This window comes from Camellia sinensis, chromosome 8, assembly GCF_055761805.1.
Source record: "Camellia sinensis isolate YWXY chromosome 8, ASM5576180v1, whole genome shotgun sequence".
NCBI classification, from domain to species: domain Eukaryota; kingdom Viridiplantae; phylum Streptophyta; class Magnoliopsida; order Ericales; family Theaceae; genus Camellia; species Camellia sinensis.
The window spans coordinates 127,189,456-127,261,544 of NC_138968.1; the positions used below are offsets into that span (position 1 = coordinate 127,189,456).

General features: G+C 38.2%; 1 protein-coding gene across 3 annotated transcripts; it reads left to right on the forward strand.

Annotated features, from left to right (window-relative positions):
- The first annotated feature begins 20,389 nt into the window (after nt 1-20,389).
- Nucleotides 20,390-42,287, forward strand: LOC114302718 (uncharacterized). 3 transcript variants are annotated; one of them, XR_014338189.1, is made up of 8 exons: nt 20,390-20,951; nt 23,640-23,802; nt 30,657-30,837; nt 30,947-31,030; nt 31,305-31,412; nt 32,413-32,700; nt 40,341-40,469; nt 42,020-42,287. XR_014338189.1 is itself a non-coding variant. In XM_028247788.2 (8 exons), exons 1-7 carry the CDS (start codon nt 20,651-20,653, stop codon nt 40,428-40,430), a joined length of 1,197 nt encoding a protein of 398 aa, XP_028103589.1. In that variant the 5' UTR covers nt 20,390-20,650; the 3' UTR covers nt 40,431-40,469; nt 42,020-42,287. The 3 variants fall into 3 exon arrangements, 2 of the variants coding, with proteins under 2 accessions (XP_028103589.1, XP_028103596.2); XM_028247788.2 differs by having other exon boundaries at nt 32,413-32,682; XM_028247795.2 differs by lacking the exon at nt 40,341-40,469 and having other exon boundaries at nt 32,413-32,682.
- The last annotated feature ends 29,802 nt before the right edge of the window (nt 42,288-72,089 follow it).

The following is a 72,089-nucleotide window of genomic DNA, read 5'->3' on the forward strand; positions in this document are numbered from 1 at the left end:
TATAAACTGGAAAAAGGGAGAGCCTGGTAATTTAACTTCGGTCTTCTTTCTTGTATGTTATCTCGGGTTTTTTTTAGTCTACTGACCGAACTAACACTTCTCTCTTTTTTTTTCCGCAGATTTCGCCCATCTTCATTCCTTATATAGTTATCCAAACCTTGCAATTTTGCGAGCCGCACTACGAATTAAAGAAAGAAGTTGGGCAAAGCTTCTGAACTTTGAGCCGACCTACCGGTACAGCGGTCGCCGAAAAGCGAGAGTGACTGACTTCCTTCTTGAAGAAGCACCTGAACCGGACCCAACTTTGCCCGAAATAAGACTTGTCCCACTAACCGCTGAAGAAGAGATGGCGAAGAGGAGCAGAGTTAGGGCCCTTCTGACCGCAACAACCAGAGCCGAAGTACCACCAACCATTGAGGCGCAGCCTGCCGTTGTGGCCCTCCCCTCTCAGCGGCCTTCTTCATCTCGCCCTTCCAAGCGCGCCCGATCTACATCGACCGAACAGTCACTTATTGATGAGGTTGAATCCATCCCCCGAAGTCCTCAACCTTCCCCCCAACCGGAGCAAACTGACCGAGCTGAATCTCTAAAGTGGGCTCCGCCGTTGACCTTCAACGACCGAGACATCAAAGCTACTGACTCGGTCGTGGCTGAAAAAGACCACCAATTGGCCTTTAACCTGGCCAAAAGTGTGTGCCTCCCCAAGGACATGGAGCACCACTTGAAGCAACTAAACACCGAAATGAAGTCAATTCGGTCTGCCTCCAAGTCCATGATCTTGGTAAGTAGCTCTGTCTGTTTTTTCTGTCTAAATTTTTCCAACTTTTACTTCGGCTGAAAAAGAAATTTTTGTTTTGCCAGGCCTTGCAAAAGAACAATATTACATACAAGAAAGTCCAAGAACTAAGAAAAACTACAAGGCAAGCAATGGCGGAAGCTGAGGCCAAGGCGGCCGAACTAGCGGAGGCCGAAAGGAAACTGACCGAGCTTCAAGCAGAGAACGGTCGACTTGCCGATCTGGTTAGTTCGGCTGAAGCGGAGAGGCAAAAAGCGGCCATTGTAATGAAAGACAAATATCTGCGTGAGCTGCTAAAGCTAGAAAAGAGAAAGGATACCGAAATAAGCCAACTAAAAAAGAGTGCGGAGGTAGCTGAAAAGGAGGGTTACAAGCAGGGCTACAAGAAGGCGGAGGAAGCCTATGTGAAACAATGTGATGCTGCCAAGGAGTTGTTCTTCAAATGTGGCTGGAGGGCGGCCGTTGAGCAGCTCGGTCATGACCAATAGACCGAGGTCTTCAACCCTCCAGACTACTTCATACCGAAGTCCCTTGCGGAGTATGTCGATACCCTGCAGCAAGAGTTTCTGGAAGACTCAGGTTCCGATGACTCCTCTTCTGAAGATACTCCGGTCGATAATGTGGACCAGCCAGTTCGGTCGGTGCCCACTGTTGAAGACCTAACTGTTGATCTTCCCAGTGAGACCGTGGTTCCAGCCGAAGTGACTCTCCCCGTTGTGAATGAGCTCCCTCCAGAAGCCGGTCTTCAAGTTGGCGGTGACGCAGGTTTTGATGCTGATATCGAAGAACTTTTTTCCTGATTTTGTACTTTTTTTTCTTTGTAACCGAACTATGCCCCTTTGTATTGACTTTTGTTTTGAATGAAAATTTTACGCAACTCTTACTCCGGTTTTGATGTGTATGTCTGCACTTTGTAATGCCTTTTATTACTCCAACTTCTATTTCGGTTTTGGCTTTTTAAACTATGCCTATCAGCCAACCACTCCTTAGCCGATATAATCACATCGGCTGAGGAGTACAAAGTGTTTAATCTAGCCAGTCCAGTGTCAGCCATACCCTTACTTGGGCTGAAGAGTAACAAGAGTTTGTTTATTCCAGCCAACCACTCTTCAGCCTTGCACTTACTTCGGCTGAAGAGTAACAAGTGTTGGTTTATTCCAGCCAACCACTCTTCAGCCATACACTTACTTCGGCTGAAGAGTGACAAGAGTTGGTTTTTTCCAGCCAACCACTCTTCAGCCATACACTTACTTCGGCTGAAGAGTGACAAGAGTTGGTTTATTCCAGCCAACCACTCTTCAGCCATTCACTTACTTCGGCTGAAGAGTGACAAGAGTTGGTTTATTACAGCCAACCACTCTTCAGCCATGCACTTACTTCGGCTGAAGAGTAACAAGAGTTGGTTTATTCCAGCCAACCACTCTTCAGCCATTCACTTACTTCGGCTGAAGAGTGACAAGAGTTGGTTTATTCCAGCCAACCACTCTTCAGCCTTGCACTTTACTTCGGCTGAAGAGTAACAAGAGTTGGTTTATTCCAGCCAACCACTCTTCAGCCATGCACTTACTTCGGCTGAAGAGTAACAAGAGTTGGTTTATTCCAGCCAACCACTCTTCAGCCATACACTTACTTCGGCTGAAGAGTAACAAGAGTTGGTTTATTCCAGCCAACCACTCTTCAGCCATACACTTACTTCGGCTGAAGAGTAACAAGAGTTGGTTTATTCCAGCCAACCATCGAAGTTAGTTTTTCCAGCTAACTTATAGTATTTGGTTATTCCGACCAAATGTCCTGCAGCCTGGATCCTTATCCTGGGCTTAGGAAGGGTGTTGGTTTATTCCAGCCAACCTCTGAGTTAGTTTTTCCGGCTAACTTAGAATGAAAAAATGCTTGCAATGCGCCTAATCTTTACTAAAGCTAACTTTTACAAGGAACAACTTGTGCTAAAAAGAATTTCTCATTTTATTGAAGGAAAATAAAATTACATATGTTTGAAAAAAGAAAAGCTAAAAGTAAAATAACTTGAGATTGGCCGTATTCCATGGCCTAGGGATTGCCTTGCCATCCTTGTCTTCTAGGTGGTATGCCCTTTTGCCTGCTAACCCAACCACCTTATAAGGACCTTCCCAATTTGGGCCTAACTTGCCGTCTCCTGGGATCAAGGTGTTTCCCATTACTTTGCGTAGTACCCAATCCCCAATTTTGAATTGTCTTGGATGGACCTTTTTGCTGTATTTTCTGATTAACTCTCGTTGGTATGAGGCGATGTGGACTAGTGCTCTTTCTCTTCTTTCTTCTGCAAGGTCAAGTTCTAAGGCTATGGCTTCTCCATTTAAGTCTGGATCAAAATTTTCGCTTCGAATTGTGGGGAGGCCAACTTCTAGTGGGATCACCGCTTCCATTCCATATGCTAAGGAGAATGGTGTTTCTCCAGTTGATCGCCGGGGCGTGGTGCGATAAGCCCATAAGACGTGAGGGAGTTCATCTGCCCATTTGCCTTTTGCTTTCTCTAGCCTTTTCTTTAGTCCATCCAAGACGACTTTATTTGATGCTTCAGCTTGCCCATTTGCTTGAGGATATGCCGGTGTAGAATTGTAGAACTCTATCTTGTACTCTTCACAAAAGCTTCTAAAGATTCTGCCGTCAAACTGAGTTCCATTGTCTGAGATCAGTGCTTTTGGTATACCGAACCGAGTGATGATATTCTGCCAAACAAACTTCTTCACGTCTTTTTCTTTGATTGACGCCAATGCTTCTGCTTCCACCCACTTTGTGAAGTAGTCTGTTGCTGCGAGAAAGAATTTTCTGCCGCCAGGTGCTGTTAGAAGTGGTCCTACTATGTCTAAGCCCCACATTGCGAAAGGCCATGGGCTAGTTAAGGGTAGGAGTTCTCTTGCTGGTTGATGTATTTGGTGTGCGAATTTCTGGCATTTTTCACACTTCTTCACATATTTCTCTGAGTCTGCTTGCATATATGGCCACCAATATCCTTGCGAAATAGCCCTGTAAGCGAGCGACCTTCCCCCTTGATGACTTCCACATACCCCTTCGTGTATTTCGAACAGGAATGCTTCTACTTTGCTGGGATGAACGCACTTGAGGTAAGGCCCAGAGAACGACTTCTTGTATAATGCCAAAGATGGAGATAGCCAAAATCGCTGTGACTTTGCCCTTATTCTGTTGGCTTCTTTTTTCTCTTCTGGTAGGATGCCGTCTTTTAGGAATAGGATGATGGAATCCATCCAAGAAGGGCCTAATTCTGTGCAACATACTTCTTCTGCTTCGGGGTCTTCTATGCTTGGTCTTGGTAAGAAGTCGATGAGTAATGGATGAGGGATTGATGTATCTGCCATTGAGGCAAGGCCTGCTAGCTCGTCCGCTCGGCTGTTTTCCTCCCTGCCAATTTGTTCTATCCTTACCACATCAAACTTCTTGATCTCTGTTCTGACTAACTCTTGGTACTTGGCCATTCTGTCGTCCTTTGCTTCGTATTCGCCAGAAATTTGGTTTACCACCAGCAGAGAGTCACTGTATACCATTAGTTCGGTTGCTTTCATGAAGTGTGCTGACTTGAGTCCTGCGAGAAGCGCCTCATACTCCGCTTCATTGTTGGATGCTGGGAAGCCAAGGTTGATTGCTTGCTCTATAACCAGGTCGTCTGGAGAGATGAGGACTATGCCAAGCCCTGCACCATGTCGGTTGGATGCTCCATCCACAAAGAGCTTCCACATCTCTCCAACGAATAGTTTCCAGCAAGTGGAAGGATCAGATGATGTCGTGAGGTCAAGAATGGTGTTTTCTTCAAGGTCCATGTTGGTTGTCTGTCCTTTGTTCTCTGTTTGAACTGCTGGTGAGCCTTTGTTTATCTCTTCCTTGTTGTCCTTAGTATGGTCTGCCTTGGTGCTTGACTGACTACCTTCTACTAGGGGTTGCGCTATTCCGGCGTCAACTTCCGTCCCTAGTTCGGTTGTGTCAGTTAGGTCGACTGGGCAGATATGATGACTTCCAGGAGTAAACTCTGCGACGAAGTCTGCCAGAGATTGGGCTTTTATTGCGGTTTTGGGTTGGAACTTAATGTCGAATTGTCCCAACTCCACTGCCCACTTTAAGATTCGCCCACTAAAGTTCGCTCTTTCAAATAGAGCTTTTAGTGGAAAGGCCGTGAGGACGACTATGGTGTGGGCGTGAAAGTAGTGTGCCAATTTTCTGGATGCCATCATTAATGCTAGTGCTAGTTTCTCCAAGGGCAAGTACCTTGTTTCGGCTCCCAACAATGTCTTACTGACATAAAAGATGGGCAAGTGTTGTATTCCTTCTGCACGAACCAACACTGCGCTAACTGCGTGCTGAGAAACTGCCAGGTACAAAAAGAGTTCTTCACCAGGTACTGGAGTAACGAGTAGTGGTGGGGAAGACATGTACTCCTTCAAGCTTTCCAGAGCTCGGTCGCATTCTTCATCCCACTCAAACTTGGCCTTTAAAGCTTGGAAGAACGGTCGTAGTCTATCCGATGACCTGCTTATGAACCGGTTGAGTGCAGCCGCCATACCAGTGAGATGCTGCACTTCTTTGACTGAGTTTGGTCTCTCCAACTCCTGGATTGCTTTGATCTGAGAGGGGTCTGCTTCTATACCTCGGTTGGTCACCAGGAAGCCTAAGAATTTGCCAGATCCAACTCCGAATGCGCATTTGGACGCATTGAGGCGCAACTTGTGTTTCTTCAGGATCTGGAACATCTCGTCTAGGTCTTTAAGATGGTCTTTCTCATCCTTGCTTTTGACCACCATGTCGTCGATGTAAGCCTCCATTGTTCTGCCTAACAATGGTTCAAACATCTTGGTGACCATCCTTTGGAATGTCGCCCCTGCGTTCTTTAGGCCAAAGGGCATGACCTTGTAGCAATATAACCCCCTTGGTGTTGTGAAGGATGTGACCTCCTGGTCTGGTTCGTGCATGGCGATCTGGTGGTAGCCTCTGTATGTATCCAGAAAGCTAAGTCGGTTATGCCCTGCCGTTAAGTCCACCAGTTGATCTATCCTTGGTAGAGGAAAGCTATCTTTTGGGCATGCCTTGTTGACTGTTTTGTAGTCGACGCAGACACGCCATTTACCATTCTTTTTTGGCACTACGACGGTGTTGGAGATCCATCTTGGGTAGTGCACTTCCCTTATCGCTCCTGCCTCCAGCAGGTTGCCTACCTCTTCTGCCACTATTTCGGCGTGGTGGAGTGCCGATCTGCGTATGCGTTGAATGACAGGTCTGGCGGATGGGTGGACATTGAGTTGGTGACTGATGAAGTTTGGATCAATGCCTGGCATGTCGTAAGGTGTCCAGGCAAACACTTCGATATTAGAGGTCAAGAATTCCAAGACCTCTAATCTCTCAGTGCTGGACAACGATGAGCCAAGCAAGAAGAACTTATCCGGGTTCTTTTCATCTATTTTTACCTCCACCAAGTCCTCCACCGCTTTCTGATCAGCCTCTTTGCCGACGTCCGCGAATAGTTCATTACTCTCTGGTTCTTCCACCGAATGAACGTATCCTTTGGCAGCTCGGCTTCCATTTGCTGTGGCGAAGCATTGTTTTGACATGATCTGATCGCCATAGACTTCTTCAATTATACCGGTGTCATTGGGGAACCACATTACCTGATGGTATGATGACGCTACCGAACGCATGGCATGCAGCCATGTTCTGCCCAAGATGATGTTGTATGTGGAGGGGACCTTCAATACCCAGAACTCCACTTGCTTTGTTACACTTCCTGCTCTGACCGGAAGGATTATTTTGCCGACAGGCCACTCTGGCATGGAGTTGAATCCAATCAGGGGAGAAACTGCAGGCGTCAAGTCTTTGTCTTGCAGCTTTAGTTGTTTGAATGTGTCGTAATACATTATCTCACATGAACTACCCTGGTCAATCAGAATCCGCTTGACGTCAAAATCCTTGACTCGGAGAGTGACAACCAGGGCATCATTATGGGGGCAGTAAATTCGTTCTAAGTCCTTATCCGAAAAGGACATGACGTTTGTTGCCTCTGTCCTCCCCTTCTTGATGGTAGGTTGGGCACTTAATATTTCCCGAAAGTGCTCAGCTTTCTTGATTGAACCTTTGAGCTCGCATACGCGCTCAGGTTCAAAAACTCCATGAATTACATTGATAATGCCTTGAGGCGGTGCATCAATTGGCATTCTATTAGGATGGTCATTATGATCTTGGGGGGCCGGTTGCGCTCCTCCTTCAATGTATTTGTCCAAGTGGCCTGCTGCCACCAACTCTTCCAAGTGCTGTCTCAGTGGTGTGCAATTCTCAGTTCGGTGCCCCTTTTCTTTGTGGAAGGTGCACCGTGATCTGTCGTCGTAATTCTTCTGAGCTTCCCCTAGCTTGGCTGGCCACTTGACAAATGGTTCGTCTTTTATTTCGCTCATAATCCAATATATTGGTTTTTTGAATACCGTTGTTATGGCAGTGCGGATTCTCAACCATCTTTTGTCTGGGTCTTCTCTGTTATCTCGTCTGCCACGCCCGTTTTTATTCTGCCGATCTACTGTATTGACCTTTGCTGAGGTCTTCTTTTCTGGTACTACGGTTGCACTAGATTTCGCTGTTGCACGTGCGCCATCCTCTTCTACCCTGATGTGCTGATGCACTCTCTCCATCAGGGCCTCCATGGTGAGGGGTGGCGTCATGGTAATCGAATCCCTTAGTCTGTTCCCTACTGGTAGGCCTCTTTTATATTGCGCAATGGCTAGATTGGTGGGGCAGTCTCCAATCTGGTTGAATGTCTCCCAGTAGCGACTGTTGTAAGATCTGAGGGTCTCTTTTTCACCCATGTCGATGGAGAGTAACTGGTCTATCTCCACCGGTGTTTTAGTATTTGTCCGAAACCTCGTTACGAACGCTTCCGCCAGTTGGGCCCAGGAGGCTATGCTGCCTTCTGGGAGTTTCTCGAACCAAGTCAAGCCCAAGTCGCCAAGGCTCGATGGGAAGAGTATACACATTAAGGCCTCGTTTCGTCTGTACACAGCCATGACTTGGCGAAAGTGGCTCAGGTGTGAATACGGGTCCGTCTTCCCTTCATATGTATTGAATTTCGGCTGAAGGAAGCCTGATGGTAGGGGTGCGTTTTCGATCGCTGGGACAAACGGCGAAGTCTGTAGTCTTGCCAATGCCTTGTCCGTTGGTTCATAGGCCGGTCGCGGTATTGGCATTCCAACCTCGACGCTTCCATGCGTCCGAGGAGCCAACCGTTGTAAGGCCGAAACTCGGTGTGGATCCCTTGCCCTGGCATCCTCCTTGCATCGTGCTTTTTCTTCGAGCACGGTTCGTAAGTCGGATGACCTGGGCAGCTCTGTTTGTCTAGATCTGGTTTGGTGTGAATGTGAAGGCCAATACGTGCTTCCTTCAGTGTATGATCTTTCGGATCTCGTCCTCTCAGACCTGGAGTGACGAGTTCTGGAAGATAAGGAATGAGTGTCGCCTGTCCTGAGGCTTCTACTCCTTCCTTGGGAGGGTGTAGTATTCCTACTATGATTCTCTGAGTGGCGAGGGGGTGTCTTGTGCTTGCGCCCCTCTCCTGTCGCCACATCTTTAGTCTTCATCTGGCGTTTCAAAGCCTCCATGTCCGCCGCCATCTTTCGAATTAGTTCATCTTGTTCCTTCACGCGATCTTCCAGGGCTTGAGGATCAATCCTCCTCATTTGCCTGTCAGGACTTTGAGAGTGACGAGGGCTGCTATTCCGCCTTCCCCTGCCACTCCTCCTGGAGTTATGTTGTTGGGGCTCCAGATCTGCCATAGGAGGGACAGAGGGTAATCCTTCTCGCCTTACGCCCCCGTCTGGGGTTAGCCCGTCGACGGCGGACTGCGGTAGTTCTTCAATGTGTGCCATTGATTGAGAAAAGGTGGAGCTTAGTCAAGACGTTTTTGTTCTTGTCTGTTCTTCCCACAGACGGCGCCAATTGTACGGGGAGGAAATAATTCTCCTCGTATAATCCTGTTGACCAAGTCCACGCTCCTCCGTACGACGTCGCTTTATCACCTGAAAACACAAACGTGAGCTAGCCGGCGGGTGTGTGCCGGAAACCTCTCCGATGCCTAAGTCAGTAAGCTTGACAAATAGACAAAGTTTTATGCTCTCAGAAAGAATTGTGTTCAATTACCTCCTCCAAGGTGATGTTTATGGGCTTTTATAAGTTTCCCGTGGCACAATCCTGGTAGGACTTGTATTTCTCCATGCAGAGTCCTCCTAGGATTCATTCTCCTAAGGATAATGCTTATCCTTTTACACCCTCCCCCACTGCTTAAACCAAGTGGGATGGTTTTCTCCATGGCCGAATTACTATTTGACCGAAGTAACATTAGCTATGCCAAGCCACAAAGTGGGCCGTACTAACAGTAGTTTGGTTTTTCGTCATGCTACACCATATCTCGGTTCTCTCATACACGAACCGTGGTATGCTTGGACCGATCTACTGAGTAGCTACATTCCGACCGACCTACCCTGAATTCATCATGACCGGACTACCTTTCTTGGGACCGTACTAACTCAAGTTGTCCAAACCGAAGCAGCTTTACGATTCCTTAGCCGAAGTAACTTCATCTCTTTTGACCGTAGTAAGTCAACATCTCAGAATAAATCTATCGTTCTTGAACCGGAGTAACTTTAACAGCTTGGGCCGGAGTATCTTTTATCTCTCCTGGGCCGGAATAACCTTGCGGCCTTTTTACCAAGTCCCTGGCGCTTTGGGCCACGAAGCCCACCACATAGCTCGGCCCAATTTTTATCAAAAATTACCCCTTCAGCTAGCGTAGTAATTAGAGATATGAATTTACTTAATTTGACTAACAAAATGACCTTTGATAGAGACGTGTGAACAATGATTCATGTAACCCACCGTATTTGATGAGACTTAAGACTTGACTTGATTTGATTTGATTTTGTGAGGTGAATTATTGAAGTTGCCACTTTATTGTTATTATTATTAAATAGGTTCAAATTGTTATAATCTGAAAAAGGTAATAATAGTAAAAATACACTATTCATTTCCCTTTCCTTTCTTAATTTGTATTAAACCAAACAAGAAGTGGTGAACATTACTCTCCCTTTCCTCTTAGCTAAGCAAACACCATGAGGAATACCTCCCCTTCCTTTCTATCCCGTTCTCTCATAACTATTTATTTCTTTTGCTTTCCCTCCCCTCAATCCAAAGAAAATGTAAGTACTCTAAGAATTTCATTATATTCACATCAATTTTAGCTAATGGTTTCTATTAGTAGACCTTTTTTATTTTTGTTAGCAAAAGGAGAAAATTGTATTGATGATAAGTATAGTACAAAGTAAATAGCATACATCAATTGTTGTCAAATCTTCTGTGTAAAATAAAATAATTTGAAAATAAATTCAAACAAAATAAATAAATAACATACCGGATTTATTTATCGAACCGAATTAAAATTAAGACCAAGTCGAGTGTGTGACACTCTGTCCTTAAGACAGATTCGCCCCGCTACAGTACATACGGTTGAGTGGCGTCTATCTCCTAGGATACAATGATCTTCACAAATTGTAGTAGTACTCCAAACAATTTGTTCGGTGAACCAAACTTATGTTCTAACTCTCTGAATATTTATTCCTAAAACTAAATATGAGGAATAATGCACTAAAAGAAATGGACAGCAAAGGGACCAAATATCAGACTGAATTTTCTGAATTTTTTCAAGTCCCAAGACTGCTGGAATAAGATCTATATATATAGGCAAAAAATGAGACAACCGAACAGGCGCAACCTTTTTAGTAACCAAACAGTTATGGACTGTTTGCACAATGAATACAAAAATTCAAAAAAGTTGACCGTTAGTGGAAGTTGTCCAAAACCTATGAACAGGTGCATTTGAAAATTGAATTTGTTAATGAACAAATTTTCAAACATAAAGGATCCGAAGTTGACCAAGTCAAACCTGTAGGTAATTTGTTATTTAAACTATTTCAAATATATATATATATATATATATTAAATTATTGAAATAGTTAAATAAATAAATAAATAAAGAGGTACAAACTTTAGGAAACATTTAAGGAACCTAAAATTTAAATTTAGAATTAAATTAAATTCTAAAATTACACATTTTAAGAAACCACTTAGGAACTCAAAATTTGAATTTAAAATTAAATTAAATTCCCACAATAATTTTTATTGAAAAAATTCAAAAGAATTTTATCTAAAAAATTAATGTTAAACCCGAAAACGACGTCATCTTCCCATTCACTCATAAATGGTTTTGACGTTCCGTCTTCACCACTTCACCTCTTCGGACCCACCCCAAAAGACGTTTGGGGTCCACCCAAATTGGGTTAAAAAATATGCCTATATAAAACCATTTTTTTCCAACAATCCCCCACATGAATGGAAGTTGACGGAGAGAAAATGCAACAACATGATCTAATCAGAGAGTACAGAAATTGAAAATATTCTGCAAAGGATAGGTAACTTTTGGCTTTGAACCTTCCCTTGTGAAACACTATCGGATTTACTAGCTAACCAGTGAACATGATGTCTTGAACTGTTCAGCCGTTTGTGTAAACCAAGACAATAGAACTCACACAGTATATCTCCAGACACAGTTTAGTTCTCACTATTGTGTTCATTTTGGCCCTGAACAGCCTGGTCTTCATGAGTGCTTTAGAGAATTGTAGCCCTTCACAAATCTCATAGAACCGGCCCAGTTCGCACTCACATAGGTGATGCTTATGAAGAGTATCCTGCCATACTCCACTAGGTTTACCTAGATATAAGAATCATTAACAGTATTACTTAACCTAAATCGCAGCAGACATCACTTATTTCATCATAGAAATGGGTAGGAGTTGGACTCCACAGTGATCCTTCTGAGTCAATCACAACTCGGTTGTCCCTTTGAACCTAGATCTTGGGATCTCCAGTCAACTAGGTTGGGTTGCCGTTGTGGTAACTCTTATTTAATAGGCTTAAGTCCCATTCCCCTCGATGAATTCTCAACTAACTCTCTTGCTAACCCTTTGGTTAGTGGATCCGCTATGTTGTCTTTAGACTTAACATATTCTATGGAAATAATTCCATTAGAGAGTAGTTGTCTTATGGTGTTATGTCGACGACGAATGTGTCGTGACTTACCGTTATACATATGACTCTGTGCTCTACCAATTGCTGATTGACTATCACAATGTATGCATATAGCAGGCACCGGTTTTGGCCAAATTGGAATATCTTCAAGGAAGTGGCGAAGCCATTCTGCCTCTTCCCCAGCTTTGTCTAAAGCTATGAATTCAGATTCCATAGTAGACCTAGCAATACAAGTCTGTTTGGAAGATTTCCAAGATACAGCCGCCCCACCAAGAGTAAAGACATACCCACTGGTGGACTTCGAGTCTCTTGTATCCGATATCCAATTTGCATCACAGTATCCTTCAAGTACTGCTGGATATCTAGTATAATTCAGCCCAATGTGACGAGTAAATCGGAGATATCTTAGAACCCTTATAATTGCTTTCCAGTGTTCTACTCCCGGATTACCCGTATATCTACTTAATTTACTTACTGCATAAGCTATATCTGGGCGAGTGCAGTTCATCTAGTACATTAAGCTTCCAATAATTTGGGCATACTCTAATTGAGAAATACTTTCCTGTACATTTTTAGAAAGATACAAATTAACATCTACAGGTGTTCTAGCTAGATGATCATTATCTTTGCTGAATTTGTCAAGTATTTTCTCAATGTACTGAGATTGTGACAAACCATATCCTTCTGATGTTTTGGTAATTTTCATACCAAGAATTACATCAGCAATGCCCATGTCCTTCATGTCAAAATGTTTATTCAACATTTTCTTAGTAGTTTTAATTATATCATTATTACTACCAATGATGAGCATATCATCTACATAAAGAGATACAATAACATAACCTTTGTCTGTGTTTTTAATGTAAACACATTTGTCACACTCGTTAATTTTGAATCCATTTGACATCATTGCTTTGTCAAATTTCTCATGCCATTGCTTTGGCGCTTGTTTTAAACCATATAATGATTTAACCAATTTACACACTTTCTTTTCTTTTCCTGGAACAGAAAATCCTTCTGGTTGTTCCATGTAAATTTTTTCATTTAACTCACCATTTAAGAAAGCGGTTTTAACATCCATTTGACGAATTTCTAGATTGTATAGAGATGCAATGGCAATTAGCATTCTAATGGATGTTATTCTAGTGACCGGCGAGTATGTGTCAAAGTAATCTAGACCTTCTTTCTGTCTAAAACCTTTGACTACAAGTCTTGCCTTGTATTTATCTATTGATCCATCCGTTTTCAATTTTCTTTTAAAAATCCACTTGTACCCAAGAGGTTTACAACCTGGTGGCAAGTCCACTAATTCCCAAGTGTGATTTTGCAAGATGGATTCAACTTCACCGTTAACAGCTTCTTTCCATAAAGGAGCTTCAGGACTGGACATAGCCTCTTTAAAAGTTAAAGGCTCATTTTCTAACAAATATGTTAGAAAATCTGGACCAAAAGATTTTGAGGTTCTAGCACGTTTACTACGCCTAAGTTCCTCTTCCTCATTTTGATCTAACTCTTATTCTTGATCATGTTCTTGATCCTGACTAGTAATAGCATCAAAAGATCTTTTATTAGTACTAGTCTCTTGTCCAGTCTTCTTTGGAAATACATGTTTAAAGAAAAGATGCATTCCGAGATTCAATAATAGTTTTACATGCATTTCGGAATGTTCTGATTTATGAATCAAAAACCGATATGCACTACTATTCTTGGCATAACCAATGAAAATGCAATCAATGGTCTTAGGACCTATCTTAGTCTTTTTAGGACTAGGAATAGCCACTTTAGCCAAACACTCCCACACTTTTAAGTATTTGTAGGATGGTACTCTTCCATGCCACAATTCATAAGGTGTTTGATTTATTTTCTTTCGGGGTACTTTATTTAAAATATAATTAGCAGAAAGTATTGCTTCCCCCCACAAGTTCTGAGGTAATCCAGAACTAATTAACATGGCATTCATCATTTCTTTTAAAGTCCTATTTTTCCTTACAGCAATTCCATTTTGCTGAGGTGAGTAAGGAGCGGTGGTTTGATGAATTATTCCATGTTCTTTACAAAATTCACCAAAAGGTGATTCATATTCACCACCTCTATCACTTCTAAGTTTCTTGATTTTCTTACCAAGTTGATTTTCTACTTCATTCTTATATTGAATGAAAGTTTCCAAAGCTTCATCCTTGGTTCGAATTAAATAAACATAACTATATCTAGTATAGTCATCTATAAAAGTGATAAAATACTTTTTCCCACCTCTAGTTTGAATTGATTTAAAATCACAAATGTCACTATGAATTAATTCAAGTGATTCCGTACTTCTTTCAATTGAATGAAAAGGAGTTTTAGATAATTTTGCCTCAACGCAAATTTCACATTTATGATTTGAATCAATGTTAAATTTAGGTAAACATTCCATATTAATTAATCTACGCAAAGATCCATAATTAACATGTCCTAGTCTATCATGTCATAAATTTAAAGACTCAAGCAAGTAAGAAGAAGATGTAGTATTATTAATAACTGAGGGTACGACGGTCATTACATTTAACTTGAAAAGGCCATCAGACATGTAACATTTTCCTACATACATCCCGTTTTTGGTAAGTACAAACTTGTTACTTTCAAAAACTAGCCTAAACCCATTCTTACTCAAAAAAGATCCGGAAACTAAATTCTTGCGAATGTCTGGTACATGCAGCACATTGTTGAGAGTGAGTTCCTTTCCTGATGTCATCTTGAGTACAATCTTTCATTGTCCTTCAACTTTGGAAGTTGAGGAGTTGCCCATAAAGAGTTGTTCACCATTATCCACTGAAGAATAAGATGTGAACATCTTTTTGTCGGCACAGATATGGCGAGTAGCACCAGTGTCCACCCACCATTCTTTAGGATTTCCGACAAGATTTGCCTCGGAAACAACTGCAGAAAGATTGATGTCATCGACACCATTGGAAATATTGTCCACTTCAGTCATGTGGGCTTGAGCAGGCTTCTTGCTTGTTCTTCTTTTGTTTTTGCCTTTGCTACGACAATCTTTGGCCCAATGTCTCTCTTTGTCACATATGTAACATTTGCCATTAAACTTGTACTTTTTATTTTCCCCCCCCTTTAGAGCCTTGTGATGAACTTTCTCCAAAAGACTTTCGTTTCTTGGTTTTTGAAGCATGTTCCACCACATTTGCCTTAGACTCCATAGGAAACTTACCAGCCCGCTTTTCAGAATTGCGGTTGTCCTCCTCAATCCTCAAATGCACAATTAACTCGTCCATAGAAATTTCTTTGCGCTTGTGTTTGAGGTAGTTCTTGAATTCCTTCCAGCCTTTTGGTAATTTTTCAATTAAAGCTGCAACTTGGAAGGATTCACTGAGAGTCATACCTTCTGCGTGAATGTCATGCAGAATGAGTTGGAAATCTTGAGCTTGGCTGATCACAGTTTTTGAATCAACCATTACAAAATCCAAGAATCTGCCAACCACAAATTTCTTTGAGCCGGCATCTTTCGTTTTGTACTTTTTCTCCAACGATTCCTAAAGTTCCTTTGCTGTCTTGATTGGACTGTAGACGTTGTATAATGTGTTGTCAAGTCCGTTCAAGACATAATTCCGGCAAAGGAAATCGGCATGTTTCCAAGCATCAACCGCAGCAACCACTTGCCGGTCGGTTTCATCCTTTTTCAGGATAGGAGCATCTTCACGGAGAAAACGAGCCAGGTTCAGAGTTGTAAGATAGAACAACATTTTCTGTTGCCATCTTTTAAAATCAGTTCCTAAGAACTTCTCTGGCTTTTCACCGTGATTTTCCAGTACTGTTACAACAGGAGAGGGGTTTGGCGTCATTGCAGCCACCACAGTAGTACTTGTTTGGGCATTTGTTTCAGTAGCCATCAATTCTAATATATAAAACAAAATTATAATTAGAATTTATACTACACAGAAAATTAAACCAAATTCACAGAATTAAATTCTGTAAAAATAAAAGAAACAAGAATGTAACTTTTATTTTCCAATTAATTTGAAAATAAAATAAAATTTATTTAAACAAATTAATTCCACACATAAAGTAAATTCTGTAAAAATAAAAGAAATAAAAATTATAACTTTTATTTTTCAATTACTTTGGAAATAAAATAAAATTTTATTTAACCAATTTAATTCCACACAGAAACTTAAATTTCTGTAACACTTCAATAATTAAAATACTGAAACAGAATTTTAATTAAAGAAAACTCAGAAAATAATTTCTAAAAACCAAAATTAGTTTTCTGACAAAATTTCACAAAAATATATTCTGAATTGTTAATGACACCAGTATCGTACTACTAGTTGTTGTCAAAGAAAAGAGACAGTATATTACTACTATCTGTCAAATAGCATATAATCACTATTTGTTTTTCCAACCAGAATATTATTTTGTAAACTCACAGAAAATAATTTTTCTTCCGAAATTATTTACGAAGAATGAAAAAAGGGAAACAAATGAAAAATTCTGTAAACAGAATAATTCAAATCTGTCTTAAGATTGTTGTACAATCTTCTGTGTAAAATAAAATAACTTGAAAATAAATTCAAACAAAATAAATAAATAACATACCGGATTTATTTATCGAACCGAATTAAAATTAAGACCAAGTCGAGTGTGTGACACTCTGTCCTTAAGACAGATTCGCCCCGCTACAGTACTTACGGTTGAGTGGCGTCTATCTCCCAGGATACAATGATCTTCACAAATTGTAGTAGTACTCCAAACAATTTGTTCGGCGAACCAAACCTGTGTTCTAACTCTCTGAATATTTATTCCTAAAACTAAATATGAGGAATAATGCACTAAAAGAAATGGACAGCAAAGGGACCAAATATCAGACTGAATTTTCTGAATTTTTTCAAGTCCCAAGACTGCTGGAATAAGATCTATATATATAGGCAAAAAATGAGACAACCGAACAGGCGCAACCTTTTAAGTAACCAAACAGTTATGGACTGTTTGCACAATGAATACAAAAATTCAAAAAAGTTGACCGTTAGTGGAAGTTGTCCAAAACTATGAACAAGTGCATTTGAAAATTGAATCTGTTAATGAACAAATTTTCAAACATAAAGGATCCGAAGTTGACCAAGTCAAACCTGTAGGTAATTTGTTATTTAAACTATTTCAAATATATATATATATATATATATATTAAATTATTGAAATAGTTAAATAAATAAATAAATAAAGAGGTACAAACTTTAGGAAACATTTAAGGAACCTAAAATTTAAATTTAGAATTAAATTAAATTCTAAAATTACACATTTTAAGAAACCACTTAGGAACTCAAAATTTGAATTTAGAATTAAATTAAATTCCCACAATAATTTTTATTGAAAAAATTCAAAAGAATTTTATCTAAAAAATTAATGTTAAACCCGAAAATGACGTCATCTTCCCATTCACTCATAAATGGTTTTGACGTTCCGTCTTCACCACTTCACCTCTTCGGACCCATCCCAAAAGACGTTTGGGGTCCACCCAAATTGGCTTAAAAAATATGCCTATATATAATCATTTTTTTCCAACATCAATAACGTAGAATAGAGCAAAAAATATAGCTAAACTAAAAGATTCCAACTAGATTGGCACAAAATAGAAAACCCAATCATATAATAGCTCTATCTCATATTGGTGAAAGACCAACCAAACAAGAAGAACAACATGAAAAAGCTAGACAAACTAAAAACAAGATAACCAATCCAACACAACATCCCCACACCTTACTACATCAAGCAAGCCCTCAAAAATCTCAAATGGTGTCTAAACCTCTGCTACTCTCACAATTACATAATTTCTGCACAGAATAATTGTGTATTCTAATTGAGTAAGACATGCTTTGAGGCCAAAACAAAATCCTCTTCTATCCTGCCTATGCCTCAAGTAGCTTTTGATTGAAAGATATTTGTTTCTAGCTTCAAAGCCAAAGATAAAGTTTTGACTAATCAATTTATAAATTTTTTAAATAAGGAAAAAAAAGAAATTTAAACATAAATAATTAATACGACAATAATACACCTCCTTCTTCAAAATAAAAGATTCCACCTAATCCAAATCGATACAATAATTACCAAACACATCCTGAGTAATCTTGAATTCCCAAACATTATTATTTATTTTTCTAGACCTGTTCGTTTTTAAAGATAAGATGAATGAGATTGTTAATGAGTGGATTAAGAAAAATTATATTTATTTATGATATATTTTAATGAGAGGATTAGCTATATGAAATATCATAAATATAATTTGGTATTTTTGATATATTTTAATATTAAAATTATATTTTATAAATATATTATTATATTAAATTAGTTTTATACAAAATAAACATGAAATAATGAGAGCCAAAAAAAAAATAAAAACAAAATAAAACAAAAACAATCAGCCCATGGTTTTTCGAAACCCATGGTTCTCCGAAAGCCAGTAAAGTGTGAAGTTGTAGTGTGAAGTTTGAAGGGCTGTACATACTATGCCTAATTTGTTTAAAAGATTGTGGAGTTGTGTAATTATTTCTTTGTGTTTTCCCTTTTATCAATATAAGTATGATGCTTATTTCTTATACTTTTAATTTGTGAAATTCGTACTAAGATTAATGATAATATATAGAGAAAATTGATAATAAATCTAATTTATAGGCGTTTAAAACATTAGATTCAGTGTATTTGTTTTTTATTAGTGAGTAGTCCACCATTTGTAAAGTGATTTTTTTATTGGTAAGAGTAGTCCACCATTTGTAAAAGAGACCATTTGTAAAATAGTTTAGTGAGAAGTCCTTTTACTTGTTTTGAAGAACATTTTGTTTTCAATTTTACTCCTCAATTTATTTGTTGACTTTTTTTATCAATAGATTTTTTTTTGAGTATCTCTTCAAATTTTTCATCTATCAGTTTAAATTTTTTGACTATCTGTTCAAATATTTTTTATTTGTTGAATTTTTTAACCTATTTGTTGGACTTTTTTTTACCTATTTTTTCTATCTGTTCAAATTCACACCATTTTTTAACTCTCTCTGTTTGTTACTTTTTCTTTTCTCTTTTCTCTCTCTATCGGTATATCTCTCTCTTGTTCTTTCTCCATATCTGTTAAAATTTCCAACCACCAACAGTCAGATGTAATCTAGTACATACACAAATAGATCTGTTCAATTTTTTATTTTTATCTGCTAAAAAAATCTCTATTCAATATGGACATATCAGAATCTTTTATCTGTACAATAACAATAACAACCACCACCACCTATTTGTAGTTCGGGGAAAAAAAACGCACCTACCTATTCAGAAAACAACGCCACAACAACACTTTTACAGAACTAGTAACTAAATCCAACAGCTATATCTGGTCGACAAAAAAAAAAAAAAAAATTCAGTCGGGACGATGGTGAACAACAACAACGAAAAAAATTATCTATTTTTTTTTATTATTGTTCAACTACAACAAAGAAAAAAAAATCAACACAGAGATCTGTTTAGATCTGTTTAAAACCTGTCCTAATTTTTCCTATCTTTTGAAACCTATCTGTTCAAAATTCAACCAATACAAATTCTTTTAAACCTATATGTTCAAAATTGAACAGATCAGTGCAAATGTTTTTTTTAATAAGCTGCAATATGTTTCATTTCCATGAAACACACACACACACACACACACACACATATATATATATATATATACAGATATGGAAAATCAAAAGCCAAATCCATGAAACACACACACACATACATAGAAAAAGAGAAGAGGAGAAGAGAAAGGGCGGCGATGGAGGTGGTGTAGCGGTGACAGTGGTGGTCGCGACAGTGATAAAAAATGAAGAGGCGACGACGACGACGTGAGAAGATCGGCGGCGGAGGGTGAAAAGAGAGAGAGGGCGGCGGCGAAGGTGGTAAAGGCAGTCACGATGGGTGTGGCGGAGGCGACAGAGTCACCGATCTGAAGTGATGATCTCAAATCAGAGATGATTGACGCGACGGTATAGTGGTGGAGGGTTTCTTAACGGTGTTGGAACCTCAATGATAATGATGATGATCTCCGGAAGAGACGACAACGATGATGTCTTCTCGTTGCCGGAATTTGACAACGTTGACTAATCGTCTCCGCGAAGCTGTTCGTAGTGAAGAAGTGACCGGGAAATGTAGAGAGAGAGAGGAAACGAAAGAGAGAGAGTATGTTTTGATTTTTGTGAACGGTGTCCGTCATTTTTCTTGAGTTTATCTTTTTAAAGAAAGTGTTTCAACACTTATCCTTTGGACAAATAAGATTATAATTTAGACTTTGAATCGAGTATTCTAATTTATAATATATTTTTGATTTAAAAGAAAAATTAAATCATTCAAAATTATTATTATCAATTGTTTATGATCAATCTATTATCAGTTATAGTAAAAAAAAATTCTATCATTTAAAAAAAAAAAAATCAAAGATAAACAAAATTTTATAAAACATTAAAAAAAAGAAAATATCCACAATCTTTAATCATGACTTAAAATCTTTATCATTACGATTATAGTACTGGGCATATTGGAAAGCCAGCCCATGCTTTTGACACCGAAAGATTCTTTACATAACAGCCCAGCTTTACAAAAAGTATTCTCATCAACCCAGCTTTACAAAAAAGTATTCATCAACCCAGCTCTACTAATCCTAGTCCTAATCCTAAACCAAAGCCCCAACTCGGAAACAAACAGGGCCTCCCTGGCTATTGGGTGAGTTCAGCTGTAATAACAACCACCACCACCATGTCTTACATACCTCCACACAAGCGCCACTCGAAGGATACAGACAAGCCACCCCCAACACCAGAGTCTCTCACTCCTCAGTTTCACAATAATCTCAATGTTAGGTCATCTGGATCTTCTCCCAAAGATAGGAAGGCCAAACATTCCAAACATTCTTTCAAGGCTGGCAAAATTAAATATGCAGATGATGCAATATGTAGATGGTTTCCTGTTGGCTTCCCCCCAGACCAGCCTATGTCATTGAAATCCTTTGAGCAGAAATTGCCTCTCTCTTTGGTGCTGGACACTCATCTAACCAAAGGTGTGTTTGTTTGGATAAATTCTCTCTAGATTAAAATTTACTTTAATTTGGTTGAATTGTAGTCAGCTATCTAGTGCAATTCGTTTGGCATGTACGGCTTTTTAGTTATTTTAGTTATAAAAGATAAAAAAAATAGGCTTTTTGCCTAGTAAGACAAAACAATACCCTAACCTATAATTATTTTATTTTTTTTTTCATAAAAATAAAAAAAAAAGCAAAAAATTTCTCACACAAAAATCAAAAAAAACAAAAAATTTATACCAAATGAGGCTTTTTGACCTTACGCTAAAATCGCCAAAAAGTTAAAAATATCCCAAACAAACCCTAAGTTTAAGACAAATTATCCCCCTAATCTTGTAGTTTTAATTTGGTCCTTCCTAGTTTTATTTGTATCAATTTTATTTTAATTTTTCACATTGTATCAATTTAATTCAATTAATAAAATTCTTTTAAAAGTTGGACTGAAATTAATGGATAAAATAAATAGTCTCTGAAATCAATAGGTAAAATACTTTATGGGTCTGGCTTCCCTCCAGTTCTGTTGGGTTCATGGGATTCACTATGGGTCCCGTTTCGATAATTTGAATCGTTCAATGTGAAGAATTTGTCGATTATTATATGCCTGTAAAAAATTACGTTGATTGAATATTGATAGTTACGTAATCAAATTAGTTTTGTATAAAAAAAAATGGATGGTGAAAAAATAAACAGTTGACAGAAATTTGATCCGATGAGATAGCTATCAATATCTGATCAACGTGATTTTTACAAGCATATAGTATTCGACGAGTTCTACACATTAAACGGTTGGAATTATCGAAACGGGACCCGTGATAAACCCCCACGAGCTCAACAATATCAGACTGGAGGGAAGCTAGACCCATAGTTTATTAACTCTCTTCAAAAGTGATAGAACGGTTGACTTGACGTCCAGTTTGAAAGAGTGTTGCTATTTGCCCCACCTTCAAATTTGATTTTTTTATTTTCATTTCTTTGGTCCCCTCCTCATTCTCAATTATACCCTCGTTTCCTAAACCCTAACCCTAGCCCCCACCTTCACCTCACGCTGCCTGCTGCCACCCATCTGACAATCCCCTTCCCACTGCAACCTGCCTTTTCCATCCCCATTGCCCTCTACACTCACAACACCCGCCCCGTCGTCCCATCCTCACCCTTGCGGGCCCCCATCTTCCCCTTTCCTACTCACCATTGCGACCCCCTAGCCCCTCCCCCTTCTCCTTATTCTTCTTCTGCTCTCTCCCGCTCTCTTTCTCTCTTGCATGCTCCGGTAATGATGGCAGAGAGGGGTTGCAAGGCTGAGAGAGGACGGGGGAGGGATGGTGATGGCAAAGATGGTTTGTGGAAGGGGGGTGAGGGTGAGGAAGGGTTGCCAGAGCTGGTGGAGGTAGGTTTTGGGTTTGGGAGGTTAGGAATGGGAGATAAAATGGGAATGTTATGTTAGGGTAAAATTGTAATGAAAAGAAAAAGAAAATGAGAGGGGTGGGGTCATTCTATTTACACACTACTTTTCCTTTCAAGGCGAACCATTAATTAATTTTTTTTATTACAATTTTAACCTTAAGTGAAATGACTATAAAGGACAAGTTATGATACACCTCATTTGTGTATTTACCATAAAGGACAAGAATCAATAGAATCCAAAAACCTAAAAACCAAAATAAAAAACCCTTCAACAAATAATCAAAAATATAGTATTATTGAAGATTTTGATTGGATTCAATAAAGGATGCATCTGACAATTCTCATTCGGAACAATGGAACAATGAAAAGGTTTTTTTTTTTTTTTTTTTTTGGTTGTTTTCGTCTTTGTTTTCGTTTATGAGTGGTAAATCGTTATTCGGTTAACCAAAGGTGAATGATATATCATTGTTCGACAAACTACAATCGAACAAATTATATATGTTCAACAGACTACAATCGAACAAATTATACCTGTTCAACAGACTACAATCGAACAAATTATACCTGTTCAACAGACTACAATCGAACAACTTACATATGTCCAACAGACTACAATCGAACAAGTGCAATTTGTTCGGATTACTACAGTCGAACTTTTTCATTTAATTCAACTCTGTACTGCCGAACAGTTATAATTTTTTTTTTTCCAGAACTGTGTTGAGCAACACCACCGACGGCGTCTTGATAAGTGTTTTCAGCAATGGTGTTAACCGGTGTGAATAGAGAATGGAGGGGGAGATGAATATCGTAGGTGTGGGGTGTGTGGCTGTGTGGGGGCAAAGATGGAACTTTGTGTGTATATTGTTGTGGGTGGGTATGTGAGTAAGGGTAAATATATAAATTTGTGGTGTGTGATGAGAAAAATATTTAATTTTGCAAATTATTTTTGGTGTGTCTATAGAAGTGGTTTGCCTTGAGAGGGAAAGTGGTGTGTAAATAGAGCCTCCCGGAGGGGTGGGGTGGGGGGGCGTCCAAAGAAGAAATGTGAGGTTCATAGCAGCACTCACTTTGAAATAGTTAATTCTCTTTTGAATAGACTATTTTACTCTTGAATTCTCTCAATTTTTTTTATGGATGTTATGAAATTGGACTAAATTGACACAATGTGAAAACTAAATTTATACAATTATTACTACACGGACTAAATTGCCACAAGAGACAAAGTACAATGACTATAGTATACTTTATCCATTTTATTTTTTGCAGAGAACAAAGGAGAGGTTCTCAAAAGTCCATGGGAATCTATAGCTGAAGATGTACAGGAAGACCTCCTCTCTTCTTTCCAAAATCTGAGGAATGTAATGGAGTGCCAAGAAGTAAATTTAAAGCCAACTCTGGTTGCTAGATTTGGCAAAATTCTTTTTCATGGGTTGGTAATCCTACTTTCATGGATTGATCAGCTGTTGTTTCATTTGGTTTTCATTGTGAATAATTTCATTTCAATGTCCTTATTCTCGTCTTGGTCCTTTATAAACTATGAAATTTATGATTACAACTATTAGCTTTACGTGAGCTGTTTTATATGACGTGAACTGGGGATATAGAATCAAAATATGCTACTCGGATATCACTCATACTTTTTATATTTGCATGAGAATTACTCATTATCCATGCTACTGCTACTTTTTTCTTCCCCTCATTTTAAATCAGTCCTATATTTGCATTTCTCACCTTAAAAAAAGCTAGGAAGACTCTGTCTTCCCCATTCTATTGTTTTGTCTTCTGTGGTAAAAGTGAAATATTCAGACTTAATACTTTCCCAATCTTTTGAATTTCAGAATGCTAAAATCATTCCTTTGCAAACATAATTATGAGATGGTTCCTTCTTAGCATCCATTTTACACTTATTTGCAAAAATATAAGGGCTTCCATTAGTTACATTTACATAGATTTCCAATCTTTTGATTTGAGTATCACAATAAAGTTCACAGTAATTGATGCAGTCAATAAAAATTTGTACATTTTAACGTCTATTTATATGTCTGGATTGAGGTATAAAACAATGAATGTTGAGTAGCACATAACAGGCTCTTTTCTTAGAGCTTCTTAAGATCTTACATTCACTTTTGGCTGGTGACCTAGTTTTTGCTTCTATGTTGCTACATAGCAAGTTAGCAACTATTCATAATTACTGTTATCATGGAAAGCATATATAAAATATGCTTAAAATTTGTTGGAATATCTATTGGAAAGAAGAGAAATAGTCTAATATTAAACTTCTATATCTTTGGGTTTTGTTTAGGTCCATTTCCAATATGTTGTGCTTGAACCAATCTCTAACTTCACTATTCCATGTGTCCTAAATGTCAAGGGTGACTGATTGAAGAAATTAGTCTTAGTTAAATTTTTGTTCCATTTGATGGGATTTAAGGCTTGATTTCGTTTGGTTTGGTTTAACTTCCAACATACCTTGAGCATGTTCAACTTACTCATTGTGCCTTAAAAGAAGTCACATGGCATATTTCATAGATCTTTGGGATCTGGAGTGAAGTCAGGTTTTTTGTCCAGTGGGGGCATATTTCATCCACAATTTTTCCCTTTTTTAGAGTAGAAAGAAATAAATATTTTTCAGTGCTTAAGTTTTTCGTAATTATATATATATATATATATTGTGTTGCGCAAGTATTAAAGTATTTATCAATTTTTTTTTTTCGTAATTTAAACCCTAAATATATGTATATTAATGTTTTGAATGCCAAAGAATGGAATTCTTTCATAGATGTCTCAATCAATTCTCTCATTGAAAAGAAAAAAGGGTTACAAGACTAATAATAATTTTATTTTGAGTAAATTACAATTTACTCCCTGAAATTTGATTTGTGCCGCTAAACCCTTTGGAGCGAATTCCAAACTGTAAAATTGACTTTTTTTTGTCTACATTATTAGCTTGTGCATAATAGTATAATACTTTTTTTTTTCAAATTTAAAAGTGAACTATTCAAATTTTAAGAAGACATTTATGCCCTTAACCATTTTTTCCCTTTTTGCCTGCCCTAAAGTTTGATTTGCAAACCACTGCTGCAAGTAGAGAGGGAGGGAGGGAGGGAGGGAGGGAGGGGCAGGGGTTTGGAAGCAGGAGGCTGAATTGACTGGGGTGAGGGAGAAGGAATGATGGGATGTTGGAGGGGAGGGGAGGGAAGTTGCTATTGGGTTAGTAGAGAAGGAAGGGGACAGCAATGAGGGTGGGAAGGGGGGAGGGAGTTGCAACCTATGTTACATGGACTGAGTACGAGTGTCGGGCGTGGGTGTGTATCCAATCATCAGACCTTCATAAATTTAAATCTTAGGATCTTGGGGTACGTATTTAAAATTGGATATGGGTACGAGGACACGTCTTATGCACATATATATTGCATATTATATAATATTCTAGGATGAGATGTTTTAAGTTATGTAGAAATATATTAGAAATTAAATATGATTCAGAAAAAATATTAAATTTCTATATCTAATTCATGTGAGAGCCTAAAAATATTGTTTTACTAACAAATGTGAGTTTCTTCTTCTTCATGTGTTGTCACAAATTAAAGAATCTGAGTGTCTAAATTGGGTACGAGCATCGGAGACATATCCCTTACCCTTACCTATGTCATATCCAGTGGACACGACTACTGTGGGGGAAATAGAAAAGTCCATGTAACACATGTTGCAACACAATTGGGGGACGGGAGAGGGAGCTGTGATGGAGTTGACGAGGTGGAAGGAGGCAGCGACTGGGATGGGAGGAGGGTAGGGGTTTCGGTGACATAGGTGGGGGAGAGGGTTGCGGATGGGGGTGGGGGTGGGGGTGGAGGAGGAGGGAAGAGACGACAGGAGGTGCTTGGTGGTGGTGGTTTCGGGTAGTGAGTGGGAGAGGGGCCTGTAATGGGGATGCAATAGGGGAGAGGAGAGGAGCGACGGGTTGCTTGGTCGCAGTCATTGTGGAGAAATAGAGGCGCTTGCAATGAATGGTGGTTTTGGGTGGTGGTGAAGGAGGGTGATGGTGTTTTTTGGTGGTTGATGGTGGGATGAGAGAGGAGAAAGAAGCATAAGAGGAGAGAAATAAGAGAGTTATTTTGTCTTTCTTAATTATTCTGTTATAGCCATCTATATTTTAATTTTGGTAGTCACCCCTAGGGGGTTTATTGTCACAAGTCTAACTTCAAGGAGCACCTTGTTTTTTATCCTAACTCTAGTGGTAAAGTGCAACATACCCTTTATTTGGAACCAGTTAGAAGCCACATAAGAAGAGCATTGATATGGTCATCTATCTAAGGGGAGTGCTATAGGATGATTGGGGTGTGATACCTGGATTGCTAATTAGCACTCTACTACTGAGCTAACTGCCCTACTCGACTAGCAAGATTTTAATAACATGTAAACAAAGTTCCTCATACCCACCAACAAATTCACATCAAAATTCAAAACTATCTACTTAAGTCATCTATAAATGAATTTTCTCTAAAAATCCAAACTAATCTTTCAAAGGCAATATTACTAACCAAACCAAATCAAGCCTTAAGTCCCATCAAATAGGGTCGGCTACATGAATCCTTCTTCTCCGCTCGACTCTATCCAAGGCCATGTCGTTAGTCAAATTAAGAAGATTCATGTCTCTATTTATTACACTAGTCCACGTCAATCTAGGTCTACTCCTTCCCCTAACAGTACCATCTATTGTCACTGTATCGCATCTCTTTACTACTGCATCTGTTGGTCTCCGTTGTATATGACCAAACTATCTCAATCTATTATCTCTCAAATTATCTTCTATCAGTACTACTCTTACCCATTCTCGAATATACTCACTCATTCTTAACTCTGTCTTTTCTAGTCTTATTTTACATCCACTTTAGCATCCTCATCTCAGCAACACTTATTTTATCTACATATTTTTTAATTGCCCAACATTCCATCCCATACAACATCGCTGGTCTAATAGCCATTCTATAGAACTTCCCTTTTAGTCGAATGGGTACTCGCTTATCACACAGTACTGCAAACACACTCCTCCACTTAAGCCATCCCGCCTTAATTCTATGAACCACATCCGCTCCAATCTCCCTAGTCGTTGAGATAATCGATCCTAAATAACAAAAATATTCACTCTTAGGTAGTTCTTGGTTCTCAATCTTCACTTCTCATCTGCCTTCATTATGACTGTTACTAAAATTACACTTTATATACTCTGTTTTAGTTTTGCTTATCCTAAATCCTTTAGATTCAAGTGCTTTTCTCCAATTCTCTAACTTAGTGTTAACTTCTTCTCTAATCTCATCCACTAACACGATATCATCCGCAAAAAGCATACATCATGGCACATCATCTTGAATATTGCGCGTCAACTTATCCATAACTAAAGTGAAAAGATAAGGACTTAAGGCTGATCCTTGGTGTAATTCTATAGTAATTGGAAATTCACCTATCTCTCCAACAAGCGATCTAATAGTGGTCACCACACCTTCAAACACATCCTTAATCACATCAATGTAACATTTTGTCACGCCTTTCTTCTCTAACACCCACTAGATTATATCTCGAGACACTCTATCATATGCTTTCTCAAGATCGATAAAAATCATATGAATGTCTGTTTTCTTTTCTATATACTTTTCTATTACTCTCTTCAAAAGATAGATTGCTTCCATTGTTGACTTACCAGGCATAAACCCAAATTGATTCTCTGACAACTCTATTATATCTCGCAATCGACGTTCCATTACTCTCTTCTACACTTTCATTGTGTGACACATTAACTTGATTCCTCTATAGTTGTTGCAATTCTAAACATCTCCTTTATTCTTATATATTAACACTAAAATACTCTTCCTTCACTCTTCTGGCATTTTTCTAGTCAACAAAATCTTGTTAAATCAGTCAACCAAACAACCCCTTTCTTATCCAAACATTTTTGCGCTTCAATAGGTACATCATTGGGTCCTAAAGCCTTATTCAAGTTCATCTTCTTAAGTGCAAACTCTACTTCAAAGTCCCTAATCTTACGATAGAACCTATAGTCCTGGTTTTCCTTATTACTGCATACTTCCTCTCCTTTTACCTACTTTCATGTTCCTCATTTAATAACTTTTCAAAATAGTTCTTCCATCTCTCCTTAATCTCTTTATCAGTCACCAACACCTTAGAGTCCTCACCCTTGATACACTTAACCTGATTAAAATCTCTTGTTTTTATCTCTCTTATCTTAGCAAAGTTTGTATATCCTCTTCTCTCATTCCTTACTATCTAGTCTAGTGTATAGGTAATCATAGGCTTTCAACTTAGTCTCTCTTAACCTCCTTATTGGCCAATCTATAGCGCTTAAGGTTTTCCTCAATTCTATCATTCTGTCACTTTTTCAAGCTCTCTTTTTTCGTCTTTATTACCGCTTGGACCTTCTTCCTCCACCACAAAGTTTTCTTAAAGTTAGGTCCATTTCCTTTCGACTTTCCAATTACTTCCCTTGAGATTCTCCTCATATAATTGGCCATCGAGTTCCACAAAGTGTTAGCATCATCTTCCATGTCCCAAGTACCTTCTTTATCCAGTTTATTCTTAAATGTATATAGTTTATCCCTTTTAGGTCCCACCATCTAGTCCTGCGACGCCCACTATCTTTCCAAGCTTGGTATTGCCCTTTAAAGCATAAGTCTAGTACTAAAATTCTATGTTGAGACATCAAGCTCTCTCCAAGAATCACCTTACAGTCGCTGCATTTTAGACGGTTTTCTTTTCGTACTAGAAAGTAATGTATTTGGCTCCTAATTAACCTACTCTTGAAGGTTATCAAATGTTTCTCTCTCTTCTTATGCACAGTATTGACCACCACTAGGTTAGAAGCCAACGCAAAATCTAAGGTAGCGTTTGATTTAGTTTTAGAATAATAATTTGATAATGGAGTTGTATTTTGAGTTTGTGAGTTATTAAATCATGATTTGAAAAGAGAAAATTTGTTTGGTTATGAGTTTTGAATTGAATTTTGAATTGAGTTTTGAATTTTTGAATTAAGTTTTGAAATAAGAAAAGTTATTTGGTTATGAATTTTGAAAAGAATTTTCAAAACTTAATTAAAAAACTTATAACTCATAATGAAACATACAATTCAAAACTCTATTGAAAATTTTATTCAAAGCTCATAACAAAATTCTTTTTAAAATTCAATTCAAAAAAATAATTATTAAAAAAAATGAATTTTTTATTTAAAAAATTCAAAAATTCTGAAAATATTTTTTTATTTAAAATATTAAAAAATATATATTATTTTTTGTTAAAAAAAAAATTCAGCTAGTGCATTAAAATTACTTTTGATTGAATTTTTTTTTAATTGTTTTGTTTAAAACTATTTTTTTTTATTTTTTAAAAATTATTGTGACAAATTAATTTTTATTTTTAATTTATTTATTTTTTGTTAATTTTAAATAAATGACCAAATAATTTGTCATTTTGGTTTTAAAAAAATAATTTCTATATTTAAAAAAATCAAAAACAAATATAAATTTATTTTTTTTCAAATAACAAATGGCAATTGAAGAAAAAAAAAGCACTGTTCAGGTCAATTGGCCAGACGTCCAGGGGGATATCTGGGCGGACGACCAGATAGACTCAAAAATTCAAAAACTCTTTGGTTACCAAACGTGTTTTCAAATGTGTTTTGAAATGTGATTTGGAATCATATTTTGAAAACTATAATCAAATATGGTTGGAATATGAGGGTGGAATCATGATTCCAAAATGGAACCAAACAGAGCCTAAATACTCTCTCCAGTCTCATTTCTATCACCAAAATCATACCCACCATGCACCCTCTCATAACCTAGTTTATGTACTCCTACATGGTCATTAAAATCACCACTTATAACTAGGTTCTCTTCTACGGATATCTCCTGTAATACCTCATCCATTTGGTCCCAAAAAACTCTCTTAGTCTAATCATCTAATCCTACTTGGGGGGCATATACACTAATAACGTTCACTATATTCTCTCTAATAACTAGTTTGACTAACATAATCCTATCATCTTTCCTAATGACCACAATTATATTTTCTACAAGACCTTTGGCAACTATTATTCCTACCACATTCCTATGTCTATCATTGCTCCTATAATATAGCTTAAAACCGATATCATCTATTTTCTGAGTTTTCTCACCTGTCCACTTAGTTTCAATGGCAATACTAATGGCTACAATATTTATTTTTGCAAATATATCTTGTCCTAATGATCGTCCGCCCTTGTTTGAGATGCAGGAGCCCTTCAGTTAGTCTAGAAACTGTAAAAGGGACTTCAGTTACTGAAACCACTTTGAGACTATTGAATAGATCATTCTATACAAATGTTCCTCCTACATATATGAAGTACACTACAAATGAAGTCGTGCCAAAGATTGGACTCAATTTTGAAGAGGAAAAGGAGTTATACCAAGTAAAGGTATTCCTTTTGCTAAACCGCTTTGTAATTAGATTCATGCTTCTCACACTTTTTTTGTATAATAATAATAACAATAATCACTATTTATTTTCTGAACTATGTTGTATAGCTGTCTGATAGCATGTGGCCAGATTCAACTATCTCTTGCAAATGTAGAATATTGGAAGACTGTAAGAAGCTTGAACTTTACAAGGCAAGTTTCTTCCATTCAGTAACTAAAATCCTGTGCATTTTTGTCTATTTCTATACCCATGTCGTTGTAATTGAAATCTAATTACTGTTACTGGAGTACATCAAATTTGTAAAGATAATAAAAAAAAAAAAGGAAATCTAATAATGGTTCATCATTGGGGAGTTGTTAGTATTTACATTTATTATTTCCTCTTGTTTCACTTGCTGTGCTTGATCTTTTATACAGTTTTTAACCTACGGAGGCTTGCATTGATGTATTCACTTTTTTCTTGTAGATTGCATTAAACCTAGTGCGCCACCTGGTTGTAGACATATCCTGTCTCGATAGGGATCTGGACCTGAGGCTGATGCTATACACCAAGAGAATTGTAACTGATTTAACAGTGAGCATCTTTGATGAGCTTTGACTATAATTATAAATTACTTCATTCATTTCTGGCCAACTGGAGCATTTGATTAGTACGATCAGCATTAATGTTGCAACTTGCATTCTGGTCGCTTGCCCTTTCTCTTTTCTGGTGCTGTTGCGGATGAAAGTCAGATATCAAATCTGCTATATTTTAACTATTAGCGAATATCACCTTATCCCCCAAAAAACCCTGTTTTCTCCTCCCCCACTTTTCAAATGCTTGACTGTTTAGTGAGGAAGTTCTCCGTTCCAAGCTGAAGAAGCAACTCCAGCACAAAGAAAACATGGCATTGAAAACCTTTGTTTCATTTGCTGCATTGTGAAATATCTTATGGGTTGAATTACATTGTAGAACAGGTTTTACATGTACTTTTCTTTATGCCCTCAAAATGTGCATAAAATTTTCCCTCCTGAAGTTTTCGAAGAAAAAAAAGGAGAGGGTAAATTACACTGACCTTCCCCAAGGTTTGAAGAAAATACGTCCAGTTCCACAGTTTTGACATAATTGGGTTCCTTTAAGATTTTAATTCACATAATACTTAACCCTCCTTTCAACAATAATTTGTTAGTTATATGAATAAAAAATGATGTCATCATATCTTTTACACTTAAATGTAAAATTTTCCTTTGTTTATCCTTGTGTTTCACACCATCTGCATTAGTTTTGGTCTCTCTAGCCTTACTAAAAGGGAGGGTGGTGTGTAATTATGTCAAAACTGTAGGGCTTATTATATTTTTTTCCAAACCTTAGAGGTGGTCCGTGTAATTTACCAAAAAAGGGAAGATTCTTTCATGTTGACAGTAACAGTAACAGTGACAGGAATCGTTGTATATTTTACGTGGAAAAACAAATATTGTTGTAGCTTCCATCAGACTTAAAATTAGTTAAGCATTTCCTGAAGTTTCTCTTTTTTGAGAGCTCTCCTTACTGACAATGAAATTTTGTGATCATGTTATCATTTTTACTGTTCCAGGATGATGAGAAGTGCAACATCAGGAGCCTGATCAATTCTGCAGTTCTAGATCCAGATGTGAAGGGTGGGTTAAGGTGGCCTCTGGGAAAGGAATCTTCTGGAGATCGGTACACTGTTGTTGGGATTTGGCACACAAATGCTAAAACATTTAGAAGTTCATCAATGAGACTTAAGGTTCGGCATGCAGATCGATTCGATTTCAGGACCTCAGCTGGAGAAGTTACAGAAGAGGTCAGTCTGAAGATGACTGGAATTGCATCACAGCTACGGGTATGTTTTTTTTGAAGGGTATGATATATTCCATCTGATCCATTGCATTTTCTTGATAAATTATGACCTACCTTTGCACACGCTAATTAGTGAATTTTGTAAAATAAGAACTCGATGGTTACTTTGTCTTCGGGTTAATTTTGACCTTTATCCCTTAAATTATTTCCATTTTTTTTTTTCATCCCTAAACAATCAATTGCATCTATTTAGTCACTAGAGTTTCTTATTTCAATTTATATGGTCCAATTGGTGAAAGCTGTCCAAATCAATAATTGTTAAACCCTAAATTGATAGATAAAAAAAAAATCATTTTAAAATTTGAACAACTTAAACCATACAACCATACACATTTTTTTTTAGTCATTATTTTGAAATGAGGAGTGGAGAAGAAATTGGGTGTTTGGTCGTAGGTTGTCTAATATAGTGTAAGGAAGAAGATTTGTGTTTACTTGTACGATATAGGTTGTTCAAATTGCAAAATTACTTTTTTTGCCCATTGAATTAGATTTCCACTACTATTGATTTGAATGGGGTGTTTCCAATTGGACCATATAAATTAAAATCAGAAATTCTAGGGTCTAACTATATGAAATTGATAGTTTAGGGATGAAATAGAAAAATGGAAATAATTTAAGGGATGAAAGTGAAAATTAACCCTAAGACAAAATAACTATCAAGTTCTTATTTAGGGGATTAAAGTGAAATCAACCCTTTGTCTTGTTGTTAGAATACTTAATTTGTTCTTTTGTTCTATTGTTAATATTTACTTAAGTTGAGGGTACGATGGTCATATTGCTATGTTAGGGTTTGTATATATATTTGACTGATGTAAAGTTGAGGCACTATGATTATTCAATATATGTAAAACTTCTTCTTCTTCCTCCTCTTAAATCCCAACCCTAAATTCTTTCATTTTACATTCTAACTTGGTATCAGAGCGACCTATTCTTCATTAAAAATGTTTTACAAACTCTGGAGATCGATCTGAGGTGACTGAAACGTGCTGATGTCATTAGGCATACGATGACGTTAGCATGACGTAAGCACGGTATGGACAGGTCCTTCACCTCTAGACTCGAAATTGCCTCCTCAGATTTATGGTGATTTTTGTAAAATTTTTTGATCATCCCTAATGTGAGTTTTCGATTTTTTAAAGTATTTTCATGTTTTTGGGACTGTTTTTCAAATCTACTCTTGGGATTGCTTTTTGCTATTTTTTTTTTTTTTTTGCTGGAATCTCTTCCCTAGGAGCCGAAAATCATAACCCTAGGCGTCCTTGATCTTAATTTGTGATTTTGCTACTATTGGGTTGATGTTTTGTTCGATTATTGCCTAATTTGTGGTCCAGCAGCACTGTTTCTTCAATTCTACCTATTGAAGGTTTCTATATAAGGGCTGAAATCCTTCTAGCAAGGGATATTTGTCCTCTATTTCTTGATTGCTGATGTTGAGTCGGTGTGTTGGTCTAATTTGTGTCCAAATCTAGTGGCAAACCTGTGTTCTCCTCACTCTTGCCTATTTTTGCTGTGGATTTTTGTTTTTTTTGAGCTAGTTCTATGTCTGTTTGCAAGTAATTTGGCTCCAAAATTGTTGGTGCTGTTGTGGGTATTTGTTTGCAAGTATTTTGCCCCTCGTGTTGAGAATTTTGTGTGATTGATCATTATGGTTGAGATTGAGGCTGAGGCTACAACTATGGGTAAGGATGATGGCATGCCTAAATCTATCACTAGGGCTGAGCAAGGAATCCGTGAAATCCGTAATCCGATCCAGTCCAGTCCAATCCGATAGGTTTGGATTGATTTTTTGAATCCGCGGTTTGGTTCCGAATTGAAGAATTAAAAATCTGTAGTCCACGGATTGATTCCGGATTGAACCCCACGGTTCCGGATTGGAACCGATCCGGACCGTATACAAATAGTCTATATTTTTATTATACATCCTCCCCCATAGTATTTTCTCTTATTCTATATAAAATCTAAACTCAAACCTAAAATCGTATAATATCTTCTTTTATTACTTTTGTTTGTTAGTTTTTAGTTTTAATTTGTAATGGTCTAAATACTTATGGTGAAACCAGTTTTCTTATAGTTATTTAAATTCTAGAACAGTATGTCGCTATTATAAAAAAACTATGTTGCTATTGTAGAACTAATATAGCGCTATGTTTATATTTTTATGAAATTAAAGTGTTATATATATATTTTTGTTATTTAATTATGTGAATCCGTGGTCTTAAACCAATTCAATCCGTATTTAAATGGATTGGTTCCATGATTTAAATAGATTGGATTGGTTCCAATTTTTCAGAAACCGTAGATAACGGATTGGTCCTGGTTTTACCCTAATCCCGTCCAATCCGGACCATGCTCACCCCTATCTATCACTACCAAGAAATTGAATGGTGCCAATTATTTGGCTTGGGCCCATGCCGTCAAGATTTTCTTACGTGGTAAGAAGTCCCGCTTCATTAGCGAACTCCCTTCTCCAACTAATGATCAAGCTTATGATGATTGGTGTAGTGAGGATTTCTGTGTTATGGGTTGGATTTGGCATAGTTTGGAACCACATGTTGCTACTACCGTGGAATTTTGTGATACCTCTAAGGACATTTGGGACTCCCTTGCTGAGTCTTTTTCAAATCAAAGTAATGTCTCTCGGGTCTATGAGTTATGTGAACAGATTTTTGCTATGCATCAATCTGGCCGATCTCTCCCTAATTATTATAGTAGTCTCAAGACTTTGTGGGATCAGTTACTGCAGCATCGACCCTTCACTACTGATGTGAACAAGCAGAAGCAACATTGGGAGGAGTTTATGATGGCTTCTTTATTTTCTGGCTTAGATCCTGAGTTGTGAGGGTTCAAGGATCAGATTATTGCCAGTGAGACTTTACCTTCAGCTGCTAATGCCTATTCTAGGCTGTTACACTCTTCATTGAGACAAGCACAATCCACTTCTGGATCCTCTACTTTATCATCTTCTGCATTGGTTTCTGGTAGTGGTGATCATGGGTCAACTCGCGGGGGTTTTCATGGTTCATCTAGCCCCTGGAGCTCTTATTCTGGTTCACGGGGCTCTCGTGGAGGTGGACCTCATAATGATGGCTCACGTAGTGGTTTCCGTGGTGGCGGTAGTAGTGAACTTGGTTCTCGTACGCGTGGTGATCGCAAGTGTACTCATTGTGGTTCCTAAGGTCATACTGAACCTTAGTGTTGGCAGAAATATGGCAAACCTAATCATGTCCATCATGTTATGGATGTCCCATCCTCACAGTCTTCCTTGTTGTCCACTGGCTTGGATGCTACTCCAGTTAATTCTCATGAGACACTCACTACTCAGATTAGTGAGTTTACTGCTCTTGTCCAGTCTCTCCGGCCTAGTCTACCTTCATCCTCTACTGCTACTATGGCTAGTTCAAGTAATATTGCATGTCTGGCTAAGTCCCCTCAGCCTTGGCTCCTAGACTCTGGTGCTAGTTCCCATGTCTTTGGTAATTCCTCTCTTTTTGATACTCTTAGACCTGTTGATCATACCATTATACTTGCTGATGGATCTTCTCAACCTGTCTATGGTCAAGGTACACTCCATTCCTTTCTTTACCTTCTGATCTTTATGTTCCTAAATTTCCATTTAATTTGCTTTCTATTAGCCAATTGACTCAAGCTCTCCATTGTTCGATAACCTTTTCTCCTACTTCATGTGTTTTGCAAAACCTCCAGACCAAGAGAATGATTGGTTTGGGGCATAAGAAGGATGGCTTATACTTTTTGGACACTGAGATCTCTCCTCATCCTCCATCCGCTGTGTTGATTGCTAGTGTATCTCCTCTTCAATGGCATTTTCGTTTGGGTCACCCCTTCTTGGCCAAGCTTAAGTTAGCTGTTCCAAGCTTGAGTCATGTTTCTCAAATTGAGTGTGAAGCCTGTCAATTTGGGAAGCATCACCGTAGTTCTTTTCCTAGTCGTAGTGTTAGTCGTGTATCTAAGTCATTTGCTCTTGTCCATACAAATATTTGGGGTCCTTCTAGAACTCCCACTGTTAATGGGTTCTTTTATTTTGTTATTTTTGTGGATGATTACTCTTAGATGACTTGGTATTTTTTAATGAAACAAAGATTTGATTTGCCTTCCATCATCTCTAAGTTTTATCATGAAATCTTTACTCAATTTGGCAAACGTATTAAGATATTTCGATCTGATAATGTCTTAGAATATATGCAATCTGTTGTAACTACCTTTTGTGATACTCATGGTATTATCCATCAATCTAGTTGTTCTCATACATCCCCTCAAAATGGTGTTGCAGAGCGGAAACACCACCATTTGTTAGATGGTGCTCACACCCTGATATTTAATATGCATGTCCCCAAACAGTTTTGGGATGATGTAGTTCTCATCGCTTGTTTTCTTATCAATTGCATGCCTTTAGTGTTGTACACACATCTCCCTATTCTCTGTTATATCCCACAACATCTCCTTTTCCCTTGTCTCCTCGCATTTTTGGTTGTGTGGTCCTTGTCCATGTTCTTGACCCTGGTTTGGATAAGTTATCTCCTCGAGCACGCAAGTGTGTGTTCTTAGGTTATTCTCTCACTCAGAAAGGGTATCAGTGTTTTCATCTTAAGGGGGAGTTAGCCTTTGTCACTCCTACTCTTCCCTTTTATACTCCTTCCACATCCACTCCTATATCCTCTCCATCTCCTCTTGCTTCTATCCCTCCTTTGCAGGTTTATCAACGGTCTCAAGCACGTCGCATTGTGTCTTGTGGCTCGACCAGTTCATCTCCTTCGTCTGAGGCCCCTGTTCCACCTGCTGATATGTCATTTGATGACCTTCCTATTGCACTCCGCAAAGGTAAACGAACGTGCACTCAACATTCTATTGCTCATTTTGTTTCTTATGATCGCCTCTCTCCTGGTCTTCACTCCTTTGCTTGTAGCTTGTCTAGCATTTCCATTCCTCGCACCTATCAGCAGGCTATGTCCATCTCTGGTTGGAAGCATGTCATGGATAAGGAAATGCATGCTCTTCATCAGAATCAGACGTGGGAACTTACCTCTCTGCCGTTTGGCAAATCTATTGTGGGTTGTCGTTGGATCTATACTGTTAAGTGTCTTCCTGATGGAACTATTGAGCGACTTAAGGCTTGCCTGGTAGCTAAAGGCTACACCCAGACATATGGTGTTGATTACTTGGAGATCTTCTCTCCTGTGGCTCATCTTAATTCCGTTTGGATTCTTCTCTCTGTTGCAATCTATGAAGCACGGACACCTCTCTGAGGGCTCCGTACCAGTGTCGGACACGGATACGCGTCGGACACGCGGTGGACACGTGTTTGACACGCAGCAGAGAGTGTCCCCCTTTTTTTAATTTTTTTACATCTGGACACGTTTGGACACTTTGGGACACGTTCGGAGGTAATTTCATAATTTACAAAACTTTTTTGGGGGTCGGTTTGTAAAAAAACAAAAATAGAGCAATATCTGCCTAATTTGATTACAACAGAAGAAAAAGGGAGAGAAAGAGGGGACCTGGTCACTTTTCAGTGGTCGCTCGTCGTAGCTCGTAGCTCATATCTCGTTGCCCGTCGTCCGTAGCTCGTCGTCGCTCATCACTTGTCGTCGGTCCTCGTCTCGTCGTCACTCGTTAAGGTACGCTGCTCTTCTTCGTTCTTCGATCTTCTTCTTCTTCGTCCTTCTTCTCCGATCTCTCTCTCTCTCCCTCTCTGTCTGATTTTATTTGTTTTTTTATTTTTTTTTCTTTTATATACTGAGTGATGTTGATCCCCCCCTCTCTCTTCTATTTTTTTTTTTCTATTTTCTTTTTCTATCTTCAATTTTTTTTTCTATTTTATTTTTCTGATAATATATATAGATATATATTATATACTAATATATATACATATATATTTATATACTAATATAGATATATATTTGAACAAAAAAAATCTTTTTTTTCCTTTCTTTTTTCTGTTTTTTAGATATTATTGTTTGCTTAAATAAATTATTTTTATTTATAGAAAAATTTTAATTTGTGAATAATATTTGATATTAAAATAAATAAATAATATTTATATTTTTTAATTTTACATATAATAAATAAATAAAATTATATATATTGAACGTGTCCCAAGCGTGTCGTGTCCCCTATTTTTTGAAAATTTGTGTTTTCCCGTGTCTGTGTCCGTGTCCGTGCATCAGAGGTTGCAATTAATCAGTCTTGGCCTTTATATCAGCTTGATATCAAGAATGCCTTTCTCCATGATGATCTCCAAGAGGTCTATATGGATTAGCCCCCTGGCTATATTGTTCCCGACCAAGAGCATCTTGTTTGTCAATTGCGGAAGGCCTTGTATGGTCTTAAGCAGTCCCCTTGTGCCTGGTTAGATCACTTCAGTGTTGTTGTGCTTGCCTATGGATTTCACTGTTCCACCTTTGATCACTCTGTTTTTGTTCGCCACTCATCTACTGAGAGTATTGTTCTTATTGTCTATATGGATGACATCAGCATTTCAAGGAGCGACTCCACTAGTATTGCTGATTTGAAGCAGTATTTGGGATAACAATTTCACACCAAAGACTTGGGCCTTCTTCGGTATTTTCTTGGGATTGAAGTTGCCCATTCTTCTCAGGGCTTGTTTCTTTCTCAACGGAAGTATGTTCTTGATGGTGACACTGGCGACTTATTTCCCGATATTGGTCGTTATCGTCGATTGGTTGAGAAGTTAATCTATCTCATTGTCACTCGTCCAGATATTACGTATGCCGTGGGTGTGGTTAGTCAATTTATGCATGCTCCCCGTCAATCCCATTTTGTGGCTGTGTGTCGTATCTTGCAATACTTAAAGCGTACTCCCGGTTGGGGTTTGCTCTATCACCCCTCTTCCTCTTTGCCTGTCATTGGCTTCAGTGATGCTGATTAGGCAGGTAATAAGACTGACCGCCGTTCTACCTTGGGCTATTATGCTTTTGTTGGTGGTAATCTTGTTACTTTGCTTAGCAAGAAACAGACTGTTGTTGCTCGTTCTAGTGCCGAGGCTGAGTATCATGCCATGGCTCATATTGCTTCTGAGATGCTCTGGGTTCAGTCTCTTCTCCAAGATTTTGGCTTTTCTGTTCCCACTCCTATGACCATGTCTTGTAACAATTAGGCTGCTATCTTCATTGCCAATAATCCTGTGTTTCATAAATGCACCAAACATATCGAAGTTGATTGCCACTTTATTTGTGATCTCTTACTCCGCAAACAACTTGTGACTTCTTATGTTCGTTCTGAGGATCAATTGGGTGCTATTCTAACCAAGCCTTTGGCTCGGCCTTCGTTTCATCGCTTATCCGTCAAGCTAGGCATGTTTGATCTCTATGCTCCAGCTTGAGGGGAAGTGTTAGAATACTTAATTTGTTCTTTTGTTCTATTGTTAATATTTACTTAAGTTGAAGGTACGATGGTCATATTGCTATGTTAGAGTTTGTATATATATTTGACTGGTGTAAAGTTGAGGCACTATGATTATTCAATATATATAAAACTTCTTCTTCTTCTTCTTCCAAAATCCTAACCCTAAATTCCTTCATTTTACATTCTAACTCTTGTAATTGTGGTTTCTTAATTGGTAAAAATGTTCATGTGTTTTTGAAATTCAGTTCTTCCAATTTGCAGGAGCAGAGCAGTCAAATTGACATGGTCACTGAAATGCTCAAAGACAACATAAAATTGATTTGGGACTGCTTCTTGTGCTTTGATTGTTAGTTAAACAGATCCCTCTTTGTGAGTGTGGGTCTTGAGCAGGTGCACTTGCAGTTCTTCCTTTACATTTAATCATGCATATATGTGCTGTAGTGTCATGCTTTAGTAAATGTAAAGTAATAATAAACAATGACTTCGAAACAGAGGTTGATGGCGATGATTCGCTGCTCCACAATGCAAAACACCTTAACCTCAGTGGACAATATTTTTGTGTACACCTTAACCACATTGACTCTTAGGAACCCAAATCCTAAATTAGTGTGCATTACCCAGGGGAAGAAATTGTTATTATCAAATTCAAAAGTGGGAAAAATTCACTTTACCTGTCAGCGGTTTTACCCCTCTTGAAATTCAAATATATGCAACAATCTCATAATTTTGGAGTAAAATGCAAACACTGATTCTGTTAATGCAAGTGTTAAAAAGAAAATAATACAATCATTTAAATATTTAAACTATAGCAGCCTATTTGCAATTCAACACTAGGTAGATATCTCTAGAACAGAGAGAGGAAATTTGGTCGATATCCCTTATATTATGTCATGAAATGATCTAAGATTTGAAAGCATGAAATAGGAAGATACTTTTTTGTGTATAACATGTTATACATGTATATCCTGGTTCTATTTTCAATTGAACTCCTTTAGAACTGTATATATGTCATATTCTAAAATTTATAATGTTTTATCAATATATGCTTCAAATTATAAAAGATGTTATCCATGATTTTCATCCCAACTACTAGGGGATGTTGAGCATTCTGGTAATACATAGTTTGAGATCTCTTTGATCACTAAATTGTGATTCTGGAGAAATTTTTGTGTGCAAAGAGGGTAGGTGCCATGTGGTACCTTCCTCTTCTCTCATTGGTTGAGAGTGGGGGTTACATTTATGTGTTGGGTGATGGGGAGACAACATGGGAGGCCATGATGCTTGTGATTGGTTGAAGGCACCATGTGGCTTGCCACATGATACTCTCCTAGCACCCAATAATTTTTCGTGATTCTGACATAGCTAGAGTCGACCCAGATATGTTTAGTATTGTTTGGTTGGACATTATCATTAGACTTGCAAATTGGTATGTACATTATATAATAAGGTAAATTACAAATTCACCCCTGCGATTTGCTTAAAGTACACATTGTCCCCTATGATTTAGAATATTACAAATACCCTATTGTTAGAATTTTTTATTTAACATAATTAACTAAAAAATGAATTTCATAATTGTTCTCCTATATAATAATAAAATTACTTAAATTATTAATTGAAATATATTTTTAATATCATTAAAAACTGTTAATTGACTTCATAATTTGTTAATAAAATGGGCGATTTGTTATAAAATTAGAAACTTCATAGGGTGGAATGTAATTTCTAGAACCACAAGGGGTGATTTGTATTTTTATCAAACCTCAAGGGGTGTGTTTGTAATTTACCCTATATAATATGGTCCAAATGCAAATTAAGCTTCTAAGCTTTTTGTTTAGCTATGATTATACGAAATGTGATAACTTTCAATGGCTTTGATATATCACTATTAACTGGCCATTCTCTCAACCATCTGCACTGTATGTATGTTGGTGATGAAGGTGCTTCGTGGCTATGTGCATCAAGCTATGTATGCTCTAGTCCTTGCCAAGAAAGAGCTTTGATGTTTGATACCAATCTATATATTTGGGTTGAGTGTTCAAGTTGTACTTTTGAAGTTTGAAGTTTGTACTCCTTTTTGTAAGACGAGCTTGGGTTGGTTATGTACTAAAACGTATTGAAGTTTTATTTCATTAGTTTGTGCACTTGTTCTGAATGGAAGTGTGTGAGTGGAACAAGTTGAATGAATATATTATTCTGCTTTTCAAACAGGTTATACCCTAAACAGAAGTACTACCGGTTTTTTCAATTGGGTCTTTGGTAGTCTATTGGTCAGGCAGTGTTTTCCCAAATTGTTTCGATTAAGTAGAGCAACATCATTACTCGATGGTTTCTAAACATTGAAATCCCGCATAATAGTCTTACGATCTGTGAGAAATTGTAGACAGGTAAAACTTTTTATGCTTTTTGTATCTGGCGTTTATTATTGCATCTAGGTATTTTACATTTGCATCAATTGACAGATAAACCAAAATTCTCACAAAACACTAACAGACCAAGCTTTGTGGTTATGTTTTATGTCCTTGAAAAGGTCAAGTGTTTCAAGGTCAAGACTTCTTTGGAGGAAACCGATTGAGAGAAACAAACCGAAATTAAAATTAAAACACTGAAAATGTTTACTGATTATAAGAATAAAATATTGGTTAATTGATTACAAGAATCAAAATGCAATTACAGAATCACTGAATTAAAACTACTTCTAAAGAATAAATTACTCCTATGATGGAAGAAATCTACTCTTAATTGAACTATGTCTAGAATGGTTGATGTGTTTGGTTATTGATGTCTTTTGCTTGCATTATCCTTGCCTATTTATGGACTTAACCGATGGCCCCTTCTTTTGAAAATAACCGCCGGAAGCAGGTCCATCTACTTGGCCACTTCAATAAAAAAGAGCCTTATTATTAGCACTCTTCAATTATTTTAGACTCCCCAGTTTTAGCCTTTATTTTTTTATTATAATAATAACTTCAAATGAAATTACTAAAAAATACATCAAAATTTTTGAGACACTCCATCTCACAATTAAGCTGACACACTCACTACATCATGAGTTAGGGTTTATGAGATCATCTACCTCCATCATCACTCATCCATTTTCTCTAAATTTCACTTTCAAAACCTACTCTCCCTCAAAACCTTTGAAACCTTTTGGCGGCAAGATTCCGGCAGCAATTGTGACAACCATTTGATTGCATATATTTCTTCGGCAATGACAATGAGTGGAAGTTTTTCGGCAATCACAGCTCCATGAGATGAGAGGAGTACAACAATAAAAGCTTAGAAAATGTTCATAACTTTGATGGTGTTTTTAGCTTGGAAAAGATTGGCCTTGTAAGGATAAGTTTTTTGAAAAAAATAACAAAAATTGCGTATCATTTTTTTAGGCCCGAACTCCCTAACATATGATCGGGAACACAGATCTGAACATTATTTATTTGTTTAGGAACAAGTAACCAAACATTTCTTATTTGTTTGGGAATAGATAGTCGAAACAATAGCAAAAATAGACAAACAAATGAGGTCAGACCACCATTGGATGGTCGACCGGACTGACCGGTTGACCGAGGAGTGAAATCCTATTCAATTTTGCTCACACAGAGAGCAATACAAGTATAGTGAGGCCATGGATGAATCACAGAAAACCAACCAAAGAAATATGAAAGTAGATTGTGTTGTGTGTATAAAAAGAGGTAATAGAAAAAAAATCAAACAGATTGACAAATATCGTAATGAAACAGAGAAAAAACTTCTTAATTATTACAAATTTTTTTCACTGATTTTGGGAGGTTCCACCGTCGTGAATTTTGTTAGGGTTTTGGGAGAGGCTTTTTGGAGTGTGGGGGGTGTGGGAGTGTGCATTTTAATGGGTGTAATGCTTTTATGAGAATAATTTTGGTATTATCTGGTGGAGAAAAGAAATTGTTATTCAAAAGACAACCTAAGATGGGGTGAATTAGGTTTTTACAATTAAAAATAATAATACCCTAATAAAATTTATGACTAACTCAATAGATAAATATAGTCAATGAAATAAAAATAATTAAAACAAGTGTTCTAACAACTATTTCAGTTAATGATTTTAGCACAATGAAAATGTGAAATATAGGTATGGCAATTTAAATAAAATAAAGAGATAAAGGAGAGAAAGGCAAACAAATTTATAGTGGTTCGGCTTCAACTCGGCCTACGTCCACTCCTAAAGCTTCACTTGAAATTTTTCACTTTACTCTAGCTTCACAGGGTGCTAGCAACCTTTTCACAGATGGAGCAATCATCCACAGATTTTACACAGACTTTTTAAGTCAAGAACACTGAGTGTACTACACTCTTACAAGGTTGAAAAGTAGGTATTTTTGCTTTCACAGAAAGCTACAAGAATTATCTCTCAAAGCTAGATATAAAAATGAAACTCTGATTTTTCTATAAACCTTACACAGGAAAGATGGGCTTAAACCTATACGTCTCAGTGTATAATTTCTGAAAGATGATGTAAACAAAAATTGAAGAACACTTCTCAGAGAATTTTTTAGAGAATAGATGTGAGTCATTATAGATCAAAGAATATATTCTGGTTTTTTTTGTAACTTGTTTATATTAGAGACTTTGATATATATAATGAAACTTATAGCTGTTTATAGCCGTTGTATTCATTTGAATTTATGGTCGTTTATAGCCGTTGTATGCATTTGAATATCTTCCACTCCATCATTACTAAATTGAATATCTTCCACTCCATCATTACTAATTTGAATATTTTTCACTTGAACCTTTTGGCCTGCTGCTGTGTTGGGCTATTTGAACCATTTGCCCTGCTGCTGTATTGGGTTGTTTGAACCTTTGTTTTGGGCTGTTTGAACCTCTGATTTAATCAAATATTAAATACATTTTAACAACATTTAGGATAGAAGTTTTAGGTAAGAAATAATGGGACAAAATAAACTTTGATTCTATTTTTCTCTTTCAAATAAATCATCAAAATAAATTTTGATTCTATTTTTCTCTTTCAAATAAATTATCAAAATAAATTTTGATTCTATTTTTTCTTCCAAATAAATTATCAAAATAAATTTTGATTCTATTTTTTTCTTCCAAATAAATTAAAACATAATTAAATAAATCATCAAAATAAATAAGTCTAACAATCTCTCCCTTTTTGATGATGGCACACAATGATGTTTTGATTTGATTTGGGAGTAAGAAAAGCTCCGCCTGAAGTCATGCTTCCTGCATTCATTTCTAAATACATAGGTTAACATATGTGTAATAAATAGCTAACATATGTGTAATAAATAAGCTTTAATTAGAGACATGATATGAGACTAAGATATCAAACCATAAATACATAATCATCAGATTAGTTTTCAAATAATACCATAATACCTAAAATCATAACAAAATAATACCATAATACATAACATCATATAATTTCTCCCCCCTGTGACATTATCAAAAGGAAATCATGGGTCAAAATCTAGAGGAGGAGGAGGAGGAGGAGGAGGAGGAGGAGGAAAATGATAATGATAAATGACATCTATACAATTCAAAACATATATATACATATATATACGATTCGCGCGCCTCTCTTTTCCGTCGAAAATCGCGTCAGACACGCGTCCTCGCTTTGCGTCAGCCGGCTGACAAAAGTGAGACAAGTTAATCAATGGCCTCGGCTCTCTCTCCCTCTTGTCTTCTTCTCCTCCGTCTTCTTCTTAATCACTTTCGTCTCCTTCTTCTTTCTCATTCGCTTCCATTTCTTTCTTCTTCTACGTGAGAGAGATAGAACAGAGAGACTGAGTAGAGCAGAAAGGCTGCCAAAAATGACCCTCATGTCGATTACATCTCTTTCTTCTACTTCATGGCCTCGTCCTGTCCCCTTACTCTCTTTCCGGACCTGAATGATCCCGTAAGCGCTGTTGGGCCAAGTGCCCCGGCTCCTACTCTTCCCAACCTTCCTATGATGTCGATTGAGCAAATAATGGCAGCTCAATCAGACATTGAAGCCAATCATTTCACACTGACGTCCTGTATGGAGACGGTGACTGCAGTCACAAAATTGGCTCACCGACTAGAGAAAAAGACGAGTGAGCTCTACTAGGTCAACGCCCAACTCTCCCTGCTCCAGTGCATGTACAAGGATGCGCGAGCAGAGATTTGCGCACTGAAGGCTAAAAATAAAGAGCTTAAATGGAAGACCACTTCCATGGCCCGATTTGGAGCAATGTCGTTCTTGGCCTTTGATAGTCAGCGGGGAATCGTCGTTCTCGACGAAAGCACGGGGGCAGGGCCTTCAAAGGCCTCCCAAGGTGATAAAAAGAAGAAGAAAGCGATGAAAGAGATGAGGAAGCAAGATCGGCGTATGGCCGTAAAAAAAATGAAGGTTTTTTTTATGTAAATATGTTTATTTTGATCGGCGTATGGCCGTAAAAAAAAAAAATGAAGGGTGTTTTTTTTTATTTATGTAAATATTTGCATTTTGATTTGTTTTTATTTTTATGTTTAAGTGCTGAAAAATGAAATTAAAAAGCAGAACAAAAATAAGAAAATTAAGTCCAAACAAAAAATAATGATGAGAAAAAAAAATAAAAATAAAAGAAATTAAGCCTAATAGCAAAATAAAAAAATAAATTAAATTAAAATAAAATAATACTAGCAGAAATTAAACTTAATGGGACGTTGGTGTTGCTGGAATGGTAATGCAAAAAAAATACCATAAGGGTTTAAAAAAAAATATCAATATATGCAAAGTTAATTTTACCTCAAGATGCAAAACCCAAAAAAAATTACACAGTTGAGAATAGCAAACTGTTAAGGAGAATAAATATATGAAGGACTTGAGAGCATTCAAATGATACAAATGTTTCCATATCAATCTAGCAATACACATATCATTTTAACAAAAAATCAAGTTTTATAGCCATAACAAAACTTTTAAAATAGAAATCGACATTCCAAGCTCGCCGCGAATAAAATTGAAGCGATCCTCGCTTGGGGGATTTGTGAAAATATTCGCCAATTGCTTGTCGGTATTTACAAATTCAAGTACAATATCCCCTTTTTGAACATGATCTCTTAAAAAATGATGTCGAATTTCAATATGTTTTGTTCGTGAGTGTTGAACCGGATTTTTGCTTAAATTGATGGCACTAGTATTATCACATTTAATAGGAATACGATCATAATGCAAATCAAAGTCCTCTAATTGTTGTTTCATCCAAAGTATTTGGCAACAACAACTTCCGGAAGCTATATATTCAGCTTCTGTCGTTAATAAAGCAACAAAATTTTTTCTTTTTGCTAAACCAAGATACTAATGAGTTACCAAGAAAGTGACAAGTGCCCTTGGTGCTTTTTCTATCAAGTTTGCATCCGGCAAAGTCGGTATCCGAGTAACTAATTAAATCAAATGCAACACCTCTAGGATAAAACAGTCTCAAATTTTGAGTGCCAACAAGATATCTAAAAATTCTTTCAACAACACTGAGATGTGATTCCTTAGGATTTGATTAATATCTAGCACACATACAAACACTAAACATAATATCGAGTCTACTTGCAGTTAAATAAAGAAGTGAGTCGATCATACCTCGATATTTTGTTTGATCAATAGACTTACCTTTTTCATCCTTGTCTAGCTTAATGGATGTGCTCATAGGTGTTCCAGCTATTTTTGAGTCATACATACCAAACTTTTTGAGTAGTTCTTTTGTGAACTTAGCTTGGTTGATAAAAATTTCTTCCTTACATTGTTTGATTTGAAGTCCAAGAAAATAATTTAGCTCCCCCATCATGCTCATCTCAAACTCACCTTGCATACACTTTAGCAAATTCCTTACACAAGGTTTCATTAGTAGCACCAAATATAATGTCATTCACATATATTTGCACAATAAGTAAATCATCATTTTTAGTTTTAACAAAAAGTGTTGTGTCAATCGTTCCTCTAGAAAAATTATTTTCAATCAAAAATTTACTCAATCGTTCATACCATGCACGAGGTGTTTGTTTCAAACCATATAAAGCTTTTGATAGTTTAAAAACATGATTTAGAAAAGTATGATCTTCAAAACCTAGGGGTTGTTTAACATAAACTTCATCATTCATAATACCATTTAGAAAGACACTTTTTACATCCATTTGATAAAGTTTGAAATCTCTAAAACATGCAAATGAAAGTAACATGCGAATCGCTTCTAATCTAGCAACCGGAGTAAAGGTTTCATCGAAATCAATACCTTATTCTTGATTGTATCCTTGTGCAATAAGTTTAGCCTTGTTTCTTACAATTGTGCCGGATTCATCAAACTTGTTTCGAAAGATCCATTTGGTACCGATAATGGTATGATCTTTAGGTTTTGGCACAAGTTCTCACACTTGGTTTCTCTCAAATTGGTTAAGCTCTTCATGCATAGCTATTATTCAATGTTCATCGAATTCAGCTTCTTGAAAGTTTTTAGGCTCAATCTGTAAGAGAAAAGCCAGGTTACTACAAATGTTTCTAAGTGAAGAGTGAGTTTCGATACCTTTTGTAAGGTCACCTAAGATTAAATCCTTATGGTGATTATGAACAAACTTCAATTCTCTTGGCAAATCATCATTGTTTCCTCCTTCTCCTTGAGGTGGGAGAATAGGTTGTTCAATCTATTTGTTCAACTTACATGGTTGGTTCTCTTCTTTGTAGATACTTGAATCTTTCACATTTGGTTCCAAATCTATATTATCACTAATAATTTGTTTTGAGCAGAGATGTTAGTTTCATCAAATGCCACATGTATAGATTCTTCCACAACAAAAGTTCTTTAATTAAAAACACGATAAGCTTTGCTAGTTAAGGAATAGTCAAGAAAAATTGCTTCATCAGATTTTGAATCAAATTTACCTAAGTTATCCTTACCATTATTATGCACAAAACATTTACAACCAAAAACATGCAAGTGACTAATGTTAGGATTTCTATCATGTCAAAGTTCATAAGGAGTCTTTTTTAGAATAAGTCTAATTAATGCATGATTTAAAATATAGCATGCGATGTGAACGGTTTCGGCCCAAAAATATTTAGGAAGATTATTTTCGCAAAACATTGTTCTACTTATCTCTTCTAAAGTTCTATTCTTCCTTTCTACTTCACCATTTTATTGAGGGGTTTTAGGTGCTGAAAAATTATGTCCAATACCATACTCATCACAAAACAATTCAAATTTCTCATTTTCAAGTTCTCTACCATGGTCGGTTCGAATATTAGTAATAAGAAAGCCTTTTTTATTTTGAATTCTACGACAGAGTTTTGTGAAAAAAGAATAGGTTTCATCTTTGTGTGCTAAAAACATAACCCATGTAAATCTTGAATAATCATCAACAATAATAAGACAATAATGTTTACCACCTAGACTAAATGTCCTTGAGGGACCAAATAAATCCATATGCAGTAGTTGTAAAGGTCTAGTTGTGGAAATGTGAGATTTTGATTTAAATGATGTTTTAGTTTATTTTCCTTGTTGACAAGCACGATAAAGATAATCTTTTTTAAATTTAATTTTTGAAAGTCCAATAACCAAATTATTTCTCAAAAGTTTAGCAATTAAATCTATATGAGCATGACCAAGTCTTCTATGCCATAACCAACTATTTTCATTATTAATATATAAACATTTAACATCACTAGCATAGAGATCATTAAGATGAAAAACATAAACATTATCATGGCGATTACCAACGAATAAAGCTTTATGATCATTTGTGCTTTCAATTATGCAATGTGATTTATCAAAAATAACTCGATTACATTTATCACATAATTGACTAATACTAAGTAGATTATGCTTAAGTCCATCAACAAGTAAAACATTTTCAATAGAAGGGTTAAGAGAAATACCGATGCTACCAATACCGATGATTTTTCCTTTCTTCTTGTCTCTAAAAGTAACAAAGCCTCCATCTTTGGATGACAGTGTAGTAAAGAATGATTTATCTCCGGTCATGTGTCTGGAACATCCACTATCAAGGTACCATTTCCCTTCTTTAACTTTGGACTTAAAGCAAACCTATAAGATAACAATCAAGTGTTGGTTTTTGGTACCCATAGTTTCTTGAGTCATTCTTGGTTAGTTTTGTTAGATCCCTTAACAATCCAAATGTTTTTAATTCCCATGTTCATATTCCTTTTGAATGGACAATAAAATATATAATGGCCTTTCTTTCTACAATAATGACAAGTAACGTGAGGGTGTGTCATTAGAAATGCCTTTTCAAAAATTGTATTAAGATTATTTTGTTTCTTAATAGGGTCATATCCAATACCCGCTTTATCAAAAACACATCTTTGATTTCCAAGAAGCATGTTAAGATTATCTCTACCTTTTACAAAATTTTCAAGTGTTTTTGTTAAATCATCAACATTGTTTTTTAAAACATTTTTATCATTAAAGATGGTGCCAAAATCTTTTTTCAAAACAATTTTCTCTTTCTTTAATTCTTCTATATTACTAGATAAAGATGCAACAGATTTTTTTAACATATTATTTTTTATACAAACTTTTCTAAATTCATCTTGTAGTTCATGGAACGCACTTTTAAGTTCTTCATAAAGAGTAGTTACCTCATCTTGAGTAGAGTCTTCATCTTCAAGAGCCATGAGACACAAGTTGGCTACTTCATTTTCAATTTCATCACTTGAGCTTTCATCATCACTTTCTCCCCAAGCTGCTACCATGGCTTTCTTGTTTCTTTTGTAGTATTTTCCATGATTTTTCAATTTTTGACAATCTATCTTCATATGTCCAAGATTTTTGCATTCATAGCAAATAATAGGTTCTTTCTTGTTATCTTTGTTGTACTCCTTTTTGAAAGGTTTTCTTCCTCCATAATTGTTTTTCTTGAAGTGCTTTTTGAGATTTCTACTAAACATGGCATATCTTTCATCTTCACTGGAGTTTTCATGTTCTTCTTCATTTGATGAGGCTTTGAATACAATTTCACTTTTCTTTTTGTTTTTAACATCCTCATGTCCTTTCATGGTGATCTCATGAGTCATAAGGGAGCCCATAAGCTCATCCAATCCAAGTGTGGAGAGATTTTTGGCTTCTATAATAGCGGTGACCTTTGCTTCCCAATTCTTTGGTAAACACCTAAGAATTTTTCTCACTAACTCACTGTTAGTATAAATTTTGCCAAGAGATTTCAAAAAGTTTACAATTTCAGTAAATTTAGTAAACATACTTGAAATAGATTCATCAGAGTTCATTTTAAACAATTCATAACTATGAACAAGTATATCAATACGGGATTCTTTCACTTAGTTTGTACCTTCATATGTTACCTCAAGTTTATCCCAAATTTCTTTTGCCGAATCACAATTTGAAATTCTATTATACTCCTTAGAGTCTAATCCACAAATACATGTGAGTTTGGCTTTAGCATTGGCTTGCAATAATTTGTGATCCCTCTCATCACATTCATTCTCCGTTTTAGGTACACTAATGTTGTTTACTAATTTGGTAGGGATTTTTGGACCTTTGGTGGCATAATCAGTGGCTTGTAGGTATAGGGTCATCTTATCTTTTTAATGACTATAGTTGTTTCCGTCAAACAATTGTGGCCTATTGGTGGCTTGTCCTTCAATAGTGCTAGTGCTAGTTAAGGTTGTCATGGATCAAAACTCTCAGATGGTTAAATCTAAAGTAAGAGTCTAGGCTCTGATATCAATTGTTACCCAAAAGACAACCTAAGAGGGGGTGAATTACGTTTTTATAATTAAAAATAATAATACCCTAATAAAATTTATGACTAGCTCAATAGATAAATATAGTTAATGAAATAAAAATAATTAAGACAAGTGTTCTAACAACTATGTCAATTAATGATTTTAGCACAATGAAAATGTGAACAGTTAATGATTTAATGAAATAAAAATAATTAAAACAAGTGTTCTAACAACTATGTCAGTTAATAATTTTAGCACAATGAAAATGTGAAATATAGGTATGGTAATTTAAATAAAATAAAGAGATAAGGGAGAGAGAGGTAAACAAATTTATAGTGGTTCGGGTTTAACTCGGCCTACGTCCACTCCTTAAGCTTCACTTGAGATTTTTCACTATACTCTAGTTTCACAGGGTGCTAGCAACTTTTTCACAGATGGAGCATCCTCCACAGATTTTACATAGACTTTCTAAGTCAAGAACACTGAGTATACTACACTCTTATAAGGTTGAGAAGTAGGTATTTTTGCTTTCACAGAAAGTTACAAGAATTATCTCTCAAAGATAAATATAAAAATAAAACTCTGGTTTTTCTGTAAACCTCACACAGGAAAGATGGCCTTAAACCTATACGTCTCAGTGTATAATTTCTGAAAGAGGATGTAAACAAAAATTGAAGAACACTTCTTTGAGAATTTTTTAGAGAATAGATATGAGTGATTATAGATTAAAGAATATTTTTTGTTTTTTTTTTTGTAACTTGTTTACATTAGAGGCTTTGGTATATATAATGAAACTTATAGCCGTTTATAATCGTTATATTCATTTAAATTTATAGCCGTTGTATTCATTTGAATTTATGGTCGTTTATAGCCGTTGTACTCATTTCAATATCTTCCACTCCATAATTACTAATTTGAATATCTTCAATTCCATCATTACTAATCTGAATATCTTCCACTCCATTATTACTAATTTGAATATTTTCCACTTGAACCCTTTGGCTTGCTGCTGTGCTGGGCTGTTTAAACCTCTGATTTAATCAAATATTAAATATATTCTAACAACATTTATGATAAAAGTTTTAGGTAAGAAATAATGGGACAAAATAAATTTTGATTCTATTTTTCTCTTTCAAATAAATTAAAACATAATTAAATAAATTATCAAAATAAATAAGTCCAACAGAAATTTTAAGAGTTTTAAAATTTATAAATATGGGTAAAAAAATAAGAAGTCTAAAATAATTGATGGAATCCTCAATAAAAATCATCCCATGTTGCTATACCTTGGCCACTACCTGAAAAACATGAACAAATAAAACAATAATAATAGCAAATGATAAAGATAATAGTATGACTATAGTAATAATCATAATATATAGTGTGGGTCGACAAATAATAATTAGATTTGATTACAATTAATAGGTTATAATCAATAAAAAAATAAAATATGGTGTCAACAGTATTATAATTTATTTTTGTTTTTATCAATGTTATTTTTATTTTCTTTATTTTTTTTAACATTATACGAAATTTAATAAGGAAAATTATTTATAAGTCCTATTAGGGAGACTTATGCTACATATGGTCCTACTAAAAAACTTATGTTCTTATAAGTCCTGTGGGAATTTTGTTGATACATTTACCCTCAATATTAGTTGTTAATATCATAAATAATAGTAAAACCATATATAGGAAATTGAATGTTACCATAGATCATATCTATATAAACGTAACGTAACGTGGCACCAATATAAACGTAACGTGACCCCTATACGTAACGTGACACCTACATAAACGTAACGTGATACCTATACGTAATGTGGAAATTGCATGTTATCATAAATCATATCTACATAAACGTAACGTAACGTGATACCTACATAAACGTAACGTGACACCTATGATCTATGGCAACATTCAATTTTTTATATAAGAAATTGAATATTACCATATATCATATATACATAAACGTAACGTAATGTGACACCTATATAAACGTAACGTGACACCTATGATCTATGGCAATATTCAATTTCCTATATAGGAAATTGAATATTGCCATAGATTATATTTATATGAAACGTAACGTGACACCAACATAAACCAGCAACATTTTCACATTCAATTTAAAAAAATAAAAACTCATTAAGTTTACGAAACGTAACGTGACGCGTTACGTTACGTCACGTTTATGTAGGTGTCACGTTACATTTACGTAGATATCACGTTACGTTACGTTTATGTAGGATCTTGTGGAATACATTCATATCTAAATAGGGTTTGAGAATCTATAAGAAATTACACAAAATTTAACCTACCATAAATATGAAAAATGACTTATAAATAAGTTTCATAATCTAATATCTTAGATAATGATCCCCGAGATTGAATTCTGTTAAGGAGATTGGCTCCGTCAAGAGCTTCCACGTCTACGCATTGACAATATCTTTCTTATCCTTATTTCTTGTTTTTTATGGGAGCTAACAATGATCAAGGACTGTTACTCATCAAATTTAACCTCTGAATATCAAAATGATTCATTTTCACCGATATAAGAAATTGAAGTACCCTTTTCTATTTCCATAACCAAACACACCACCTCATCATTCCTCTCACAACCAAACAGTATTGTCTACTATACCTGCTCATTTCACCTCTTACTACCTAAGTTGTCCCCATTCCATTACGAAATAAACATTATACAAATGTATGCATACGGTGCATTTTAGCATTTGGGTCTACACGATGCATGGTATTTGATTTTTTAATTTTAGGACAAATTATTCCGATAATTATTATATTTTACTTATTATGTCATTTAAGTTTCTATATTTTTAATTAGTTCAATTTTGACCTTTAATTTTAAATTTTGTGTCAATTTAGTTCAATTGATAACGCCGTTAATATTTTTGATGAAAAATTATCACTAAATTGGTTGAAGTTAACTTATTGAGTTAAATAAATTTATAATTTTGCCTTGAAAAGTATGACATGTCACTTATGTGCATATTTTTCATTAAAAAAATGTTAACAATTGTAAGTAATTAAATTAAATTGAGACAAAATCATAAATTTATGGTCAAAATCAAGCTAATTGAAATTACGAAGACCAAAATAATATAAAGACTATCAGAGTAATTCACCTGAATTTTATTTTTTCATACTTAGAGTAATTGCTAGATAAAATTAAATATTTGGAGAAATTATATTGTTGTAGTAAATTTTATTGAAAATTAAAATTATACGACAGTTTTGCCAAGTGAATTGTGTATTTTATATAATAAAATAGATATAAATTGTCATTAAGAACTCAGAGCTCGTGGTATTGGTTCAACTTCCCAACAACAAGAACCATGGATACCACTCCATTCAGCTGTGAAGAAAATTGTACAAGAAAATATTTTTTGAGAAAAGTGAATTAAAAGAAATGAAAGGAAAAGGCAACAAAAATGATTTACTTTCTTGTCAACTGTTCAATTTACAAATAAAAAAGTATTTTAAAAAATAAATTATATACAAACAATCAAAACTTTCTCCTAATGCATAATCCTGTACTTTTTATGGAAAAGTATTTGAAGAAAACAGTTATGGTGAGATCTATGGTTGCGTTTAGTAGAGTTTTAGAATTATAATTTAAGAATAAAATTATATTTTGAGTTTATGAGTTTTGAAATTATGATTTGAATGTGAAAAATTTGTTTGGTTATGACATAGGTGGACCCACAAAGGCTATTGGCCCCCCACTTAAAACCTAATACACGATCCAAACATTAAGGCCCAACATTACTGAAACCCAGCATAACACCAAGAACCAATGGCATCTAATCACTTGTCAAGAGAAGAACGAGCCACATAAGCAAACAAAGATCTTGTAAAGTTATTACACCACACACCAGCCATTAATAGGTCCCCTGCAGCATTTAATGCAACAACCCCCTCACGATGGGACAAAAAACGGCTTCACCATGAATAATGCAAGCTGGAGTATAGACTTTTGGCCAGGATGACGGGAGGAAATGATGAAAAGGATATAAGGAGGTTTCTAAGACAAAGAAAAGGGTTAAGTTCTTGATCATGATCCTATCTCTATTTTTCATCAGTATCTCTTCTCTAACTTGATCGTCGGAGGGTTCGCTGGGGGACTCTCATTTCCCGTTGGACTCTTGTGCAGGTTTCTCAGCGGGTCCAGCGGTCAGACAACGGTGTGGGAGGCATGGATCAGCCCGACCTGTTCCACGGAGACCAGTAGTATCATCAGTTGGCGCCGTTTGTGGGAAGCTACTACTCCGCATAACAGTTGTGCTCATTGTTATCGGGGACTTGTTCTCGATAATCCTTCTCCTCCGGCCATCAAGGTGGATGGTCACGACGAGATCATGTGTCAGGCTTTCCCCGTAATGCTTAAGGGGTCGGCTCGGCTGTGGTTTAGTCAGCTGTCGACGGATTCCGTCTCTACTTTCCAACACCTAAGTGATTCATTTCTTAGCCACTTCATTGGCGCTCAGCGTCCAGCAGCGCACGACGACTCAACTCCTCAACATCCGTTTTAACACCCGTTTCAACACTAAAGCCTTACAGGTGGTGGAAAACGACGACAAGGTCATTCTCACTGCTTTCATGACTGGTTTACGATTATCTGACTTCCTGTTTTCCCTCTCCAAAAACCCTCTAACCTCCATGGCCATCCTCTTTACTGAAGCCCAAAAGTATATGGATGTAGAAGATTCTATGGCAGCCCGCCAAGATACCCCATCCAAAAACTCAACCCCCAGGGAGAAGAGGAAGGAATTTGAAACCAGACCATCCCAATATACACAGCACACTCCTCAGTATACAGACTGACCAGTTCGTGCCGACCGACCGGCACCTACTTGTAGACTGCCCGGAACTCCGCTCTGCGAACGAGGGCGCGAATTGTTGTTCTTAGCTACTATTACAGTTTGGACGAAATGTCACGGTTCTAAATCTGGTCTCGCAAAGTGCAATGCAAGACCGATAAATCACCAAAGAGTCCAAATCCGGCAAATCGTTTTGGAAAACTGATTTTTGTAAAGAAGTGCCAAACATGGACTGCTTTGCCAGATACAGAGTCGCCACCTAAATATTTTATTTTGGGAAAATTTAGGAAACCCTGACTCGTGTCTAAGGCCACATGTCCATTATCATCAAAGTTGTCTCGGCTCGGGAACTTGGGTACGAGAGGGGAAGGTCATGCAATGAGCATCCTCACTCGCCCGATCAAAGATCGGCCTTTACTAACATGATATCTTGTTTTTGAAAACACATGCGTTCTTATTTCGGTGTATTAACCTAGAATTACAATGTGATGCGCACAGCATACAAGTATAGACTAGATCGCCTAAGTTGGAACAAAACATTGCATATTTGTTTGTTTGAAAATAGTTTGAAGTTTTCTACTCGCAAGTAGGCTAAATCGAGGATTTCAATGAATTGTTCCAATTCAAGCAATTCAACCTTCACCCATAGGTATTCAGGTAGTTAATCAAATAAGCAATTAGCCTCATGGAAAGCATGCTTTCATGGCAACATTAACACACATGCAGTATGCTAAAGCATAAACACTCACAGTGTACTCCGAGCCAAAACAACAACTAGTTAGTAATCAATGCATGATCCTAGTTCATGTTAAGATGGCTAATGCAACGCATGAAAAATGCAACTAGAAATAGGCTCGGCAATTCTAAGATGGTATATGAAATGCAACTTTATAACATGTATTCAAATCAGTATTGAAATACAATGCAGTTAGTATGATGCGCCAAGCCCGGTGCATGCAAGACGGATGAATGGATGCACGCATGCAGACATAAGGATGCTAATTGAAATATGCCCTAAAACTAACCATCAAAAGCAGGTAAGTAAAAGGGAGAAAGACGTGGGGTTGGAAGACATGCATCACACATACGCACACTTATTACAAAATTCGCCCTCTTGAAGGAGAGTCCGAATGAATATGCTAAGTTAGCCATGCTAAGCTATTCTAATTAATCTAATAATCTAATTAGACTAACTATTACACAACCGAATTGAATAACTAGCTACAACTAATTATTACAAAACTTTAACTAATTAACAAATTAATTAAGTTACAAAATTGAATGCAAATTAACAAATAAAGCATTAAAATATGTAGACTAGGCCACCTCAGCTCTGCCTTGAAGAAGTTGAAGACGCATGCTCGATTCCCGTCCTGAAAGCTCTCCAAATGCTCTTTAGAGGCTCTGTCTTGAGGGTGTCTTTGAGAACTTGCTGCTGGATCTTACCAAAAACATGCTGGGGAGTGCACCAGTGGCCTGCTGGCCATGAGGAGCTTCTGCCGACCACCCTGCTGGCCAAGAGTAAGCACTGCCGGCCAAGAATGAAGGTCTACCGACCAGAAATGGGAAGCTGCCGGCCACTGGTGTGCTGTGACACCAAGCTGCAGCAGAGCACAAAACAGAGGAAATGAAGGGTCTCCCAAGGATATGTACGCACTATGCCACCTCATATCACCTCAAAACATCAAGGGAGAGGCATAATCGGATCCAAGACCATCAATCATGCATCTCGATGCATGATGGCCAAAGATCCAACATGTGCAAATTCAATGTAAAATGAATGCACAAATAAACATATAAAGCCAAAAGCTCTATCATGCGTCATCAAGAGCGTCAGTGACCGAGAATTGAGGCACGTTTTATCACTTGAAGTATGAAACGTCCCTTATTCCTTGTGCTTGGATTAATATTTAATCCAAATAACAATGCAATACAAGCATGGCAAACATGCAATATGATTTAAGCATGCAAAAATGCAACTACACGGCATACTCAATGCAATGTGACATGATTAACTTAACAAAGCTAATGATATGCGAACAATGCTAATGTATGCATGCACAATGCAATGCTGCAAGGGAAAATTAGCAATGTTAGGGACATGCATACTCAATGCAAGGCGAAATAACTTGGCATACACAATGCAAATAACCACGTGGCATGCACAATGCAATGTAGGATGGCATACTACATGCAATGAACAATATGGCATACTCAATGCAATATACATAGCATACTCAATGGACTTAAACCAAAAGGGTAGACCTCAGTCATGCGCAAACAGTGGCCATTAGTGCTAAAATGATGGCATGAAAAGCATGAAAAGGCAAGGCAAGCATGCATGCCAATTGGCTCAAGGATCAAAGCACAAAGATGAGACTCTTAAACACACTTAAAGAGTGACAAGCATGGATATTTGATAGCACCATAAGTTTTGAAAACGTGCATGGAATGGTGCCAAAGCACCCTAGCAAGACAAACAAAGCATGCAAGAAAGCTCAAAGCTCGAAACTAGCAAAAGGACTTAAGCCATGGCCATGCAAAGCAAGCCTCACAGGGGCAAGGGCATCCAAAACAGTCCCAAGACAGGTGAAGGTGAGTCTAAAAACATGCTTGAACCTAGCCATTACAAGCTAGAACAAAAGGCCGAAAACATGAAGCATGCAAGGCTACAAAGGGGTATTACACTACACCTATTAAAACCAAACATGGCATGACTTAACCAATAAAAATCAAAGTTGTGGCATGTCAAAATAAGCCCAAAAACCCATTGAGATGGCATCCCAAAGACCTAAGCATAGAGGCATGCACAATGATCCATTCATGAGGCATAAAACACCAATTCTCCAAGGCATTGAAAGCATGACAAAGGCAAGTGTATGACCATGAAATATGCACTGCTATAATACTTAAAATGATGCCAAAGCATGCAAACATCACAAGTTAAGCATGCAAGCTCCTTCAAAACTCAAGGCTAGTCAAAGCATTTGCTCTATAGCTATACAAAACATGAGTGATATGACCATGGAAGCCTAAAACAAACCTAGAACAGCCCAAAATATGAATAAAATCATGCTGGAGCAAAGCCAAAATATGCTAGAATGATGAGCCAAAACATCATGTACACAAGGCTAGTAAGCAAGATTTGTTCTACAAGTACATGAGCCACTCAAGAGACTACCAAACCAACTTTAGACAATGTTATGAGATGTCAAATGGTGATAAAAAAAACCACTGAAATGGAGCCAATACATGCTAGCAAGACATGCTATTTTGATGAGCCACAAATGGGATTACACTACACATACAAGAAGCATGCACAAGGTGACCAAACCAGCCATGGACAAAGTTAAGGTAGGTCCTAAAAGTCACAAAAAAGTACCTGAACTAAGCCTCAAAAGTATAGGAATATATGCTCCTTTGATAGGCCAAAAACTCAAGCAAACAAAACAAAAAGAGAGGGGGTCACCCCCCTCTGATTTTAGGCCTCAAAACCACATGCTTACTACTGAAAATTCACTGGATTTCAGTGGCTAAAAGGCCAAACAAAGACTAACTCAAAGGCCTTAAAGCATGGCACAAAACAAGGCCAAACAAGGCATACAAGAGGGTAGAACACCCTAAACACCAAAGAGGCCTTAAACAATCATCAAAAGCACTTAAATACAGAATTTTTTTCAGTTGAAAGAAAGGCCTAAAACAATATGCAAGGATGGCCAAAATGAGATACAAATAAATGCTAAAAAGGGAAATATACTCACCCTTGAAGCTCAACTTCGAAACCAGCAACCTCAAGGGTCAAAAACCAACTTTCAGAGCTCAAATAACACTCCCAAGAACCTCAGCTCAAAGATGGTGTATCACTAGGTGTTGTAGTGCAAAAGGTAAAAGAAAAAAAGGACTTTAGAGCACAAACAAACACAATATAGAGAGAGAGAATGAGAAATATATAGAGAGAGAGAGAGAGATACAACTCTTCAAAATGTGCTGAACCTCTGTAAGGGAGGGAGAGCCTCTCTCTACATAGAGGAAAACAATGCAAAGCTTGTTCAACAAGCTTGGAAAGGGCTTCATCCTTCCATACACGTGTATGAAGGAGGGATGAGTGAAAACTAGCTGGCTCAAAAGATCTGGCGTGAAATCTGCTGAGACAAAGGGTTCTGCCGGCCATCAGAGGTGGCTGGCAGTGCCTCATTGATGGCCGGCAGGCTTCATCAGTAGCAAGCAGGGAAGAATCCATGGTCGGCAGTGCCAAACAGTGGCCGGCAGTGACCCATGAGAATTATGCTGAAAAGACCAACACATGGTCTAAAAATGGGGCAAAAAGGATACAGGATTTGGAAAGCTTAAACCTGTGACGTTCCACCGCGAAAGTTGAGTACTCAACGAGCAATCGAACTTGCAGTTGGATGTACCTGCAAGCACAACCAAGTCTTGAGGACGGTCAAAAATGGGATGTCTACACTACCTGACCACCTGGTCGGTTCAAGCGGTACACTCCTCTCAATTCCCCCATGGAACAAGTCTTAAACCAAATCCAGCGAGATTATAACCTGAAGTGGCCCCAGCCATCACGGTCTCCCTCCAATCGGAGAGACCAATCCAAATATTGCCGTTTCCACCAAGACCACGGCCAGAACACTGAGGAATGTGTTAACCTTAAAGACCAGGTAGAGAGCTTGATACGCCAGGGACGTCTCAGTCAGTTCACGACAGCCTATCCCCAGCAACGGCTATGGACCGAACCTACCTGGGGCAACCGCCGACACTTCACTCCACGACAACCCGCACAACTCAACCGAGACAATGATCGGCCCCCACTACCACCCCGAGCACAAGATAACCCTACTCTCCTGGTCGGCGAAATGAGAGTCATCGTTGGTAGGCTCGCATGCGAAGGACCATCCCGTTCGGCTCAACGAGCCGAACTCAGAAAAATCAAACAGGGCTCCGACAAAGAAGTCGCGACATTGGATTGCCCCCTCAAACAATGGCTAGAACCCATCACCTTTACGGAGGCTGACTGCATAGGCATTCGTTACCCTCATGATGACCCCCTCGTCATCTCCGCCCTCCTGTCCAATTACAAGGTAAGACGAGTGCTCATCGACAACGACAGTTCTTCAGACATCATCTTCCTCAACGCCTATTGCCAACTCCAGGTCGGAGAAGAAAAATTATCCCCTCTTCAAACACCGCTGGTCGGCTTCACGGGGGATCCATAAGCTCCATCGATCTTCTCATCACCATCAGCGAGTATCCACGGCAGGCCACCAAGTTACTCATATTTCTTATCGTCGACTGTCCTTCTGCTTATAATATAATCCTCAGTCGCATAGCCCTTAACGCTTTCTACGCTGTCATATCCGCATACCATCTGGCTCTGAAATTCCCCACCAAACTCGGGGTCGGCACCGTGAGGGGAGAGCAGACGGTGGCCAGAGAATGCTACGTCGCTTCACTCAAAGAGGTCAAGCTGAAAGAAGCTATGATCATCGATGGACTTGATGTCAGGAACGAAGACGAGTTGGTCAGAGGGGAACCAGTGGAAGAACTTGTTGAAGTCCGCATCGACCCTACCAATTCAGCAAAAACAGCCAAGGTCGGCAGCCAACTATCTTCCCAAGCCAAGGCCGACCTTACAACACTCTTAACCAAGCACAATGATGTATTTGCCTGGACCCATTTCGACATGCCGGGTATCGATCCCTTCTTTATCACGCATCGTTTCAGTATTGAGCCCCACTTCTGACCTTTCTGCCAGAAGCAACGTATCTTTCACCCGGAACGCAATACCCTTATTGCCCCTGAAGTAGACAAACGACTGGAGGCATAGTTCGTCAAGAACGTAGATTATCCCAGATGGCTGTCAAATGTGGTCCTGGTCCGTAAAAACAACGGTAAATGGCGACTTTACGTCAATTACTCCGACCTTAATCGAGCTTGTCCCAGAGATAGTTATCCTCTCCCTTGCATAGATCTGCTTGTCGATGCCACGGCCGGACATCAGATGCTCAGTTTCATGGACGCCTTCTTCGGCTATAATCAAATTCTGATGCACCCGGCTGACAGGGAGCATACCTCCTTCATCACAGATAGAGGCACTTACCACTATCGAGTTATGCCGTTCGGATTGAAAAATGCCGAAGCAACTTATCAACGGTTAGTCAATACCATCTTTCACCACCAAATAAGCCAAAACATGGAAGTCTACATCGATGACATGCTCATCAAGAGCAAACTCTCTCCAAATCATCTGACAGACCTACGAGAGACCTTCGAAACCCTACGCAAGTATCAAATGAAGTTGAATCCGGAGAAGTGCGCCTTCGGTGTAGGATCTGGGAAATTCTTGGGCTTTATGGTCAGTCAGCGGGGCATCGAGACCAACCCTGAAAAGATCAAAGCCCTAGTAGAAATGCGGTCCCCTAGAACAGTCAAAGAGGTTCAACGGCTTACTGGCAGAGTCGCCATCCTCAACCGTTTTATTTCCGCACAATAGACAAGTGCCCTCTATTTTTCAAAGTCCTTCGACAAGCTTTTGAGTGGACCCCCGAGTCTGAAGAGGCCTTTTAATAATTGAAGCAGTGCATGGCCAATCCCCCCTTACTGTCTCAGGCGCTCTCAGGCGAAACACTCTTTCTCTACTTAGCTGTATCAAACACCGCGGTCAGTGCGGCCCTCATCAGGGAAGACAGCTCAGTACAACGACCGGTCTACTACATTAGCTGAGCTCTCAAGGGGGCAGAACAAAACTATCCCCTGCTGGAGAAAATGGCCCTTGCCTTGGTCATAGTCGCGAGGCGACTCCGACCTTATTTTCAAACTCACTTCATAGTGGTCCTCACGGAACAACCTTTGAAGAAGGTCATACAACAACCAGAGCTGTCCGGCAGACTTATGCAATGGTCTGTCGAGCTCAGCCAATATGAAATCTATTACCGACCCTGAACGGTGATTAAAGGACAGGCCGTCGCCGATTTTATCCTGGAATTCACCAATCCCACTCCAACTACACTCCCTTCGCCAAGGCACTTCAATACTGAGGCAGAAGACCCCCATTCCTAGACCCTCAATGTTGATGGATCATCCCGCAAAGAAGGCAGTGGGGCTGGTCGCATCTTCACCACCCCCGATGGCGGTTATTTCAAGTGCGCCCTCCGTTTCCTGTTCGATGCAAGCAATAGTGAAGTCGAATATGAGGCCTTGATAACAGGTCTTCGCCTAGCCAGAGACATTGGTGTAAGCCATATCCAAGTGTTCAATGATTCCCAACTGATCGTTGGGCAGATTACGGGGGAATTACGCGAAGGAAGACAAGATGCGAGCCTACAGGGATATCGCACTCCCTCTTGTTTGCCTTTTCAATACTTTTCACATCAAACACATCCCTCGGTCAGAGAACTCCAAGGCAGATGAAATGGCCCAATTAGCCTCGGCTGACCAGTCAGACCTCAGCCATGGTGTCCGCCTTGAATATCTGGCCCACCCGGCTACTTCCCCAAACCAGCAGGAGGTCCACTTCCTTCAAAACGAACCTATCCCCTGGGCTACAGACATGCTTTTGTTTTTGACAAATGAGGAGTTGCCAGAAAATAAACAACTGGCCGCCAAAGTTAGAGCTCGACCGTCCAATTACATCCTCATCAGCAGCCTACTGCACAAACATGGATTTTCACGCCCATACCTCAGGTGTCTCAGTCCCGCTCAAGCGACCTATGTGATGAGGAAAGTCCACGAGGGCGTATGTGGTAATCATTCGTGCGCCAGGTCACTGGTGCATAAAATCCTTCGCACCAACTTCTTCTGGCCTACTCTCAACCAAGATGCCACCGAATTTGTGTTTAAGTGTGATAAACGCCAGCGCTTTGCCGACATCCCCCATGCTCCACCTACAGAACTGATTACACTCTGCAGCTCCTACCCATTTGCCAAGTGGGGCATTGACTTAGTTGGTCCATTGCCCATCGGTAAGGGCCAAACCAAGTTCACAGTAGTTGCCATTGACTACTTCACTAAATGAGTGAAAGTAAAACCCCTCGCCACAATCACTGAATGGAACACAGCCAGGTTCATCTGGCCGTCAATCGTATGTCGGTTTGGAATCCTTCAAGCCATCGTCTTAGACAATGGAAAATAATTCGACAATGCCAAGTACAGGAAATTCTCTGCAGAGCTCTATATCACGCCGTGTTTCTCTTCCTCAGGTCATCCCCAAGCCAATGGGTAAGACGAAGTTACCAATCGCTCTCTCTTGAAGATCATTAAAACTAAGTTGGAAGTCGCTAAGGGACTCTGGGCCGAGGAGCTACCAAACGTACTTTGGGCTTATCGAACTACCGCCCGAACCCCTACTGGGGAGACCCCCTTTCGCTTGACATACGGCGCTGAGGCGGTTATTCCAGTGGAGATCGGCCTGCCGACTCCGAGGGTTTTGCACCCGGATCCAGAACTAACCGAAGAATTGCGTTGGGCTGACTTGGACTTGATTGAAGAGCTCCGAGAGACCACTGCTGTCAGACGGGCCTCATATTAGCAAAAAATGAGAACACACTACAACCGCAAAGTCCGACCGAGAGAGTTCGCAGTAGGGGACCTAGTCTTGCGCGAGGCGACTCTTGCCACCAAAAATCCCACTGAGGGCAAGTTAGCATCCAAATGGGAAGGGCTTTACGTTGTTAAAGGCAGACCTCGCCCAGACACATACCGACTCCAAGACATGGAAGGTAGAGGCCTCTCCCATCCATGGAACGCCGAGCACTTGAAGCGTTATTTCTAGTAAAATGACGTCTCATACTTTTGTCTTGATCAGTTGTTGTATGTTCTTTTTGATGATCTACACGCTTGTTCGTTTTTGTCCTTTCTATACGTGGTGTAAACTTATGATCAACAGGCTAGGCCTTAAATGCAAATGACTTTATATCTCCATTATCTGCGTTGTGTTTCAATAACGACTTGTTAAGTCTCAACCAGACTGAGCACGAAGAGCTCAGCCAGACTGAGTTAGTTAAAGCCTCAGCCAGACTGAGCACGAAGAGCTCAGCCAGACTAAGTTAGTTAAAGCCTCAGCCAGACTGAGTTAGTTAAAGCCTCAGCTAGATTGAGCACGAAGAGCTCATCTAGACTGAGTTAGCTAAAACCTCAGCCAGACTGAGCACGAAGAAATCAGCCAGTCTGAGTTAGTTAAAGCCTCAGTCAGACTGGGCACAAAGAGCTCAGCCATGTTGCACTAGCTAAAGTCTAAGTCAGACTAAACACGTGGAGCTCAGCCAGACCGACTCAGTGCGACAGAGCCCTCAAAGTCTTAGTCAGAACTCGAATGAAAAATTCGGCCGATCCATTTTCACAATTTAATATCACGACATGGTTGCCATACTTAGTTAAAATCCAAGTTCATGACCATCCATTTTCACTAATCATAAAAGCTAACTTGTCTGCCCATTTTTAACATTTTTCCCATCATGGTTTATCCATTTTTAACATTTTTATGTTTAACATGGTTTCACATCTTCACTTCTCACTGATTTCCCATTTTGACCATTTTACATCACAATTTACTTACAAGTTTCACAATTTACTTCCAAGTTTCACAACTTACGCACAAGCTTCATTTTTTATATCTACTTTTTGGCAACATTCCGCTCAATCATTTCTACCATCCCAAATTTGCAACCCAGAGTAATGACAACAGTAGTATACAAGAAAACTCGTTTTATTCATAACTTTACGCTTTCATACAAATCATTGCACAAAATTACATGTAAAAAAAAAAAACAACAAACAAAACACACAAACACAAAATTTTTACATAGATCACTCTTCCTCACTAAAGGCCAGATCTTCCTCCTCAATCCCCTCATCCAGGGGGGTCTGGGCAACGTCGTTTTCACCTACCTTCACGGGTTGAAGTCCACGTCTGGGAACAGCTCTTGTGCTTTATGTTTGAAGGTCATCCAGCCGCTGTCCCAGAACTCAGCCATTTCATGCTTGTAGAAGTCCGACCGCTGGAAGCTCTGGATCACTTCCTCTTCACTCCTACTTCCAGCGGCCGCTCCCGACGACCCAGCCCTCCCATCCCCCTCTCTCACCAAGCTCCTGGCGACTGCGGCATCAATGGCTATCTGGAATTCGGCGGACTTCTTGAATTGCTCCACCGCCGCCTTGCACAGGTCGGGGTACGCCGCTCTCTCAAACGCCAATTTGGCCCTTTCCTTCGCCAGAGCCTTCTCCAACTCAGTGATCCGCTGATCTGCTTCTTTCTTGTCCTTGATCGACTAAGCGCACAGATCCTTATTATTGGTCAGAGCCTCTTCCCACCTTTCATTGGCGGTGGTGCAGGCTTGTCGGACCAACTTCAACTACTTCTTCTTGCCTGTCAGTTCGAACTCCAGCGATATTGCCTTACAGCGCTCCGCTTCCAGCTCTGATTTGGTTGAGAGAAGCTCAGCACCAGCACGCTCTGCTGAGTAGCCCTGCACCACCGCTAATACTTCCATCTTCTTCGCTCTTTGCGCACTTTCCAACCCCTTTGCGCATGCACTCCGAGCGGCTTTCTTCTAGCCCGCTGTCTCTTCCATTAGTTTCTACAGTTGCCCCTTCACCCCTTCCAGCTGAACCCTCAGTGGCTCCACCTTAATCTTTGCATGCGCTACTTTATTCAATAGGGTAGCCGCCAAGGTCGCTGCCTCCATTTGGGCCGGGTACAACCCTCTCAGGAGGTCAGCCTCCTCCAACCGTGCCATTGACCGCACGACAGTGTCCTCCAGCACTCCAACTAGGCAGTCGGCCGCCACCCTGGCCTTCCCCCCTTCGTTCGCTGAACGACCTACCAGCGCGCGAGCGTGGTATAATGCGGTCGTCAGCACAGCACTCGTCCCTGGAGTGCTGGTCCCAGTCTTCCTTTCACTGGGACTGGGGGTTACTTCTGGTACAAGAACCGCCGCCGCCGTTTGGGCACTTGGGCTCAAGTGTTCTTTCAACACTTGGGCGCTTGGACCCTTGTCTTCTTTCGCCACCTGGGCGGTCTCCAAGTATTCTTTCAACACTTGGGCGCTTAAACCCTTGTCCTCCTTCGCCGCATGGGCAGTCTCCCCTTCTGGAGCTGCCTCTACCCTCTCTTTCTTCATTTTCTCCACCATAGGGGCGTCCTCGCTCCCAACCCTCATCTTTTTCAAGACAGGGGTGATTTTTTCCCCCTCTACAGCCGCACTCTTCTTCTTTGTCTTATTCAACACTGTCTCTACCTCCTGCTTGCCTCTCTCCTTCAACAAGTCTATTGGGGGCAGCAGTGGGGCAAAGCCAGTTAGTCTTTGTCCCTTAACGGTTTGGGATGCGGTCGGACCTGCTCCCTCATCACCAGCTTAGGGGTAGGCCCCAACTGTGTCTCCTTATACTTTTCTGCTCTAGTAAACGTCTACCGTTCCTCCGCCTCCTTCGCCTTTCACCTTGCTTCCAACTCCTCCACTGCAGGGTCCTCTTCCATCGGCTGCGGTCCGAATCCTAAGGCATGTAAAGCTGAAGGACGGACCAGGTTGTCCCATCTAACACCCTCATTCTCCCTCTACTCCTTCACCTTTTTGACCCTACCTTCTGCCTCCGCCCCTAACTTCGGCTCCATCGACTTCGTGGGGACCTTCCATGTCATGCGCACTCCCTCCGCCTCATTTGTCGATATGTAGAACCACCTCGGCCTCTACTCCTTTACAGACGATGGTAGCCCGGCTACTAATCCCTTGCCCGCCACCGCCTGCAAAGTCACCCACGTCTCTTGCTGACCGGACTTTGTAAAAAGAAAAGAATTCTTCCACTGTCATCGCTGCTCCCTCGGTCGCTCGTGGCCATGCAATCGCGCAGGCCATTATGATTTTCCATGCGTTGGGCATCAGCTGCCCCGTCGTCACCTCCAGTCGATTCAGTATATCTATCACTACTTTGGGGATTGGCAACCTCAACCCCACCCACAATGCTTCTTCGTACAACGAGAATTCTGCTGGCCGCGCATTTGACGCCCTCTCCTTAGATGTGGGCACCCTCAACTCTATCTCTGCCGAAATTTGGTACTTCCTTCGTACCTCCTCTAACTCTTCCGCCGTAAATGTAGACCTGTCAGCCTTGGTGTGCCAGTGGTCCGACACCACTTGGCTAATTGGCCTAGCGACGGCAATCATCGTTGTTGGACGGGCTCGCAACATTTGCCCGGCTCCCCTCTCCTCCCTTCGCTCCACCTGATACTGTTCTGCCAACTCCACTGCGTCGTCTTCCCCTAAAGAGTCTAGTCTCATGGTTGGCATTTCATCTCGAGCCATCTCTCCTATGTGTCTGCGTATAGCTTCAGATGTTGGCACAAGGAAGTTCGCAAAGTGTTGCAGAGGTGTATCACTCGAAACAAATGAGTTTACTTCTGGGACGTGTTGATTTTTTGCAAAAAGGTAGGTAAAGTGAATAACCCCAAAAGTCCACGGTTTGCCTATATTCCAAGGGTCAAGATTAAATTTTGCCAATTTGAAAATTTTCAAAAAATTTCCAAACTCGCATTTGCAACGCCCTATATTACTCTATCCCTTCGTTTCTTGCTAAATGCATTGCCTCCTCCATTACGGGATTCTGCCACGTGTACGACCACGATCCACTGCTCCCTTCTCCTACCCTGTCTATTCCACTTCACATCACCACGTGCCTTGCCGTTTTTCAAGCCCCGCACACCGCCACTTTCCCTTCTCACTCGGTCACCCTTCGCGGTCAGCCCTCCTCTCAGTCGGCCTTCTCACTCGGTCACCCTTCGCGGTCGGTCCTTTCCTCAGTCAATCGCATCGCTCGATTGCCCTTTCCGGTCGGCCCTCCTCCTAGTCGGTCTTCTACCACTCAACCACCAACACTCTCCATCTTCCTCTTATTCCCTTCATTGGACTGAAGTTGCACTTGGAAATGGGGGACTACTAACATAGGTGGACCTACAAAGGCTATTAGCCCCCCACTAAGAGCCCAATACACGATCCAAACATTAAGGCCCAACATTACTGAAACCCAGCATAACACCAAGAACCAATGGCCTCTAAACACTTGTCAAGTGGAGAACCAGCCACATAAGTAGACAAAGATCTTGTAAAGTTATTACACCACACACCAGCCATTAATGAGTCCCCTGCAGCATTTAATGCAACAACCCCCTCACGATGCGACAGAAAATGGCCTCACCATGAATAATGCAAGCTGGAGTATAGACTTTTGGCCAGGATGACGGGAGGAAATGATGAAAATGATATAAGGAGGTTTCTAAGACGAAGAAAATGGTTAAGTTCTTGATCACGATCCTATCTCTATTTTTCATCAGTATCTCTTCTCTAACTTGATTGTCGGAGGGTTCGTTGGGGGACTCCTGTTCCCCGTTGGACTCTTGTGCAAGTTTCTTAGCGGGTCCAGCGGTCAGACAACGGTATGGGAGGCATGGATCAGCCCGACCTATTCCACGAAGACCAGTAGTATCATCCGGTTATGAGTTTTGAATTGAGTGATGTAACATATGATATTTGATTAAAAAATTTACAACTCATAACCAAATACACAACCTAAAATTCTATTCAAAGCTTATAAAAAAATTAAAAAAAATTTCTAAAATATTTTTTATTCAAAATATAAAAATACCAGGAGCAAAAAAAAAAAAAAAAAAAAAAACCCGAACACTGTTGCGGTGAACATGCCAGACGTCCAGGGAGACGTCCGAAAAGTTGACCAGATAGATGTGTTTTAAAAAGTATATGTGGAATTAATTTAAAAAAACTGTAAACAAATATTATACTAAAACCAAAAAGTGAAATCACACTTTAAAAGTCTAACCGAACCCGGCCTATATTTTTTCTCCAACAATTGAACACATGTCCTTTCTTTTTTCCGTTAATTGGACGCAACAAAAGGATGATACGACCATGAAATCATAGACAAATTTTTGTAATTATCAAAAGAGAAGTTGACGACTGCCTATTTCAGTCTCGTTTGAGAATAGGTTATATGAGGTAAAAAAATTTAGTATATTTAAAATAATTTTTTAATTTTTTACGAAAAGATGTATAAAAAGTAAAGAAAAAATAAAATATTTGACTTTTTTATATGAGTTTTAATTTTTTTTAATAACTTTTTAACTTTTACACTAAAAGTGTTGCATGTCAAATTAGTATTCATTAGAGATAAAAAAAAATATTAAAAAAGTTTAAACTCATACATATTGCACATATTTTATTACATTTTTTTTATTTATATATCTACTGATATTATCGACAACTCCACATTTTCCACTATAAAAAACCTCTAAGAACGATAATTGTAATTTTTTGTGTGGATATAATTAATAACATCTTAAATCATGCAATTGTCAAGTTGGGATAGGAGTGTTGCAGATGGGCTCATCTCCTTCGAGTCAGTCCACTAGTCAAACACAACAAATGCATACATAAATAAGGGTGTAAATATCGATCAATACAATAAATATTCAGATTTTAAACTTTTAATATTGATATTCACTGATATACTAATTAATACTGTCTGATATTGATCAATACACAACTATATCGTTTATATCCTAATTCCATTATTTAAACCGTTATGCATAAATATGAACTTTGTGAGTTTTTGTGATTGAGACAGAGGAACATAAAAAATTAGAGGCAGATGATCTTGGCCTCGAGCTCATGTTGTTTGTCGAATCATTATGATTATGCACATATATATACACACTACATGTTAGCACATACATTGTTTTGTTTCTTCTCTTTCTCGTATGTATGTGTGTGTGTATATATAAGGTATGCATATCCTATAGGTGCCATATGAAAATAAAGTGTGGTACAAAAATTTAAGCTACCAAATTTTTAATTGTTCGGCAACAAAATTTTGAATGTAGATGAATGGAATTTTTTATTTTTTATTTTTTTAAGAAATCAAAAATAAAAAATAAAAACAAGGGCAGTCACATTGACGTAAGTTGAGCATAAGAAAATGAGTGAAATAACTTGAAATTGACATTCACACCAATTTCAACATTTACATTATATATAAGTGGTGGGTGCTCATTAATTTTATATCTATAGTTTAGGGCAGATTGCTGAATAATATAGGTTAGTTTTGAAAAGTAATTAGTAATATCTATTCTATTATCAATTGGTGAAGTTTTGTCTTCAATTTCAAAAAATGGGAAATTACATCAGTGGGAGAATTTTTTTTTTTTACACAAACATGGATGGGTGTAAGCCACACTTGTACCCTCACAACCTTTCACTTACACCCTATCATAAAATCACTTGCACCCCATACATTTTTGTAATTTTTTTTTTGTTGTCTATTCCACTATGTTGAAATTCTCCCTTCAAAATCATAATTTTTCTAAATATTTAATTGGGTAAATTACATTGACCTTAACTGAGGCTTGGAGAAAAATACAAGCTCAACAGTTCTGGTAATTATATTGACTTCCCGTTTAGT

Coding starts and splice junctions, on each gene's coding strand:
- LOC114302718 (XM_028247788.2), top strand. CDS start 20,651: ATGTCTTACATACCTCCACACAAGCGCCACTCGAAGGATACAGACAAG. Junction 20,952..23,639: donor GGACACTCATCTAACCAAAG/GTGTGTTTGTTT, acceptor TATTTTTTGCAG/AGAACAAAGGAGAGGTTCTC. Junction 30,838..30,946: donor AGGAGTTATACCAAGTAAAG/GTATTCCTTTTG, acceptor TATGTTGTATAG/CTGTCTGATAGCATGTGGCC.